This window comes from Hypomesus nipponensis, chromosome 15 (assembly GCF_054491055.1).
Source record: "Hypomesus nipponensis isolate SF chromosome 15, ASM5449105v1, whole genome shotgun sequence".
Classification (NCBI taxonomy): domain Eukaryota; kingdom Metazoa; phylum Chordata; class Actinopteri; order Osmeriformes; family Osmeridae; genus Hypomesus; species Hypomesus nipponensis.
Window position 1 is genome coordinate 15,106,473 of NC_140375.1, and position 60,948 is coordinate 15,167,420.

Below are 60,948 nucleotides of genomic sequence, written 5' to 3' on the forward strand. Positions count from 1 at the left end.
AAATAGTGCCTTGTTTGAGCCAACGTTCCCAACCCTATGAAAACTATAACGTATGCCAATAGCTAGCTCAAGACGATACTGCACAGTCACTATATGTGATGAGAATGGTGTATTGTGAGTAAAGTGAAATATTGTACGCTTCAGTAAAAACTCTGGCAGGCGGATATTGTATTCTCTATGCCGGTGAAATGGAATCTGGAGGGCGTGAGGGGTCAAAGGGTCAGTGTTTTCACACTGGTGTTAATGTGTTGGTAGGGAGGTAGACTGTCCTCCTAGCCACGTCGCAGCTGCGTCTGGCAGGCTGCAGAGAAAGTCCCTGGTCCGCACTATATTTACGACTTAATCCTGGGCTTCAAAAGGCAATGTGATACGACAGACAGCCAAGGTATGGCCATGCCTTAGCAAACCCCTGTGTTGTGGTGTGAACAGGGTCATAGACAGCCAGGGATTGAAGAATCAATCAATAGACTGCAGTTTGCTTGGAGAGGTTTCTTCACAGCTGTCAGACTGTGAAGCGTTGCCTTACTTGGCAGACAGGCTGGGTATTCTGTGTGTGTACAGTTATTCATTTTTACATTTTCACTTTTTGTTTTTAATGATTCCAGTGGTGGAAAATCAGGCGTTGTCTGTAATACAGACCGGTCTTGTGAAAGTGATTCACACACTCAATCATAGATTTACAAACACAAAAGAATGTTCTGAAGCCTCTTTTACGCTGGCATTTGAGGTTTGTTAAAGAAATAGCTGTAAACAGACATGCAATGGTTCCTGTAGGGAAAGATCACACCAGTCACAGTATGTGACTTTTTATGGAGCTTTATACAGTATACACAGTGCTGGCAAACACTCCATCCAGCCTATCTGGTGCTCATGAGTATCTGCCCCATCAGCAGGTTTCGAATGTCTGATTGAGGGAATGCTAACAGGCTTATCTCCCTGAAACAGAGCTTGTTACGAGCCCCACTTCCTACCTCACATGCTGCAATGCGAACAGGCATGATGTCGCCTCCATCCAGCTTCCCTCTCCCCTCCTTTCCACTCTCACCCAAATTAATTAACTCTTGAATTCATTATGAATAATCCATTCTCTAAACATTCGAGAGGGGCTTCCTGTCACAGCATTCCTACGATTTGGAATTCATTTCAAAAGACAGTTTTTTTCCCTTTACCCAATAATCATCATGATGGTGTGTATGTGTGTGTGTGAGGGGGGGTAAGCATGTCTCATTTGCCTAACAATGTGCTACACCAACTCTACTGGCTAAACAATATGTGAACACAGAACACTAAGGAAGCCCTTCCATTCACATTACTTCCGTAATACCAAGCGGTACTGTACTGTTGCTAATATTCTGGATGATTCTAATCTAGAATTCTGTATTTCTTACTGCTCCATATACCTTGACCCCTTTTCTCACCACTCGTATTTTACAAATGATTTTCCAGGGTCCAGAGAGTAGCTAGGAACAGTGCTGCTGATGATGCTTTAACTCACCATGGGATAAGCACTTTTGGACACTTGAGGAAAAGGTGGTCCAGAGAGAGGAGGCTGTTCCGGCCCCGATCACAGGGAATGTGAGGAATGTCAGGTTGTCAGTTGACGGTGCCCCTCTGTGGCAGGTGGAACAGCCAGCAACCTCCCCTGTCAGCCCCAGATACATGTGGCAGCACCTGTCACTCCACCGGTCGGCACAAGTGGCCATGGTCCATGACCCAGGGACCACCATGGTCTGGGAAACTCCTCTGGGAAACGGCCCTGTCGGCAAGATTCTCTCTCTGGGCCTGTAGTCAAGTTAGGAAAGCTAACCCCCTTTTATGGAGTTGCAGTCCATCAAAACCGTGAGATTTGAGTGGGTCAGAGCAATGCTGCTTCATAAACAAGGAGTTCTTTCCTGTGTATGCCGAGTGATTTAGATTCAGTTTAAACACAAACTCTGTAAAAAAAAAAAAAAAAACATCATGCTGACTTTTACTTCCAGCAAGAAAACAAAAGGATATCCCTATATTTCTGAAGGGCTGTTTCATTTTTCACTACATGAATCAACAAGCCCTAGACCCACTCCAAACCACAATCATCTCTCTTACATGGAACCAAATGAACTGATCCGGTCTAACCACAGTAACACTTCCTCTTGTCGAAACTCTTAACTGCCAGGTGATCATGTGCCTGAGAGTGTGAGGAAGGGCTTCACTACATCCTCCCCCACCAGCAGATTGCCTGTAATCCATCATCCACTTCCTGTTCCCTCCCCCCATCCCAGCTCAGATTACCCACTTCCTGCGTGCGCTGTAGGACTTCCTGCTTGGACCCCAGGCAGCACGGAGGCGGTGAACAACACATTTATCTCACTCAGCACACGGCGAATCACTCTCACTTCTATAGGTTATTGAGTTCTGTTTTGCCTCTTGCACGTGTACATACTTCTGAATTGGAAATGTGAGTTATGACACAATATGCAAGGTGAACAAGAGTATCTAAGTCCCTCATGCCCCCTCTATCTCTCTCTCTCGCTCTCTCACACACACACACACAAACACAGATTATATTGCAGGTCTACAGTATGTGTGTTTTTGAATTGAGCAGCCGTGGGATCCTGGATGCGGTAAACTCAGAGTAGTGAATCCCTCTGGCTGGCTCTGCTGCTGGCACAGACTGAGGCCACGTTTAAGATTAGCTCATTGGCCGTTCTGTTGTCTGGCAACGAGAGAGGCCTTCTCCAGACACCTAACCCTTCTCCAAATGCTCTTGAGACAGCCTGCCCAACACAGCTTCACAGAACCTCTTCCATTGACCCAACTGTGGAGATGACACAGAACATGGCATGGTTCCCCAAGTGCTGTAACCTTCTGATACTGGGTGGTAGGTGGTTCGGTTGGTCATATTCACAGCAAACGCTTCACATGTTGAGAGGGCAGGACCTCGCAGCACTGTTCGTACCCGTGTGTTTTCAAATGGAAATGTAATGATGCAGTGCTGTGGTGTTTTAATTAGTTTTCTCCGCAGCGCTTCTCAGTTGCCTCACAAAGCCTGAAAGGACAAACCATAGAAGAAGGACAAACCATAGAAGAAGAAACACAACCAAACAGGAAAGTCAGCCGTTTGTGCTCAGAGACCTTTAGGCTCTGCTCACCCCCCCAGCCCACTCCCCTGCTTCACCCCCCCACACACACCTTTACCCCCACCCCTTACCACTTCTGTTTGATCAGTGGTGGTGTAAGTGCTCCCAGGTCTAGTGGTGACAGTAACATAACAGCTTTGTGATGACCAGCCACAGGACGCTGGTTCATCTCCCTCCTCTTCCTACCAGAGCCACAGCGATGATCTGACCCTCTATGTAGAGCAGAGCCTTCCAGACCCCCCCTGTGGGACTCAGGAAAGACTTACCTGCCAACCCTACTGTACCTACAGTGGCGACTCCATAAACTTTGGCTAACTCACGGCGCAAGAAAGAATGGGGGGCGGGGGCGGGGGGGGGGGGGGGGGTCTAATATGTGGTGGAAAAAATGCTGATCCCAAATGCACAAAAAGAAGGGAAGTGCTGAGGTTGCTCTTAAACCCAGATTTAGTCCAAAATGAACCCAGGGATGCACTGCTTGTATGGAGGTTTATAAAGACTGTGAGACGGCTGCAGCGAAGCGGATGTGAGTGCAAACACTAACTTGCTGTGCTCTGACGGCAGCTACACTGTTCGTGGCCTCAGCTAGTCTTTCAGTGCTGAAGATAATGAAGTAACTCCATATCCGTTTTTTTTTATTCATGAGAAGGTGACAACTCTCAACAGGGATTTGCTTATGTCTGTGTTTCGCTTCAACCAGCATCAGGCTCCCTCTTCACCCCACTCGTATCAACCCTGTCCACCTCAATTATTCAGCACCGCTTGCTTCACTACATAAGTAGGGTGCAGAAAAGCCTTTCAGGAACAGTACAAAATGTTGATGGATCCCTAAATAAAGCGCTAAAGGGTAGTTTGTCAGAGCTCATAGGATTAGGTGTAAACGCTAGCTACCGACACTTAGCTACTCTTTCTCACCGCGTCTGCTTGGTTCTCTGGGAGCTCTGCTCCACTGTCCAAGTGCATGTGAAGTGGTGCTTCATTTAGAGAGGCTGTCTGCCTGCTCACTGTCTTCCCCTAATACACAGAGATTATCAAAGTACACTCTCTGGGGCCATAGCCACAGCCAGCCTATGAATCACCGGCCATGAAGGGACCTTTTGGTGCGGCTCCCTGCACACAAGGAATTAGTTGGGGGTTAGTGATGCATAATGAATCCATTAGTGTCAACCAGGTTGTGGAGGGATGGGATATTTGTTGGAGCAAATATGATGAAGTTCATCAGGTTCTTACTTACGCAAGGGAGGAAGAAAAACGATGTACTGTGGGTTCTATGTGGTACGATGGTAGCACGATGGTGGTATGGGCCCGTTTGAACCTGCTTAACATCTGAACGAGATTTGCGGTGATTTCAGTGCATACATCACAGGCAGGAAAGTGGAGGGGGCATCAGGGGTAAGTAATTACCCACAGGGGCACTATCTCTTCCATTCCCGACAGGGCATTGAATATTTCACCTGCACATTAGAGAGCCATGGTGAGGTAAATCCAAAGGAATTACCGCTGGTGAGGTAAATCCACAGAGATTCAACTATAGCTGGGATCTGGGGATCACAGCAACACGACAACTGGCTGCCGTTACGTAAGTCTGACCTGCTTGTGGCAGATGTTGGGAAGCTCTGCAGACTCAATCCTGAGTCCAGATTCAGTAGAGCTTTCCAGTAAAGTATTTGACCGGCTAGCAGTTGACGGCAAGTGTGTTTTCCTGTGTGACAGGGATGCTGTAAAGACAGATGGTCATTCTCCCTGGTCACAGGAATGGTTCCTCATGTTGTCTAAACAGTGGCGAGGCAACAGCAGGGGGCATGCCCCCCAGAAGGTGCGTCCTGTCAGGGTGAAAGGTCAGGCGCCCCCCCCCCCCGCCTGCCTGCCGGAAAGGGGCGTTGTTGACAAAGCACTCCGTCCATCTGCAGGATAATGAAATCAATCCACCAACAGGCTGCAGAGAAGAGGCGCTTCAGTTACGGCTCCTCCTCTCGCTCCTCCTCCAGAAGGACAGTTCAAACGTGGCTCGCTTGGACAGCCGTGTGGGCAGTGAGAGGAGCTCTAGTTCTCCCCATTTACATTTAGTCATTTAACTCTTCACTCTTACAGTAAGTACAGGGGCATTCCCCCCCCAAGGCAAGTAGGGTGAAGTGCCTTGCCCAAGGACACAACGTCATTTGGCACGGCGGGGAATCGATCCAGCAACCTTCTGATTACTAGCCCAACTCCCTCACTGCTCAGCCATCTGACTCCCCATCTCTTTTGTCTGAGAGAAAGGTGGATCCTCCTGCTTGCAGGAAACTGCTGGTACTGTATGTGCACTGTAGGTGTTATTGTATTGTGTGGAGGAGGCCTGGTCGTCATAAAATACCTGTTTCATTGTAAATAAGGGGGGGTGGGAGAGCAAGGCTGCCTGCTGGATGGATTGGTGGGAGGTGCAGAGGACTGAGTCACCTCTTCACCCTTCATCCATCTTTATTTCCTCTGTGACCACAAGACGCATGAAGACAGGTCATGACCCCACAACCCTGACTCTGTCATCCTTTGCTGTCTGCAGAAAGCCCTACTCTGAGCGAGATGCCCCGCCCTGCCTGCGATTTATGCCTGCTCAAGGCCATTTGTAGTGTTATTACCTCATTTCTCAAATCCTCTTGACGTTTTACTTATCTAGTTAACCGTTAAGCAGTAAAGGAGAACGCGGGGGACCTGGGAGGTCATCTTCGTCCTCCGTAACCCCGTCTGCAGGATAATCATCTCCCGGGTTGAAGTTGGAGAGCCAGAACTGAGAGCCAGAACTGTCCAGTTCCTCAGTAGAACAACTGTGTTTCCGTGGATGACTCTCTTGGTTTTTCCTCACCGAAACCCAAATCTTTTCTCTCACGGAAGTGCTTTAATCTGCACAGTGCCCTTGGACTAAGGATGATTACAGTTGGTAGACAGATTAATTCTTGTGTGAAGAGAGCTAGAAGAAGGTTGGCATGAATGAGAGAAACACAGGGAAGGCTGTTGGGAACATGACCATGTGAGAATGTAGTAAAGGGTATTGTGAAAGGTATTGTATTTCCTTTCCCAGTAATTGAAGCTTCCAGAATTATACGCCCTGTCAGTTCATCCGGCCTTTATAAATCAATAAAAATGCTTATAATTTCAATTTTTGGATTGGCTGGTTGAGAATAAACAATTGACAGTACTGAGTTGTACAATTACACAGAATTTGTATTCCTCATCTATTGTACATAGACACACACATGCACTCACACACACACAGAGATTAACTGTGGCTTTAAATGAATCAGCATAGAAAGCTTCGTTTTGCCCATAAAATTGAACAATTTGGATTTCTCTTTTTCTTCCAAAATGCACTTTATGAGCCTATGGGTCCAAGAACCTCTGAATAAAAAAGATGTTTTAATTTCTTAATTCCATTCCCAGTGTAAGTTGTAACGATACCCTTACCTTAAGAAGAGTTAGAAGAAGATGGGCATTAACTAGACCGTTTTTTACTAGCCTTAAGATGGTACCAAAATTACAGAGCATCATAGTGTGACTAACCGAATCCCAGCCTACTGCCCCCCTGCGCTCCTCTGCATCTCCGCTCTGAATGCATAATGATAGACTTGCTCACATAACGCCTGCTCCAAAAAGATAATGATGCGTAATGCGAGTCGTGACTGGCACCTCAGCGAGGACGTATGGAAAAATGTCGCTCCATAGGGGAGGGAGGGGGGGGGGAGAGCGCCGGAAGTTCTGCCCACCACTGGATAATAACAAGAACACGTCTGCCTACGCTCTCGTCAGGTCTCATCCGCCCCACAGTCTATCCAGTGTTCAGAGCGAAGGTGTGTGTGTGTGTGTGTGTGTGTGGGAGGACACAGCTAGCTGGCAAGATGGCGTGGGACACTGGAGGTTTGTAATGACTGACTCAACTCTTATCTTTAGCCAGACACGTGGAGTGTGTGTGTGTGTCTGTGGGGGGGGGGGGGGGGGGTGAGGTCACTTTCTTTCTCTCACATTTACTTCTGCAACAATGGGTTTGTTTCAGGCTCTGTTTAGTATGAGAAATGAATGGGCTGGTTTATTGATCCCATGGTTGATTATTGATGCACGCCTTCAGTGTTCCACGGTCGCAGTTCGAGTACAGAGGCTAAATATTGTTGAGCTGCAATTAAATCAAATTCATCTGTGTAGGCAGAGAGACGTCACAGAGACACTGTGCTGGGTGGGGCGGAGGGATCTGCTCAGCCTCAGGTGAGATCACCAGACTGTCATCTCATTCTGCCAGAGATTACAGACAGGGGTGACGGGAGCAGGCTGCCTGATATAATTGCACACTTTGTCACCAAGGCCTTTCCGCCCGCCCGCCCGCCCTCCCTCCCTCCCTCCCCTGTATGTTAATGACAGCAGGGCAGACTAGTGTCTTTCCCGACACGATCAGGGTAAGAGCTCCTCACAGCATTCACAACACAGCTCCCTCCACCAGAGTAAGTCCCCAAGGCTAAGACTGGGCTGGGCTGAGCTGCACACTGATTACAGCATGAAATTGAACACCTAACGCTACTCTGCGAGCTCTGGGTCGGAGCACAAAAGGCTTCTCCCACGCAGGGCCCGGCTCTCGCGCTGAGGAACCCAGGGAACAGGTGGCTCCGCCTGGGGGAGCTCAGCGGGACTCCTGTCTGATTCAAACCCGTCGCTTGACTTCACGGTTCCCCTGCTAAAGTGGGGGTGCTCCGACTCGTGGAAGGTGGCAGGAAACACGAAAGGTGCTGGGGTCGAGTGGCAAGCACTCTTATAGAAGGTGAGGAAGTCACGGATGTAATGATATGCCGGGATCGTTCTCAGGGCACGACCGGTGGGAAATGTCCCACCTCCCCGCCCTGTTGTTTGACATGGTTTAATGTTTGATTATTCTCCTGCTTCAAAAAATCTGAGTCCACCTGCATGGAATGTGTAAATCAAGGTGAGCTGTCTGTCTCAAGGGAGGGGCACTGAGGTCATTGTGGAATGAGCGAGAGAAAGTGAGTATGTTCCTGGGAAGAGGCCAAGTTGGCGGACACCCCGGCACTTCTCCTTTCCCTCGACCCCAAAATCAACAGATGATATACGTACTTGAGTAATGTAGTAACGTGTTGGGAGTGCTTATCTCTCCCATAACCTCTCTCGCCTCCCTAGCTGTGTCAATGGCAGCTCACTCGGGAATAGGAGGAGGACACTTGAGTGTTATTCAATTAGGCGGGAGGAGAGGGAGACTTGTTGATACAGAGGGGCCTACCAGCCTGTTACAGGACAAGAAACAGATGGGATTTTATACTTAACTAGCAGGAACACAATGAGGAGTTTCAGCGTCTGCTGATGTCCACAGCTGGAAGCTGGGTGGAGGTTTGACACCTGGGTCGAACTGGCCGTCGGGAGAGTCGGGAAATTTCCCAAATGGCCGGTCAAACCGCCGCGGCATAATGCAAAAAAAAAATATATATACACACGTATAATAATAATAATAATAATAATAATAATAATAATAATAATACAAGGCCGTGGGCCAGTCTGCGTTACAAAAGTCCCAGGCCGTTTTTCAGCCCGAGTCCAGACCTTTTTGACACTAAATGCAATGCACTTTTGAAAACGAAAATGCAATCAATTAAAGCTGTTTACCCCTAACGGAATAACACATCGTCACGAGTGACATTCCGGTCACATTCCTCGACCTGCTAACTGACTTTACGACATGAGGTTCAGTTGTAGTAAACCTCGGCTGTCTTGCAGCAACAAGTCTTAAATGTATCCTGTGTTTGTAGAGAAAACAAAAGGAGACCTCCAGACACTGGAAGACTGGCTCAGTGTCGCTGCGCTCTCTTGGTGTGCTGGGGGGAGGGACGCCCTGTTAGCATCACAGATAATGTTCTCCATGTGCCTGAAACCCGACACACGGAGCCCAGGCGGAGGCACAACAGGGACGGGGAGCCATGGTGATGATGGAGGGCTCCCTGGTGCCCCATCAGCCCGGAGCAGCGCTGCCTAACTGCCCTGTCTCTCCTCCGTCCCACCCCTCCCCCAGCCTGGTCTCCTCCTGGGCCCGTAAACCCCAGGGCCAGGGGGACCACTCTGCAGAGCCTTAGAGGCTGTCTGCTGCTCTACCACAGGCACATTAACCAGAGATTATGAGAGGGGAAGGGGGGGTGCTTCATCTCGTTGGGGCTTCTGCTGTGTGCTCTCCCTGAGTTTGGTTGGGAGGGGGGGGGGGGGCTGAAGAGTGGGGGACAGTATCTGATCCTGAAGAGGCTTGTGGGACACGGGAGACATCTTCCTCATCGTTGTGTGTTTCCTACCCCAGCAGGCAACGTCTCTCCTCTTCAGGTAATTGCTTTTGTAACTCAAAAGCTGACAAGCAGAGGCTGAGGCATGGCGCTCGGCCAGCGGGACGCCGTTTTACATTTACATTTAGCAGACGCTCTTATCCAGAGCGACTTACAGTGAGTACAGGGACATTCCCCCCGAGGCAAGTTGGGTGAAGTGCCTTGCCCAAGGACACAACGTAATTTGGCATGGTGGGGAATCGATCCGGCAACCTTCTGATTACTAGCCCGACTCCCTCCCGACTCCCTCACCACTCCCTCACCACTCCCTAGGTTTTGTTTCCGTGGCGGCTCCGTCTTATTTGGTGGATTCAGCGGCGTGTCAAATAGAAGCTTCTGACAGTGTCCATCTATTTATGTACTGTTAACGTCTGTTCACTCGAAGCAAAAAACTTTTGTCAGCTCTCTTTGCCATGATACGTCTGTACAGTAAGCCAAATTTAGCAAGTCAAAGCTCTGAGAAAGAGAGGGAGAGAGAGTGAGGGAGGTTTCAGTCCATCCAGACAAGGGTGTTGAAGACACAGATCCAGCCTGTGCTATCGGAGATTCACGTGGCTGCATGTTAATCTGGAGCAGACACAGGATCAGATCCCATATGGAGAACAGGAATGGATTATAAAAGCTGTGAACAATTAACACGCATGTGGGTCTGACTAGCCTCAGAGACAGAGAGGAATGGTATCTGCTTTTCTTCATTTCTCTGGATTAAACTAAGCAGCTTTCAAAAGGGCACTTCTGGGGTTTTTCTCCTGGGAGGGGAGGAGCCTGTGCGTTTTATTGCTTCAATAAAAATTGGCCATTGGGTGAACAAAAAAGTTCCAGACAAAATCTAAAGACTGCTATAGCCATGCATAACGAACAAGGTGTCGAATATCAAAACAGAGTAACAGCAGCTCGACCAGTCACTACAGCGCAGCGTGTGTGCGTTCGCTTGTGTCCGTGTGCATGTGAATGTCTATTGCGTTTGTGTTTCCGTGGCGCTGGTTTAGAGCAGGCCTGGCGCCGGGCTGGCCCCCACAGCCCCAGCACCAGATGTGCCGTGTCTCTCTCAGAAAGTCAGCTCCACAACAGGGGGATGGAGGACAAGAGGAGGCAGTGAGAAAAAGAAGGAGGAAGTCCTGTGAAGAACTGAGATGTGACCTCCTCCATGCTTTCCATCGACCCTCCTCCGCCACAGCATGACACAGAACTGGAAGATGTAACATGAAGCTGTTAAACCTGAGACGTTTGGATTAGCTCTGTAAATCTCACTCGATGAGGCCCGTAAAATCATCACTGGCTTTTGAGAACACGGTGATGTATGTGGCAATCAGATCAATTGGAACACAGATTAGTCCTGCACGCTAAGCACCACAGAAAGGTCTGAGTTATCGGAGGGCGTCCTGTTTGACATTAACTCTCCCCCCTCGTTAAGGCCAAATACTGTTAATTTACATATGCAATTAGCAAAGCCAAGGGGGCGGATTTCAGTCGGCCTATTGTTGTCATGGACCAACAGAGTAATGCAATTAGAGCCCTTTGTCTAAGCCCGGCTGCCAAATTCAATTACTTGCGCGCAGCTGACGATTACTGGCTGGCAGTTTGAGATTCAGGCCTTACAGATGATATTAGGACGGCCCGATGCCACCTTGTACCAGAGCACGCTTGAACTGCCTCTGTCATGTTGATCTGAGTTAGACAAAAACATCTCTATCTAAAGTCAATTAAAGCTTGCATGAGGACACCTGTCAAGTGTGTGTAACAGACGTAGTCTTGCAAGTTCCTTCAGAGGTATACAGGCAACCGTCCGCTCCCACCGGGAGTCAAACTCACCACATCTGACTTCCCAAGCGCCACCTCTACCAACTACGCCAACGAAAAGCTAGCATTTATTTGACGCGGGTGGCCTATTACATACTTGAGGAGTGAGTTTCACCACACACCGGCCACATGTGTACAGATGATCGTCACGTTAAAGTAATCACGTCAAGAAACGACAAGACCTTTGAGGATTGAGATTCCCTGCCTGAGGAGTCATGTCCATGTCGTTCCCCGTCGATCAGAAGGAGATGCCAGAGAGCCTGGGAGAGGAACAAAGACATGAGACCTTTGGTGCTGCTAATCTTTGATGCTTTTCTGACGTCAGCCGGCATGTTTCAGCATAGAGCTTCGTAAACCCATGTGAGAGAAGACTGTAAACCCTGTCTGAAGTTTTCCCATGTTAAGCAGACATCTAAGCCTTGCTGTACGTTTTTGGCTTGCTTTCAATCAAATAAAGTTACAGAAGATGCAGTAAAAAAAATCCAAAAAGAGAACATTACATTTATTCATTTAGCAGACGCTTTTATCCAAAGCACCAACATGCTGATAGAATAGGTCAGCTGATGTTGCTTTCCATTAGTTTTGAACTATTCGAGTTTTCCTTGGTTTGCCAGGCTTACCTTCAAATAGCAAGGAGTCAAAAAAAGGTCATTATTATCCTTTTGTTTTTGAAACGGAAGACTCAGCCCTGCATGTGACGTGACGGTGATTCAATAAAGTAAGTATATAGCGCCTGGGTCACATGTTCCAAACCAAAACATTACGTGGTTTATTTGACGTCGGCTATTCTCTGTTTGAAAGGGTGGTTTGCTTCCGTTTCATGAGCGCGTCTAGATTAGACCACGCTCTAGTTAAATCTGTAATAAATGCCACAATCTCGTCTTTATGCTAACATTAGCTTCTTTTGTGTGGTGTTTCAGAGCCCTGCTTTACTCTATTCAACCGATATTACTGCAGACTGTAGGCTTACACATTTAATAATCAGATTAATGACACTGGCAGCTGTCAGCAATTAGCACATTTTGGTTTCTGTTGATTGGTTGAAATGAGCAGTGGTGCCATGTTGGCACCCGGTGAAGAGGGTCCAGTGTCCTTTACTCTGCTACATGGCAGCACAGTGCTGTGCAACGAGATGAGAGGCAGAGGAAACTATCGAATATTTAAGAGCTATATACATGAGCACTGAGAGTGTGTTATAAATGTATCTGCATGGTGAAAGTCTTGAAAGGCTTCCTCGTCCATAGAAAGACAAACTGATGCAAAGGAGTGTATTTTCTTGAATTAAATCACATTCAGTAATGAAAGGAGGTATAATCTGAGGAAGTGAGCCAATTCATTAAAGCTTAATTTAAAAAGAAGTGCAAAAGCAAAATGATTGTAAAAAGACAGACTGCGGCTGGCGGAGTGCTGCCGAAGTAAAGAGTTCAACAAATGGACACAATAGCCAGCCATTTTCTGAAGTGTCACCTTTTTAAACCTAAAGGCCAGCCCTCTTGCCAATAAAAGTCAGCTTTGTGTTGGGACAGCCTGGCCCGGCAACAAAACACCAATTGTTTCCAATTGGCGGGATTCCTTTCCCTCAGTAGCAGCCTCCGGCCTATCAGAGAACAGCTTAGTGGAACCAGAGTATATTCACCCTGGCAACCACTCCGCTCTACCTTTTCTCCTCTGCCACACTATCCTTTCCTTCTTTCAGCCAGTCAAAATCACAAGTAGTCAATAGAAACGGGTCATCGCAGCAACACAGGAAGTGGTGAATCCCTCCTGAAGTTTGAAGCGCCCCAGGAAGCAGGCCTAGCTATAGAGGGATCAGGTCACAGATTCACATGGGGACAAACTGAAATATGTTTAGATAAACTGGTGGAGGTTTCAGTGTACTCCATCGGTATTTGTGCTGATGTTTCACGTTCAAAGATTTCTTTGACCTGATTTCTCTGATCTCTAAATTCAGACTGAAAGTTATTTGATTATCACCTCCACAATCCCCCCAAACATTTAGTATAATCTCATATTTTTCCTAGAAAATTCTATTTTAGGCTTGAAGAGGACTCGGGGCATGGTCTGAGATGACAGGAGATTAGACAAACTTTAAAGTCGGATATGTGTAAGGCTTGGGCTGGGCGGTGTGCCTCTGGCTGAGCTTGCTGCCTGGTTGGTGGGGGTGCAGGGTGATATTTGAGCCCTGACACAGATGTGGGAAAACTGCTCAAGACAAGTGTGGGCGGTGCCGTGTTTCAATACAGCAGGGTATGGGAGGGAGATCAAAACACATATAACTATTACTTCAGCTGCCACTCCCTGCTGCACACAGCCACACACACACACATCCACACACATACACACAGTCACACATTCACACAGCCTCACATACACACAGTCACACACACACACAGCCTCACATACACACACAGCCACACCCATCCACACAGCCACACATACACACAGCCTCACATACACACACATCCACACACAGTCACACACACACACACACACACAGCCTCACATACACACACAGCCACACATACACACATCCACACCCATCCACACACGCATACATACACACACATACACACATACACAGTCACACATACACACAGCCACACATACACACAGCCACACATACACACAGTCACACATACACACACATCCACACATACACAGTCACGCATTCACACAGCCTCACATACACACAGTCACACACAGCCGTGCAAACAGATGCATGTGTGTGCAGACAAACAGGCCACCAGGTAATGCATAAATGGTTGTAGATGGTACTGTAAATGACTAAAAGACTAACAACACTTATTATGCAAGGTGTTCATTCCCTGGCAGTGAGTGGGCTGGAGTGGGTCTCTCTTGTCTCTCCTCTGTGGTATCTACATACTCCCCTATATCTCTAAATGACTGTGCTGCCATTGTGCTCAGAGAGGCCGGCCCACCACGTTTAGAAGATAATCTCACTCTGACCATCTGGTCAAGATTTTCCCTCTCGTCTACGTTTCGGGTTTCTTCCTCTTTTTCCGCCACCGAACCAAAATCAAACGTCCTTCCTTTGTGTAATCCCTCCGAGCAAATCAAAGGCATTTCCTCACATGGATCAGACCGACCCCTTTGTCAGGGCACTGGCCGAAAACCAAACATTTCAGCGGATTAACTAGAAAGGGTGATTAAGGCAGAGAGAACAGGTATGATACTGCTCTCAGATGCAGCAGAGCCACACTCAGCGTATCATGGCTTCTTCTGGCTTAGTTCCCAGTCGAACGAGAGGGAGCCGTCTACCAACCTGGCACGCTGTGCACAGCACAGTCTTATCGATGCTCTACGTTACTGTAAACACGTCTACCTCTTCTCCCAACGCCTCGCTCCAGGCCCTGTGTGTGAGAGGATCAAACGGGAAAATCTAATCTAGATGTTTTGGTTATGATGAAAGTGAATGTAATAGGATTGACTCAAGCTTGACAGAGGGGATGTAATACAGTTGACTATAGTGCACCAGTCCCTTAGAATGACAACACTAGGAATTAGCACCAAGCCAGACTACTGTATGTGTGTGTATTTGTGTGTGTGTGTGTAGGTTGTGAGTCAGTCCCCCGACAATTCATTTGAGGGGAGAAACGTAGGGATTCTGCAGTATTTAAAAGGGTTGCCAGTGGGTGTGTCTAGATTGTCTTGAGGACAGGGGCACCTGTGGTGTCCTGGCAACGCTTCGGTCTGTCTACAGCACTTGACCTTAATTGACTGATTAGACTGAAGGTCTGTCTCCAGGATTACAGGATCACAGTAATGAACAGAGACATGAGATAGTACTCATGCTTACGAGACATTACTGTTGGAGCCACAGTGCCACCTGTTCAAACACACACACACGCATTTTAAATCATATAAACGAAGGAGGCCAGGGAAAGGAAATACATGCTTTATTTTTGAGGTGTAAAATATCCTGTCTTTGTTCTCTCTCCTCACATACAGTATCTGCCGTTTGGCCTGTCCCATAAAGACAGATTATAAATTGGAAGGTCACAACCACACCCATCTCTTAGGGGCTATAGGCTGCTGTCAAGATTAAACTTCTACCACAAGAGATTTGGATTCTAGCGTGACATGGGTAAAACCCAAACATAAAGATTACGCACACACACAGACTAATGCTGGTGAATGAGCAATCCAAGGTCTTCCAAGGCAGTCACAGCAAACCATTGAACCACATCAAACACACACACTGGGTGAGAATACAGCTGGGTTAGAACAGTCAGGTTGATCAGGAAGTCCCTGAGAGGCATATCACCTTCAGACATCTCCAGCTCAATACACTCACACTGTGAACTGACGTGTGCTGCAGAGAGCAGACACAACATCACTCACCCGAGCCACAAAGCTGGCTCTACCCCCCCCAGCCCCCCTTGCCCTCCACCCCCACCCCTCCCTCCCTCCCCAACACCCCTTGTCTCTCATCTCAATGTCAAGCTACAGTTTAGCGCACATCCTCAAAGCTCTCTTCTCTGAATGGCTCCCCGCTGACCTCACGCAATCCCTGGCCAAACATTTCCTGGCTCAAGAGGAATGGCTGTCTGTTTAACATGGAGGAGGGTTTTAGTCATACAGCTAGCATGGAGGCAGTGCCACTAAGAGATTATTTTCCACAAGCTCCCATTAGGTGCTTAGACTGCTGGGTTGGAAAAGTAGCAATGCAGTGCAAGAATTCAATGAAATCCAATCCCACCATCTAGGCCTAAGTTTTTCTTCTTTTTTTTTTTCCATTGCATACAGTATGTTCCAGTAGAACACAGTTGATAGCTTGGCGGCCTCAAGCTATTATTCATTCTGTGAGTTCTGTATTTTTTAGGGAGCTAGCTTTGCCTGTCGCCCTATTTGCAGGAGGAGCTGGAGGGCTCTCGCAGATCTTGTGGTGGTCCTGACACTCCAGCAGCTGTCTACTTCCCAGCTGTGCAGTGTTGTTTGTGGTTGACAGTTCTGCTCCACAAGTCTCTCTGCAGAGATGAAATCTCTCTTGAGTACAATAATCTACTCCTCCCTGACTTGCACAGGCTTGAATATGTGAACTGGCATTCACACACGTATTGTAAGGACGCACGCACACACAGACACAAAGACAGCCCCTCTGTCAACAGCTTACACACAGTCCCTTAACATCCTTTCAAGATGCCCAATTTTTTGGGCCTCATGTTATTAATTTTTCTGTGCTCACTGATGTGAGACTCTATCCCACCATGTGCTGATCACTTATTCCTGATTAACTTTACAGTATTAAATGGCATTTTACCGATTAAAAAGTGTGAAATCTGAAATGAGAGAGGCTGTCAGTTTGGCAGAATACAGTATACAGCTGACGAATGGATCTTGGTCGGTCATAATTGAAACACTCCTTTTCTTAGATATCTGCTTTAAAAACAAGCTCAAAACCATAAATCATTCTCACGACCAACTCAGCATGACACTGTTTAACTACAGCTCGCTCTCTTTTCTCTCCTGGTCCTATCTGCAAACCCACATCCCAGGGTCTCTCCCCAGTCACACGGTTTAGGGCTTGTTTGTGTCCAAGCCTCGGGGAAATTCTCACAGACGTGTCAAATACTGGTCCTTCTGACCAGTACACAGGAGGGAGAGAAAGGAGAGGGGGAGAGAAATAAAGAAAGAGTGATCCTGAGAGGCTTTTTACAAGGATTTTCTGCATTCAGTAGTAATGCCCAGTATCTGAGAGTTCCTAATCCACTTTGCATGGGCAGGCAAACCAAGTCTCATTCACACACAGTGTGTGTCCTGCCTTTGTTCTGTGTTTTCTTAGAGAGCAAGTGAGAAAGGAGGAACACAAGTCATTTGTGTTAGTGTGTCCAACTAGGGCGAGAACTGCAGTAATCTTAAACATAACAGTTTGGTGTGAGGTCAAGAGGACAAGTATGAAAGATGCTAACACATGGCTAATACTACCCAGCAATATTCCTCCCAGCAGATTTCCTGTCCCAATATTTCCAAATGCCGATAGGCCACGAAAAATACACAAAGCTGTAGAAAACCTGACAAAAAAAAATGAACACAAATAAACATTCCATTGATAACAATCCCACTCTGCAAGTCACACACTGTAACATGCCTTCTTCACGACCCCCTTTCTGTGTGAAGTTTGCATGTTTTCCCCGTGTTCACATGTGTTTTCCTCCACATCAGAATTCCAATATAAAAACACGCAGAACTCATAGCTCTCTTGGCTATGTTCCTGGTCAGGACTTGATTGAGCACTTGGATTTGGCCCCGGGTCACCTTGATATGGCTGCTCACTGCTCCTGGCTGGCCTCAGAGGAAGGACAATATGATGGGAGGAAAGCAGAGAGGGAATTTCATCAGTCGACACTAGAGCATGTGTGTGTGTGTTGGTGTTTCCACTGACTGCACGTGTCTTCGCACGCGCAGGTGTGCATATGTGGTGTGCGAAGCCCTCTGTGACGTTGCTTATAAAAAGGAGAATACAAAAAAAAATACATTTGATTGCATGATCAATAAAGATTTCTTTCCTTCTTGTTTTTCCAATGCTGGTTTAACAGTAGTTCATCATACCAGTGAATCACAATGTTTACTGAGGCTGCAGGTCAACAACACAATTGGTATCTCATTCATTTTCCATCAGCAGGAGAATCAATTGACGTGTGGGTGTAAATAGGAAGGGTTGGTGCTTTCCTTACCCCCATCCACCTCCACCTCCACCCCCGTGAGTATAGCACACCCATCCTTGATCCGGCCTGGATAGACTGTGCTGCTGCTGGGTTAGAGGTCGTCACGCGGGCCCTGGCCTTTGGCTCCAGGTCAGCGCCTCGGGTCCTGCTCCACTGACTGCGTCTGAGAGCCCTTCAGCCTCTCATTGGCTGGTTTTGTGTCACAGGGGATATCAATAGCTCAGAGACTACTGTTCCCCACGCCCACATCCAGGGAGCATGGCGGACGAAACGATTGAACCATCCAGACTCCCATCTCCGGGGCCCCCAACTTCCTATCCAAACTCCCCCAAGTCAGGGGAGCGCAGATGGTAAGGTCATCTGACAGTGTGTGGTCGGGCACGACCATGACCATGATCAGGGTGTTCAACGGGGCTAGTAGACCTTCTCATGTCCATTATAGTACCTCTAGATTACATTTACATTTTAGTCATTAGCAGCAGACTCTCTTATCCAGAGCAACTTACAGTGAGTTCAGGAACATTCCCCCGAGGCAAGTAGGGTGAAGTGCTTTGCCCAAGGACACAACGTCATTTGGCACAGCCGAGAATCGATCCAGCAACCTTCTGATTACTAGACCAATTCCCTAACTGCTCAGCCATCTGACTCCAGATAGATAAGATCAGGCTGTCTGGTCTGTCATCAAAGAGAAAGCTGAAGTGAACAGGAGAACCTGGATGGATAAGTAAGAGGAGGAATCAGTCACTTGCTTTGTGTCAGTGGGATTCGAGTTCGTGTTTACAACTGTGGCCTGGCTGCCACAGAAACAACATCATAAGTGATCTCTGTAGGACAGAGTAAAGTTAGGACGTGTATGGTTTAACATAGCATGGGATTAAACCAGAGGGAATGAGCAGTCTATTCTGGTACCCCTGGCTATGCTGCTACAGATGTAAAGAGAATGAGAGATCTGATTGGTCCTCCAGAGCCCCTGGTCTCTGATCTGTCTTTGGGAAACAGCCGGTGCTAATGAGTCGAGTCAGCCACCACACTCCACATCACGGCTTTAACACCTTGGAGAGCAAGTTTAGACGCCAAGGTCAATGAATAATAAAGAACGTCTGAATATTCTTTGTGATGTACTGTAGGGTAACTGTATGTATCTGACAATATGCCGTCTTCTCTGTAGTACAGGGCTGGAAGTGAAACAGACGATTTTTGGATAAGCAGAAACGGATCAGGTGGTTGTGAGACAGGCAGGTGGTTGGTCAGGAGCTCTGCCGGAGGTGGGAGTGGGGGGCCGGGCTGGGTTGGGCCTTGCTGGGCTGGGCCCTGCCCTGCCTGGGCTGTCTCCACAGCTCAGATGTCGATCGCTCAGGGATTCTCCCAGCACTGAGGGACAAACAGGGCGTCCCACACACACACACACACACACACACACACACACAGCTCCCCCTCCCTCCTCAGTCATTAATGTTGTGTTTGACTTCAACATGAGGGACGACAGCATGGCACCGCCACGCTAACCACAGTCGGCTCTCTTTGATGTGTTTTATGGGAGAGGAAAGCCTTTTGGGCAGGGTCCTTCTCCTCTCCTCCTCCTCTCCTGCTCGTGTGACCCAGCTTCCAAACCGTCTCTCTTACACTCCTTCGTTTGCTCATGTTGACTGAAGGTTGGGTGTGTTTGGTTTGCACACATACTGTATGTGTGTTTGTGTCTGTGTGTAAGTACAAGTGGGTGAGTACCTGCCTGGCTGCTCATTTACCTACTTATGTGGCAAGTGAAAGAGGGCGATGCTGAAGGGTAAGATTCTGATCCTGGGGGTGAGAGGGTGGGGTGTGGTCGGGGGGGGGGGTTGATGCACGTGACCGCTGCTCTCGTTCCGCATGGCAAACACAAAGCTAACGTGTAATTAGCCGTTACTATTTTCATGCACCCTCCAGAGCTGCATGAGGCTGCTGTTTGAACCCCCAGTGCCAGGAAACTTTGAGGCGTTTTTGGGGGTTATTATGCTTCACTTTAGCTCCTAAGCTAGACAGTGTAAAAGCATGAGTCTGGGGACAGAGAGGGGACTGTCCTGTCCTGGCTTGGGAGACCCCTCCCAGCGATAAAGGGCCCCACTCTACAGCCACAGCAGAAATAAACTGTGTTTGATCAAGAGTGAAAAATGTGCTTGCATTTAAAGACAAAAACACTAGTAATACCTAAAGTATGCAGTAAAGTGCGTTTGTGAAGACTGCGTACTACTACTACTACTACTAAGGTTAAAATGTGTAAATGGAGTGTGATTATAAACCACAAAAGAAGTCTTAGACTGATTATAACTTCACCTAAAATCACCTCAATATACTAAGGTTAACTTTGTCAACAGATGCACTTTTTGGGGAAAATTAGTGATAAATATAAGCAACAAATATAGAAATGCTACATGAGATACTATGCTATGCATAGTAATTTTTCCTGACGTTTGATTTGGACATTTGTGTAAGTTTGAGGCAAAAGCAAATTTCCCTTCCTTAAACCCTGCATTCAACATCATTCAAGCTGAGGGGCTGGCAAACTCCTGGCATCACATCAAAGCAGTGCAAATGTCTGCCTCACTTCCTCTGCCCCCCTCTCCTCTGTTCTCCTCCAGCCTTGAGGCGTCAGCAGAGGCGACAGGGAGAGGAGGCTTAACGTCTCCCTGTCATACAAGACTTCTTCTCCAGAGACAGTTGGAGAAGTCAATTCGGTATCGGCGCAGGGGCAAGCTCGGTGAGAAACACAATGGTAAAACGGCTCGTTGAGAAACTTGGAAAAGCGTTGAAGGAAGAGGAAAACTAACTTCACAGCAGTCTTTAAAGAATGTTCTCTTTGAATAGGTTAATGTTGAGCGTTGCTTCTACTTATTTGACACCTGAGATCTGATGTGAGCAACAGAACTCCCCTAAATATAATCAGCAAATATTTGCGCAGGGAAAAATTAACGCATAAAAATGTGTATAAAAACAAAGTAGATGCTGAAATGCCACAAACATGTTCTATATAGCATTTAATTTCAAATTAGGAAATTGACAACAAGCACTCATCAATCAACATATTATAACGTTTGCGCCATCAATTCAGTAAAGCTTACATAATGGCCCCTTAAAATAAATACTTTAAAAAGAAACGATACAGACAGACTGACGTGAGATCTAGACCAACCAAACCCATAGTTCTGCTGTTAGACGTGAAACCTGAAAATGGTCCACAGAATTTCCAAGCTCTCTACCCACGATTCTCCAACCCAAACGTATTGTATAAACATTTAAGTACTTTGCAAAATACAGAATCTTACAAAAAGTTTTTTTTTTTTTTTTTTTACTTCTTAAAATCACTGTAAAATATTGGCTGGTATAGTAATAAGAAGAACAACAGACCAGGAATTTTCCATGTAGAATAAAAAGACAGAGAATGTGCTTCTGCGTTTTCTACATCTCTATTCACATACATCATGAGCGTGTCATCTGAGTGTTTTGACAGGTGTATTGCACAAGGCTGTTCTTCTTCTGACGATCGACTCGCTCGTGTGTGGAGGTGAACATGCGTGTCGGTAACCACACGGGTCAGACGCGCTCAGTCACGAGGCTCCTGGGTCATTGAGACGGTCTCTGGCCCCGGGCTGAGCTTCAAAACAATGCACTTCACAGAGTTCAGGATCCATCCCGTGTTTCATCTAGGACGTTATCATTTCAAACAACGTTGCTCACATTTTTCACGTATAAAAGAATTTGGTTCCATTGAACAGTTCTTCCACTGCAAAAAAAAAACAACAAAAAATGAAAACAAAAGCCCTCGAGGGAATATTTCAAGAATACAGGTTACAGTACAAAAACGTAGTCCAAGTTGTATCACATAACACGTGCATGACATTTATGTTGTCTTCCAGTAACCCCCTGCAGAGACCCAGACGTGTCAACAGATCTAGGCCTCATGGCTTTTCCTTCAACCTTAAGTGCACATGTACCATGTGTAAACGGAGAGAGCCTACAGGCCTCCCACTCAGCTCTACGCGAGCACTTTCCACCAACAAAGCTTTCTGAGGTCTCAACAGTATCCACGAATCCATCTCTCACTAATATAGTTCTTTTTTTATTATTATTTGGACATCAGGATCGTCTAATTATATGCAAAGACTTTGTGAAACTACCGTTTACGTTAAGTTAGCCCAGCAACAACAGCGTCTGTAGAAGATACTCCTACTGTAGTTTCGGTGGTTCATCTGTTTACTAACCCAAGGACTTGCATTCAAGGACAAGTGGGGGATACTGTAAAAGGATGTTAACTAAAGGCATTTGGGGTTAAGCTACGTACGCGTGATGAGCTAATCACTTTCAGACTAGCGTAATCAAACAGGAAGTACCAGACCAAATTCCAACTACTGCCAGTGCAAAAGCTTGCACATGCATTTCCCATCCTCGATCAATATGTACATTTGAGGTGCAGAAAAAAAAAAAAAAAAACGCAATGAAAAAAAAGAAAAGAACTTAAAATAAATTCTCTAGGCACTGTTGATTTCCAAGGCTTATTTGTAGCAGATTGTGAAAAACGGTTAGAAAACAAATATAAAAACGGAATCACAGAGTGATGGTTCTGCCAACCAAACACTTTTTCCTACATTCCAGTATCCTCCAGTCAGCACACACAACTCAACAGACTTGCTCCAAGTTCTACAGTGGAGAGACCAGCAAGTGTCTAAAGGATAAGTGTGAAGTTGAAGTCTTTAAGGTTAAGCATCTGTTTTCTTAAACCTGGCTTACAACCTTTCACGTTTTTCAAACTGACCCTTCAGGCCATGATCTTCTGGGGGATCTCTATGGAAGCTTTGAGGAAGACGGAGTTGTCTCGAATGTAGTTCCTCTTCTTAATCTCTTCGTGGGAGATGAACTTGGGGTAACCAAACCCCAGGGTGCTCTCGTCCAGCGAGTTGCGGGTGCTGCAGGGTTTCTGGAAGTTCTTCCAGTTGGGGTCCGGGTTGAAGGTCTCCGTGATGTGCTGGGCCTTGGAGAGCGACGGGTCGCTCTGGTCCAGGATGGAGAAGGTCACCTTGTAGGAGAACGGCCATTCCAGCAGGTTGTCGTACTCCCCTGGGAGCACGCGGATATAGATGGACAGGTGGGAACCCTCCCCGCTGCCGTTTCCGTTCAGGAAGGCCGACACCTGCAGCTTGTAGCCGTAGCGATGGGTGTAGAAGGGTGGGCTGAAGAACTCGTGGTTGTTCCGGAGCTTGGCCTCCTGGAGTTTGCGGGAGTAGTCGCTGAGCTTCCAGATGAGGACTCCGTCGTGGCTGACGGACAGCTCCTCCATCTCCCTCCTCATCTCCAGGATCTCCTGGCGTTGGCGGCCCACCAGGTTACACATCATGGTCAGGTGGGACTTGGTGGTGTCTTCCAGGTGGCGGCCGATCGCCAGCTTGGGGCACTGCCAGGAAGGAGAGGAGCTGGTTAGGAGGAGTGTGGCAGGGGGCAAGCCAGGGAACACTTTCACACCTACTGTACACTAAAAGCGTCTTCACACTGACACTGAATATGATTCTTGATCAGCTGGTTTGTTGGGCGCCTTACATATTTATGTTTTTTTACATATTTATGTTTTTCCTCTTCTGAACATCTGTACCCAAGCTTTGACACCTTCCCCATCGGAGGGAGAGACAGTTATGCATTTTGTCAGACCATCTGCATTCCGGAAGCTTCCCTCACAGCAAACAAGCCCAGAGCCTGTCACTCGTCTGCTCCTCCGTGCTAAGCGCTCGTCCGCATTTCTTTATGCTGACGTCAGTTTCAAAAATAAATATACAGAAATGTGCTGTCAGACTGAGTGTGACTCTCATTAAAATGAAGCCTACAGGCTCAGCGTTGCATGTTCAAGACAATCATTGCTATGGACGTAACTACATGCAAATCAGAGCTGAAAACACAGCATCAAAAAGATTTTAGAAACAAAAGCCCATGGGAGGATATGGGAGGGAGTTACGTGACAACGATAAAACCCTGATTATAAACAAACTTGAGTAAACAAAGTGGAGGGGAGAAGATGTTTGTGGGACCATGTAGACAGAGGGGGAGGTTATCCTTACCCTGTGCTTGCAGCCTGCATCTTTGAACGGGCAGAGGACCAGGGCACTGCCGCAATTCTCCTTCACATGGTTCGCCAGGTCCTCCCTGGCGATGTTGGGTGTACCACACTGGTTTGGGCACTGCACAGGGAACCGTGGGCAGTGGTACTGGTGATTCTGAGGGACAGAGAGACCGACGATGTTGAGAATCGACTTATCTTACACACCATCGCTATGGAAGCAGCGATGACAATAAGACACATTGACACAAATGCCTGTGGCCCCTGGCCTTGAAGGAAAAACACAGTGTATAATGGGAAACAAATGATAGTCTATGAAAATGAATGAATGGAGTAAAGAGTGGAATGTTGAGCTCAGCTCGCTGAGTCCAGTCATCATGAGGCCCGTTTCCATGGAGGCGGCTGTGGTTTTTCAGGGCTTGTGAATTAGCTCAGTGTTGAGGAGGAGAGGAGGATGTGATGGCCTTCTGGGCCAGCGAACAGAAGGTGTGTAGAGGCAGGTGTTGCCGGAGAGGGCATTGCCAGGGAAAACAGCAGTGGGCGCATACACTGAGCTGGCACGGGGGCTGAGGCACCATGAAAGCCAGCGTTCATGCTGCCAAGGGGCCCCACGCCATCTCGCTGTAGAGGCTGAAAACCTCCTTCTTCCTTCACTGAGAATGCTCTGTTCCGCTATCAGACACAGGCCCACAGGGGAAGGAACCCCCTCTATAACCACCCCCCTAAACTGATACACTGAATCCTTTCTGCACAGGACACAGTAGGCTCTCTAAGGAGCCAAGTCAAGCCAGTTGATTTATTAATAAACAATACAGCTAAATACTCGACTCATTTACATGACCAAAACAGTCCAAGTCTACGTGTGTGAGAGTGTGTGTAGATGTATAGGGGTATTGTCAACCGACCTGGATGGTGTCAAAGACGAACTCCTTGCCGCAGTACTTGCAGGGCTGTGTGCGTTTTGGACACTCAGCCATGCTGTGCTGGGACAGAAGCCTGCGCATCATCCTTGCCCCACACTTATTCTCACAGTACACACTTTCCTGGGGGCAGATGCCCTGGTGGTTCTGTGGGAACAGGAGAAACACAGTATTATTGAACACAGTTGATGCCAAATTGCATTGTATGTTTATGAAAAAAACTTTCGAAAAGAAAAATACTTTTACAAGTTGATGGTAGAAGTGAGCCTCTTTATTGAGCGTACAGTATACACCACAGTAATAAATGTCATTTATACATTTTAAGAGTGGGGTTGTTCCAATTGGCTGTATAAAAATCTTGGTGTTGTTTTATGATCTGCGCCTGGGTATGGCTGACTAATTCCTACATATAAAATCTGGAGCCGTATTAATGATTGTGTTATGGCGTGCAGACAGGGGCCATGCTGGCTGTGTGTCAGCAGAGGAGGGTGCGTCTGTTGGGACTGACTGAGGTGTTAGTAAGCCGAGCCTTTTGGGGGCCTTTTCAGTGCTCTCTCTCTCTCTCCGTAGAAAAAACACACACGTTATGAAAGGATCCCAGTTCTGCTCTTTCCACACACTCCTATAAGGGTGCTGGTTCCAAACACCCTGCCAAGCCCTTCGAGACATGAGCACACCAGGCGTCCTACAGCTGACGCGGAACAGACTGCCTTTCACTTGAGCCTTGAAACGTGCTGCCTTCACCAGTTTGTTTACTTCTAGACGAGAACAAGATTATACAAAAAGATTTCTCTCCATTTCCGTTTCGCCATTTACCTCGTAAGCTTCCCCGGTGAACTCGCTCCCACAGAACTCGCACTTGACCTTGCGCTTGGGGCAGTCGTGCTGCAGGTGGTCGGGCAGGTCGCGACGCGTCAGCTTGATGGAGCAGCGGTTGGGACATGGGATCACATTGAAGGCGCAGGTGGAGAAGTGGCCCTGAGGGAGGGAAGGAGAGAGGGAAGGAGGGAGAGAGAGAGAGAGAGAGAGAGAGAGAGAGAGAGAGAGAGAGAGAGAGAGAGGGAGGGAGGGAGGGAGGGAGGGAGGGAGGGAGGGAGGGAGGGAGGGAGGGAGGGAGGGAGGGAGGGAGGGAGGGAGGGAGGGAGGGAGGGAGGGAGGGAGGGAGGGAGGGAGGGAGGGAGGGAGGGAGGGAGGGAGGGAGGGAGGGAGGGAGGGAGGGAGGGAGGGAGGGAGGGAGGGGAAATATGTCAGCAGCCAAACAAGCTCCTTCGGCCTGCGTCTAGTCAGAACCAGAAAAAACAGACAACGGGAAAGAAGAAAACCCGTCTCTGGTCTTGAATCCAACAGGTCAGGGTTAGATGGACAGGAGGGAGAGATACAGAGACACCAGGATAAAAGACAGACAATGGAGAGGGTAAAAAAAAGAGCCAGAAATAAGGTCTGCCAGACAGAGGTGGAGGAGGAACAAGGAGAGAGGTGGAGGAGGAACAAGGAGAGCCACTCACCTGTAGCTGCTTCATCTGACCGGTCCAGCGACAGCCCTCCTCACTATGGATACAGCGGATGGGCAGAGCCAGAATCTGCTGCTCCAGCTCTGGGTCTGGGTAGATCTGAGGAACACAGACACCCCAGGGTCAGCACACGGACGTCTGCATGCAGGAAGATCTAGGACCTGGGGGGCTGCTCGTGGTGGTGGGGGAGGTAACTATGGTGACAGCAGTGCCCAAACAACAGGCTGAACTACAGTGTTATATCATAATGCTATGATGGATGGTCATGGAAGAACGTTATCACCAGTGTCGTGCTCATAAAATAAGGATATCACTTTGTAATGAATCTCGTTTAAAATAAATTGAATATGGCGGAGGTTACAGTGACCAGTGGAAGAGGTGCAGACATTTCAATTCCCACTGTCACTGATCAAGTGGGACAAGGTGTTTTCCTATCCAATCAAGGCAAATCCTCTCCCTACAGAACTGTATATTCTGGATTTACAGATTTATATACACACACACACAGTAAGTCAACACATGCAAGGCAGCTCAGCGTGGATCTCAGACCCCCATTGTGAACCGGCTGCCTGTGTCACATGAGAGCACTGAATAACAAGAAAAGTCATTTCATCTAAATACCAGCCCCCCCCCCCCCTCCTAAACTTTAGACACCAGCCCCTTTCTCAGTTTGAAAGTTGTGTATAACAACAGACAGGACATAGTATATTTTGTAAAAACCAACTGAAAGATCCTTACGGCAAGCCAAAGGTAAATGCCAGTATGGTAAATATTACATTAGACAGGAGTCTATTCTTGAGCTTTCAAGCTAAACGTTCTACGTAATTGTACTTAATTGGCATCTTAAGCAGACATGTCAAAATGAATAAAACAGACCTTTGCCATTTTAACTAGGGTTGATAATTAATTATAAATAACATCTATCAAGCTTTCATGAGCAGAGCCTTGAGTTGAAGAGGAGCTTCAACAAAGAATGAAGCTACCAGCTCTCCAACAGTGCCTCGCAAAGTGATCCATTCACATACTGGAAGGGCACTGAATCAATTTACAACTCTAATCATGTCCTAAGACAAGAAGCTGAAAAAAAAGGACTAAGTCAACTGTAACACTCATTGTTCCAGACTTGAAGTCTGCAGGGGACCGTAATAATGACCTTTTAATAACACAGTCTCTGGCGGATCAAGGGAGTAAGCTCTTTGGAGCTCAAAGTTGGGTTTTGCTCTGTCTGTGTTTGGCCAAACTCAGCTGCAGCCAAGTCCACAGTACATCCCTCTAACGACAGCAGCGTCACTCCTCTCCCCCAGTCCCAGCAGACATGGGTGGAAATACGTCTTATGAAAGGGGCGACAGGTGAACATGGTTTGAGCTGAGCCAGTTGAAGTTGGAGGTCGAGGCTGGAGTGTAATGAGTGAAGCCCAGAGATCTGCGCAGTAGCGGGGGGGGGGGGGGGGGGGAATTCCCAGGCGATTGGGGGGCAATGAAGGGCCTGGTTAAATAATATCATCTGACAGGTGTGTTTGTGCACGTCCTCTGTGTTTCATCCCTCTCCAGGGCTCCTTTCACAGCAGGACGGGAAGGGCTAACCAGCCGTACCTCACTGAGCCCCCCCCCCCCCCCCCACCCCCTTTGCTAACTTCACTCACTGGAGAACAGCCTCTCAAACAAGCAGAATGGACCCTTGTATGTTATCACCACAGAGTAGACTGTTTCCCACACAAAGACAGGGGACCTTGGTACACTTTCAAATCTACTGTAGCCAGTGAAACTACACACTGTAGCCAAGTTATTGCCGTTTGAATACCTTTCTTACAGGGAAATCAGAATAATATATACAGCTCTGGAAGAAATGGAGAAACCACCACTTTTTTCTTTAATTTTTTCCTGAGCTGTATATATATATATATATATATATACACAACATTTAAAATACTGTAGAAGACAACCTTTGACTTTGGGACACAAAGGAAATTCCTTTTCACCATTATCCACATTCTGTCAACTTAAACCTGCCTTCCACATTAAACAGTAAATCCCCTATGCTACAGAGCTGTCACTGTGAACTCTGACCTGACTTTTCTACATTTACATTTAGTCATTTAGCAGACACTCTTCTCCAGAGCGACTTACAGTAAGTACAGGGACATTCCCCCGAGGCAAGTAGTGCCTTGCCGTCATTTTGGCACAGCGGGAAATCGATCCGCCAACCTTCTGATTACTAGCCCGACTCCCTCACCGCTCAGCCATCTGACTCCCTCTCCCTTTTCTATCCACATCCAAACTCGATCTCCATCAACTATGACATTCCAGGGCAGATGAATGGCCTGTGGTCCTTCGTTAAGGCAATTAATGAGCTTCCACTGAGAGAGCCAACTATCTGAACTCTGTCTTTCGATCTCCCCGTTTGCTCTCACTCCCTCACTGGCTGGCTTGCTCGTTCGCTCTCATGGATGGCCAGAGGCTAGGGCTGCGGTGGTGACGCACGCGTTCTTCAGATCTGCAGCTAAATGTGGCCCTGGCATCCAGTAGCTCCCTTGACCAGGACACGATGGGACTACGCAACCAACCCAACCCACATTACAACAACAGCCACGTTCAGAACCCCAGCGAGCATATATGTGGACAGTTAGCCTGGAGGCCTTGTCCTCTGACTCAGACATACCTTTCAAAAGGGTATGACCAACTGCCAGAGCGAGTTTGACAGATGAGATTGACATTAATAAAGCTTGTATTTATATAGTAGGGTTTTAATAGCTACTGTAAGTAAAACATCTGGGTTGGTATGAGTGTAGTTTTGACAGTACTGTACCTTGGCATAGTCTAGGGGCAGTTGGTCCTCTGGGCATTTGAAGACCCCTTCACTGTAAGACACAAGAGAGGAAACCCACGTTAATAATAGAACTGCACATCAATATATATATATGCATTAACTTTATTTTGAAGATCTGTCTGCATAACTGAACTGATGGTCACTGCTGTGCTTAGTAGAGGTCTGCATTGCCCTTGCCTCTCCTGCCATCTTCAAACATGTTCTACATCAGAGTCACTCTGTGACTCAACACACACACACACACATACACACCAGCCCCAAGCCCAGCTCACACTACCCTGGCCCAACAGCGCAGCACAATAAAACCAGATGACTTTCTCTAAACCAGTGGCTTTTATGTAGCTGCCCTTTCATCTTCCATCCTCAAAGGATTTATTTCCACAAATTCAGAGTTTTATTACCGGAGAGGAAAAGAGCAAGTTGGAGACTGATCTCTCTATCTATAATACATTAAGGACCCACTTTCTCTTCCCTCTTCTTTTTGACCCCTTCTCTCCCTCCCTCCCTCCCTCCCTCTCCCTCCCTCCCTCCCTCCCTCCCTCCCTCCCTCCCTCCCTCCCTCCCTCCCTCCCTCCCTCCCTCCCTCCCTCCCTCCCTCCCTCCCTCCCTCCCTCCCTCCCTCCCTCCCTCCCTCCCTCCCTCCCTCCCTCCCTCCCTCTCCCTCTCTCTCTCTCTCTCCCTCCCTCCCTCTCACGCCTTGTGAGTTCATTTTGGCGGGTCTTTCTCGAAGGCCGGATGACAGCCTGGGCGTCTGGAGGTGGAGGTGGGGGGAGTGAGGTGGAGGTGGTGGGAGTGAGGTGGAGGTGGAGGTGGGGGGAGTGAGGTGGAGGTGGTGGTGGGGGGGTTCCAGGTCCCCTCTGTCTGTAGAGCCAGGCGGCAGAACCCTAAGCCCAGTCTTCAAACTCATCTCAGCCTCCGCTTTCGATTGCTGATTTGTCTGTCTGAGGGTGAGCCTGGCAGGTCTGGACTGCTGCTTCTGTGTTCCTCCCCCACTCCCTACCTCTCTCCCCTCTCCCCTCTCCCCTCCCCCCCATCCAACACCTTACCTCTGTTCCCTCCCTCTCCCCCCCCCCCCCTCCCTCTCCCCCCCCCCCCCTCCCCATCCAACTCCCTTCCTCCTCCTCTCAGAAGCAGCAGCAGCAGCCGCCAAGGCAGTTAAAGCCCTTATTAAGATCTGGGCTCTTTATTGACCCCCACAGCCACACAGAAGGGAGGGCCTCCATCGCCGTGGTCTGAGGCTGCCAGATGAGCTGGGTGGTGCAGGTCGTTAGGGGAGGCCCCCTAGCAACACAGCCCGTCACGGGTCCTGATGTCCCCATTAAATATTCACACTGGTAAATAATGGAGCTGACTGGAGGAGGCAGACAACAGGGGAGCGTGCTCTGTCAGGCCTACGACTCAGCGCTGAGCAGCCGCCAGCCAGCCAGCCAGGCAGCCAGCCAGGCAGTCAGCCAGAAACACAAACAGGTCATTTAAAAGGCCATGAGTGGCCCTCCCGACACATGTATTAATGAAGTGTCTGCTGTGATCATTATGACCCCCCCCCCCCCCCCACCAACACACACAGACACTGTACTGGTCTGCTCTGGGTCCAGGGCTAAGGCCAAGGTCGTCAACATGAGAAGCCACCTACATAGACACACACGTTTCATATGATCATTCTGACGGACGGGGTCTCTCATCGTAACAATGGCCTCCTTGAAAGAGAACAAGAGCAGAGAGATCCTGTATTCTCCAGAGCTGGACACTAAAATAGCGGTGACGCGTTTCGGGGGCCGAAGCCCTGAAGCTGTATCTGTCCTGCAGTGGACAGCAAACTCTGCCAACTCTTAATGAACGGGCTACTGCCGACCGTCCCTCTCCCCTCCCCAGAGCACTGAAACGGCTAATGGAAAACAAAGTGCCTAGCGGGGGGAAAGAGGGATAGATAGATAAATAGAGATAGAGATAGAGAGAGAGAGAGAAAGGAGGCCGGCGGTCAGTGCTTAGGGAGGCCCAACAATATCCCTATTGACCAGACGTGGTTCAATAGTGCTTTAATCTGGTTGTGCACCGTCACCTGACAGTGGCCCCGGCCGCCCCTCAGGGTCATGTGACTGGGACCCATGAGGTCCCTGCATTCCCCCCCCCCCCTCACCCACCCTCCAAATCTGCTGCAGGGAGAACTGGTGGGGACGGGGCCAGGGGTTAATGCATGACGAGACGGCAGCAATGCCAGACCATTAAGGTCACTGTGTCGGCATGGAGCTGGGGAGCAATTAATAGAGACAATAGGCTGGTCAAAGAAACGAAAAAGGAAGGGGACAAATAAAATCAATCGATAAAGCGAAGAGAGAAAGAGCCTGGTCAGCAGAACGGTTGCCATCGTTACAGTAGCATGTATTCTATGATGATGATGATGAGAATCCGGACTGGTTACAAGACACGGGTATGTTGCGATGGGGCTCGTGACCACGGATTGGACGCTCTCTCTCAGGGACACACGTATGCACGGAGAGGGATTGGACCCAGAAAGGCTCGTCTGGGTGTCCCACCCCGGATCCCCTCCTCTCAGACACACAGTGAGGTCGACAAGCGAAAAGCACCACGTCACAGCCTGTCAGGAAGATTCCCTCCCTGGTCGCACACCAAGAGCTGCAGGCGCACACTCCTGTGCTCGGCTCACTGTGGATAAACCTACCTGACTGCCCTGCCAGTTGGCTAGGACAGCTCATTGCCTTTTTGTGACAGCACATTAGCACAGAGAAGTAGGGGGACTATCATTTTAAAAGCTTCCATACAATTCTTTCCGGAAACCCTCCACACTGAGTCTTTTGATTAATCCTCGAAGGCCCACCTTGTAGTTAAAAGTCAACTCGCACAAATTGTTGTTCAACAAATACCCTTGACTTGGGCCCACTTTGAATCGTTCTGTAAAGCTCTGTGCCATTGTGAGAGGATAATAACAGTCGTCGTGAGGCTGAAAAGAGAGATCTCCAGCAGTGTGGTGCAGCCTTGATGATGGACCTTTTACCCCACAGCCACTTGACTCTGAAACAGCAGCACCAGACATTGACACACAGCATCAGAACAGTTTCACTTGAGAAAAAATGAGAGGCACGACGGAGCTTTCGTCCCAGTCTGTGATCATCCATGAGGAGAGAGGCTGCTAAACAGGAAGGCCCATCGCTAGTGCCGGGACAAGGCTACAGTCAAGCTAACTGACCAAACTGTTTAATTAAATTGCTCCATTAAAATTTCAATGGCTTCCTCTGTCTCTCCTGCCATGTGAGCAGGCTGAACAGCTGTCAGGGGGCCGGCGTGAGATCCAGGCCCGTGGACCCAAAACAGCAGAAGACCGGATGAGAATGGCCCACAGCTAATTACATGTTCAAATCCCTCCCAGCTGTCACTCAGGAGACAAGGGCTCTCATCACCCTGTCAGAGTGAGCGTGTGACAGGGGTCCAGCCACGCAGGTCCCCTAAGCACTAGTTAGAGGACTTTCCCAACAGGACGGACCACCATACCTCCACGCCTATCCCATTTACACTGTAATTGCCCCGTCTCTTCCCCTCAAATCTTCTTATAGGCCAAGAGTAGATTAAACAACCATCCATTCACCCGGCGATAACGATGAGGACAGCCGTCACAACAATGCTCCGTCACCCCCCCCCCCTCCCCCACAACCCCCTGACAGGCAGACGGTGAAGCCAACCCCCCCTGTGTTGGGGCTGTGTTGAGTGTGTGTTGCATGTTGAGTGTGTGTTGCATGTTGAGTGTGTGTTACATGTTGAGTGTGTGTTACGTTAAACTGAGGGCTTCTCCCGGTAAAGTGGCTCTCTTCAGCCACAGACAGGACATTGTAAGAACCGCTTCTTCAAACTCAAGCCGCAGAACAAATACTTTAGTTTTCATGACTAAGACCTCCATCCAGGCCCTCAGTGTTCTCCTTTGTAGAGGGAAGGACTGTGGAGTATGAAAGCTACATCAGCAACAGCATGTTAGCATGAGAGGACGATGATTAGTGTCTGTGACACATTAACACTCCAAACAAGACTTCAGCCATTCCGGTGAGAGGAGTAATTTTTTCAACCTCTGAGATACCATCAGAAACCAAGGCTGGGTAGTCTGGTGGCCTTGCCTATCTTCTCCAGGAGCTTACCACAAGGTTTTACGTTCATCCTCATGCAAAATCCCCTTTCTTTTCAAGTAAAGAAGTGGATTAACTCCTATACACAAACAGAACCTTTAAATGTCATCAGTCCCCTGCATTCAGCCTGCCTTGCCTTCCTGTCTTCCAGCTGATCCCCATGCCATGCCTTTCATTCCCAGGATGTTTAGAGGAAAAACAAATCTCGTTTCATCACAGCAGGGGTTTCCGTAATCCCGTAAATCCGACATGTTTTTTTGTCAGTGTGTGTGTGGGCGCACGCGAGTGTGTGTGTTTGTTGAAATCTCTGTGTAATTATAAAACCTCTCATTTCTGGCAGTAACGATTATATAATTTTAACTGTAAAATCGACAGACTATTACCATAAAATGCCTCGTCTACTGTACACATTTTATAACATTAGATAATGTCAGCTTCTACAGTGACAAAGCTTCCAATACAACTGAATGTCCATTTTAACAATGTTTAGCCAACATACTGGGGTAGGGGGGGGGTGTTATAAATGATGTACTTATGTTGGTGCTTAGTGCTAAACCCCTCCTAAGTCCTGGCACTCCTGTAAAGAAAAGAGAGTCACCATCACACTTGACTAAATGACTTTTTTCTTTTCTCTTCAGGCAGAGGAGATTAGAGCAGACCTAAGTACTCTCCATCTCCACTCCAGTGGAAACGGTCTTCAGGGTCGAGCCGGCGACAGGAGACCGGAGGTGGTCAGCGGGTGAGGAAGCTGAGTTGCCACACAGACGGGCAGTAGCCGCAGGGGGGAGGGGGTGGTTATCCTACCTGCGGAACCGGATCCTCCAGGAGGGCGGAGCCCCTCCCACCCCCCACCTCCACCACAGGCTCAGCTTGCACCTCGAACAAAAGCTTCTCACCTCAGGCCTCTCATTCGTCTAAAGAGGAGGGGTTCGCTAACTTCTTCCTCTACTTTCTCCGACTATCACACTGACACCCAGGGAGGTGCAGGGTGTACTCTTCCCTGGTAGAGTGTCAGGGATCTCCTGTCTAATGTGAATGGGGCCATGGCAACGCCTCGTGTCAGATCCAACACAAGATTAGTTGTGCACGGTTAAGGAAGATTATGTCGGGTAGAAAGCTGTGTGGGCTTTTCAAATGATATGCCTTGTCATAATCTTAAGGCAAGGTCCCTGAAATAAGCCCCCACCACCACCCCTTTAAAAATAGATTGTGTGTACATGAGGGAGACATTTTTCATTTTGTGAATGAAAATATCATTCTAATGTCTGAACTGAGTAGAATAGTGTGTCGTTGAGTGTGACTATGTCATGCCTCCTGGCCATGTTCCATTAAATGCCACCTGTAAAATCCTATCTGACCACCATCAACAGGACTTGCCAATGACCACTGACAGCCTAATGTGACACGACCACGGCTGACTATCTGAAGGTCACAGGCATCAACAGGAGAGCGGAAAAATATGCTTGACTGTCAGCCGGCCATGATGATTGTCAGCCAGCCATGAAAGCAGTCGACACGGAGAGATTATCTCAATGGCTTCACATTCAGATGGTCCAAGCCTGTCCGGACTGTGCTAGGTCTTTACAGGAGACTTGCTTTTATACCCTCTCCTCCTGTGAAAGAGACGTTTTCATGAGTCTTTTTTTTCTGTGCCAAAACGGGCAGAAATGAAGCAAGCAGAAGTAGCACCACCATTGTGAGGACTGCAAGTGTGTGGGCGTCTATCTGGCTGCTTCCTCCTAGCGCTCTCCTCTGCCTATCCTCAAACTACATCTCCATCCCATAATGAAATGTTTGACTGCCATAAAACCTCATTGGGTAATGCACTATTTTTAACAGCATATGCAGTAGAAACACGATTCAAATTGCAATTGCTCTAAATCCAAAGTGGGATTTCCAATAATAATCTATCATATATTCTGGAAATGGCATCTGTATACTGAACAATATGTGATGATTAGAAATTGCTAGTATGGAGACTACAAGTCATGTTTCACGACAGTAGTTCATGACTACATAATTACATTCACTCCTTTGCAGTTCTACCAGCTCTCGCTGCGTTGACATTTGGGTGCACAAGCCATCTGTGAGCTAATTCACACAGTCTTGCCACAATCAAAAGGTTAGCAAAATATCAATTCATTTTCCAAATGTCAACTTTGTTTCTCAGCACTAACACTGGCCATTATTAAAGGGTAATAAAGCGTTAAAGTATATGTTCTCAGGGCACGAGGGATGCATTACCATCAGCTCTCATGGACGCTACAGTGAACTGTCATTTATCTGCGGAAACCTGACGGGAAGTTAGAATAAATACAAATACCAAATGCCTGTCTGCTGATATCTAGCCGGTGCTTTGACTTTGAGGATTTGGTAGTACAGCATGTTCGTCTGTCTCTAAGGCACTTTCTATAACGATACAGAACAAATAGGCCTTTGCTCCACGGCTGCACCACAAAAAGTGATTTGAGGTAGACGGCGTACAGACGATGACTCATCAAAAAGCCACTGGCACTGCGCTGATTCCAGTTAAGTCTGTTCTCTGCCCTCACAACAAACAACGTCTCCCCAAAGGAGTCGAGCCACCTGCTCGAACACTGAACACAGAGGGAGATGTGGAGCAGAGAGGAGACGGGAAGACCATCTGCAGATTTGGTACGAGCCTCGCAGACGTCATAATCCATCCTTAAGTGTGTGAGGGGGGGGGGCGGGGGGAGAGGGGGGGGGGCGGAGCTTGCTCTGCCCCACAATCCTTCTGGCATGTCTCCCTTCATCAACGCCTGGGCAAGCATGCTTCGTCAGGAGGAGGAACTGCGAATCCTCTACAAACTGCACACCCTGCACAAAATATGAAAGGCCCCTTGTTATACTCTTAAAATGGTCAACTGGATACAAATGACGCTCCCCGAGTCATTTCATGGCTTCCTTGTACGCCCTGACCTTGAATGGTGATTGAATCTACAGTTTAGCAGGCAGGTTTATGCACTTGCTTCACTGAGTTGAAGGAATATCTATCCTGTGGAAGACGATGTGGATTGTGGAACAATCCTGTTGTCCTTTCACAGACTGCATTGCATCACTGTACATACAAGCCTTGAGTGGATCTCAAATAAACAAATGGATTGAAATGCAATGCATGCTCGAAACATTTGTCCGGCCGATTTCATCCCTGGGATTAAACCCTGTATGCTGGGAGGTACAGGAAAAATCAATTCAATTTCATTAACTCCTGCTGATCTGGACCTAGGGTGGGGAGGGGGGAGATGAAGAGAACGGGCCCATCAATCCTGCACGGAGCTGAGCTCTGCATGCATGACTGCTGTAACCGCTCTCACACCCACGGCAGCAGAGAAGAAGCTAAAGAAAAGCCCCCCGAGCCTTTGTCGCTCCTTGGAGCACTTGACATGAACTCAAGAGGAACCCATGAGGGCTCGGGGAGGGCATGAAAAGGATGATAGGGTTCCGATTCATCTGGAGAGGGGTTGGGTTCCAACTCAGGGCTGGTGAAAATCCGGAGGTTTACGACGACACACATGCAGTCAGTCTCCGCTGCGGTGCTAAAAGCTGATGTCAAGGTATTGGATGTGTAAATCACCCCCCTCTCTGCTTTACTACCCTGCCCTGCCACACACAAGGTGGCTTACTGAAGCTCTGGACATGAGGGGGGGGGGAGCATGTGTGATCTTCAGTTGCCTCAAATTAGGGGTCTGCACTAAATGCATTTACCCCACACATAAATTAAAGCTGTTTTAATTACAGATGGTGGGTCTAATTTTAGCTTAGCTTTTAGGGGGCAGGAAGGGGAGGGGGGTTGCCCTGGCGTCTGTCTCTGAAGAGATACGGTGCTGCTGCACTAATCCTGGAGAACACCACCATGGAGCAGAGGGGGCTGGAGAGTGCCACAAAGTTGGCCGCTCAGGACAACGTCAAAAAAACGACCGAAAGCACGAGAAAGACAGTCATGTCCCTCCTTAAACCACTGCTGATGTCCCTTCACAGTCTCAAAAAGAAAAGTTGTCTCCTGAAACTCAAATCTCACTGGAGGTATGTGAAAGCCTCTAACCAGCTCCTGGCTAATCTCAGGTACTCGGTGGCAGAATATCTGACAGATGGATGAGTGTAGGTTGATCATTTTAATCCTGAGTCGAGAGAAACGCATGAATACAATTCCCTGCCTGGAGGATAAAGCCGTGGTGCTTACAGTGTCTGCTGCCGGAACAATCAGCTTCTTGCACACTGAAAAGTTCAAGTGCTGCTCTACGTTTTGGAGAGACTATACTAGCTCAAAAAGACTTAAAGAACAAATATATGATTTGATATCGTTATTTTAAGAGTTGAGTTGCCTAGTTACGCCGTCGCAAGTCATCAAGAGTGAGGTAACCACTGACGAGAGGCATTTCACCAAGACATCTTCACCTCGCGAAAGAGCCCAGAAAAGCAGCCCATTCATCACTTGATGACATGATGAGTGTTTGGTGAAATACATTCTCAACCAAGCCTTAAGTCAACAGCTATAAACCAAGCCCATTGATAACACACAGGGGAGAGGGAGAGTGATTAATACGCCCCAGGCCAAGGATTCAGCTCCATCCACACATATTCCCTGAACATAATCTTCCTCTTGGCTCCCATTTTTATGTGTTGAGTTTTAAAATCCCTGCGTACAACTCTCCCCAGAAGCCAAAAGAGGAGCTCCTCTTCAAGACCAAGATCTGAAAATCACAGCAGCACATCAATCACCAGCCACTTAGTCCAGTCTTTGCACTGGGGTTTGCTGGAAGGATCTACACTACCTATGAAACACGTGAGCGACATCATTTAGCCACTAACCAAATTCAAATGTGTCCTGGATCCCTGTTCTGATTTACCTGTGAACTGACATCACAGACCACATTTTACAGTCATTTACTCTTTCCATTGGTTCAGTACACTCTTTAGCGAGTCCATTATTTGTGTGCTTGCTGAGGCACAGGAAGAGATGTGCTCAGCTGTTTGGATGACCCTCCCCCATGGGATAGGGCTGTACTCATCACATATCTCTGATACTCATCACAGTGACTGTCATTCCTAGGGTTAACCGGCAGGGAGGACATGAATCATAAGCAAGTGTTTTCTACAGAAAGTATTTTCCACAGAAACAGGAAGAAGAACAATGGTGAAATGCCAAATTCACGTATCCTTCTCCCACAATCTAACGCACTTCTCTGGTGGAGGGCCTGGTCATTTAAAAGCAAGGCAACTCACAACAGAAGCGGTCAAGAATTATGTGGACAACAATGCCAAGCAGCCAGGCTCCCAGGACCACATTAGCATTGCTAATCCAGAGAGCGGGTGACTAAAGACGGATTACCTTTCCAGCACCACGCTCCCTCTCCCCTCTCTCCAGGGCAGCAGGTGGGCTGGACAGATAATCCCAGCAACCAATAACGTCTCATGGACAACTTCTATTTTGATTAGCCTTCATCTGTTCCTCCTCTGCAGACAGTGCTATGCGCTGGCAGGTTGCTGATGTTAACCAAGTCAGCCTTGTGGGACTTAAAGGGCAACCCTATCAGCCTTATGTAATTCTGAGAGTCAACATCTTTAACACAACCATATAGGTCCTAGTTAACGTCTTGCTTCGTCTGACAACCACACATCATGTCTGGAAGGGAAACACACACACAAGTTACAATGCTTCCAGTCTGACTAAAGGCACATGGCTAAGAAATGACAAATTGTGCAATCAGCTATTCTTAGTCGGCTTTCCATTCTACACACCCGGCCATGTTGGGCAGCGCCATGTTTTTTACTGAGTGATTCAGCTTTTACAGACTGATTCACTACGGCAGGCCTTCGGCTTCATGTTGAATGCTCGTGATCACCATCAAAAGCTTTCACGCGTCTACGAGGGCCTATTGTGGGGCTGTATTTGCGTCAGCTCCGGGTACAACAATGGGCACTAGAAACGTTTTCACTCATGCCCCTTCAACAGTTCTCCGGCTACACAATAGTCTGCCTGGGTACTTCTGAATGGAGAAGCGGCAAACCTTAAACGTTCTATTGAATTAAAAAGAGTAGAAGAGTCTTCTCTCTTTTAACCTTGGATAAACAGCTAATATACTGCAGTGTGGCTGCCCCACCTCGATGATTTAACTACAGTAAGGCCCAAAGAGAGTCCTGCCTGCCCCTGGAGCACAGAGCTAACTGCCTGGAAGTGCGTGCATCATAGGCGGAAATCTCAGGGGGAAGATAAATCACTGTAAACATAACTATGTGATTTCAATAATATTACTAATACGAAATGTAAGCGCTTTGCTGATTATGGACACAATGGCGCTTTTTTAATGTGCTGTGTTACAGCAGTCATTTTGGTGTCCCCCTCAGAAATTGCTCTTGAGAAAATGTCATATAATTGTCCCCTCCCAAAGTTGATAGCAGATTTTTGCCACTGGCGTGCATGTGATACCGAGTGTGTGCATGCTATGTTCATGTGTGCAGTTGTTTGGTAGGCTTCATTTTACTCCCTCCCAATGGGAACATCTGTGGAAAAATACAGTCACACCCCATGTGCTGCATAGCTTATTAATTAGAGAGCTGTTTGAGCAAGATGTCTCAATCCTACAGAAAAGACGCCAAGACGGGGACAATGCTAATGCTTTCAAAAAGCTGACAAGCCATGAGTCAGGTCGATGCGGTAAGCGAGCAAGTCAAACTGCTTGTTTATCTGGTCCCTTCATCTTGCACACAGTGAGCTGTGAAGAACATGTAGGGGCGTGATGAACTGAGAGGACACTGAGAGGTGAAGTTAATGATTTGATTCCCCGCAGATTCTCCGATCCCTAACAGTGTGACCTGCCTCCACATGAGTCACTATCGTTAGAGGAAAGCAGGGAGCGCGTGCACAACCACGCGTCCTCCATGACTCACCGACTTCCTCTCTGCCTGAAAACTGGCCAAACTTTCCGCCTCGCCTTTTTGCAAAACTTAGATTGCTTAATCAACACAACTTGCCATCAAAAGGCCTTCAGACGGTTGCCTTCATCTGGAACTATCCTCGGTGACATTATGCAATGCACAAAACAGCATTACGTAATCTACTATTTATGTCTCACCTGCATTTCCTTTGATATGACAGAAGAGAAGTTCGCCCTCCTGATTTGTCAGTAAGCTGATGTGTCGCTGTGTGGCTAAGCCGAGTACAGTACCTTACGGACGGAAACAAATTTGGAGAGGCCCGGCTTTTTGTGTCCATGGTAACTGGTACAATGTGCTACGCTACAATGTGCAGTACCCACTCCTTCACTCCAGTCACACCCCAGGGCACACCTCCTTCCTCTCTCAATCACCAAGTATCCCACTCATGCACCGGTTATGACTATGTTAGGTTGTGTGAAGTCATCTTTTCCTTTAGTTTCCTACATCGCTTCCTCACACAGATTCCCCATTCAATGATTTTCACCCCAAGATTCACCCAAAAGAAGTTATAACTGTAAATCATCTGGAACCTTTATGTTTCTCTGATGCTCACTACACTGCTGCTCAGGTCCGCTCTGAGCAATGTGCCATGATCTTCACCTCCCTCCCTGGTTCTTTGTGTGAAAGATACAACGCAGTAGACAGACACGGCTTTGTAGTCTAGCCACTGGCACACACACACACACACACACTCGATAAGGTCTGGAGCTTGTTTCCAGACATGCTGTGGCTCCCGTTCTCCTTATCAACACGTCTGGGGCCCACGTGCATTTCAGAGAGAAGTGAAAACAATCCAATGAGGAAATACAATCCTGTTCTCCTCCTCCTCCCTGCTTCCCTGCTCCTTGTCCCCCCTCCCCATCCAGCCATGCACGCAGACGGCTGGCCACCCCCGGCGCTCGGCCGCAGCTAAACCTCCGTTAAGAGGATGCTTTTTCTTTGTGGAGTCAGGCAAGGCGCTGACGTCATCCGGTCTCCTTTGTGTCCTCACGCCTGGGCAGCAGGCTTCCTGTCGCAAGCATTCTGAAGCCCGGACAGACACTGACATAAATGTGACAGGCGTTTACAACGAGCAGGAGAAAGAGAGCGACGAGGGAGAAACCCAGAGAACAGCTAGCCATGTGGATTTACAACAAATACACGCGTCTGAGGTCCACTTGGGCTTTGCGGTCCGAGGTCAGTCTGCGTCTCTCTGGGTCTGTCGCTGGTCACACTTCATCAGGTTAACCTTGATAATCAGTGGATTTAAAAGGGTCCTGATGAAAGGTACTTTTTTTACCACCAGGATGGGCTCATCGAAATATGAAATCTCTTATTCAGGTCAGAACAATCCTGGCCATGATGGGCAGTATCAAGTCACCACACCATAAGTAATCTAGTAAAAGAATAACTATCCCCAGAGTATAATTTATATGTATAATTTACATAGAGCCCAATTTATATTAAGTCTAGGTCAAACTGAGAGAGAATGAAATAGGAAATGAATGAGAAGGTGAAAAGGACAGGGTGTGCTGCTGGAACGTTCTTCCCTCCTGAACGAGCCCAGTGAACGATGCAGCTGGTCACACATGAACCGTGTCACTTCCTCCACTTGGCCGTGTCACTTCCTCCACTTGGCTCTTTCACCAGATCAATACACCGTCTGTGCAGGGGGAGGAGGAAGTGTGTGTGTGTGTGTGGGGGGGGGGGGGGCTTTGTGGAGAGTTGACATATTTGAAACTGATCTGACAGGGAGATGCAAGGATGCCACACACACACGCTTGGTGCAACCGGTGGAGGTGAGAGTAGTTGGGCTGTTGGTTAAAGGCCTGAACCACCACAACCCTGCCTGATGGCATTAGAGGCCAGGGGCAGAGGAGGGTTGGGGAGGCCAGGAAGGAGGGCCCCCCTCCCCTCCCCCCTGGTCTTTTTCTAAATGAAGCAGCTTGGTGAAGCGGAAGGACCCGGAGTGAATAGCCGATGATCTTACCATTGACGGGGGCCCCCGCAACAATAAATGACTTTAATTTGCAGTATGTGTGTATACTTTAAGCGAGGAGCTTAACTGCTCTGCTAACACCTGTTCTCATCCATAGAGAAGCCTTTCATTGGGACAGGTGCCTCACTGGACCAAGACACCCCCTCCCCCTCCACCCTCAACACACACACACACAATCTCTGACTTCCTGCTTTCCCTTTCCCACTCGGTCCATCTCGGCCCAGCTGCTCTCTATTCAGTACCCAGACACAGATTCCTCACATGCCTGCTGCACGGCCCAGTAACCAGAAGCACTGGTCCCTTAGTGGCCTACCCCACATGACCCCCCTACCCACCCAGCCCGCCATTAACCCCATGCACGTCTCTAAACCATGGAATATTTATGTTATTCCATCTTTAGATAAGAGAAACCGTATTAAAATGAATGAGCATGAATATTTGGGAATGTGAATAATTCACATGATTAATATCTGTGGGAGTCTGAACATTTGTGTGTGCATGCGTGTGTGTGTGTGCATGCACGAAGCATGTTTGCGCTCAGTGCAGTGACCTGTGCAGAGACAGATTGGGGGAAGCCGATTGGCACAACAGGGAGCAGGGCGCAGATGCGGGCGAGCTGAGGAGGGCGACAGTGTCAAACAGCTAAGCTCAGTGCGTACCCTGGCCCTCTATACCCACCATGTCTGCACCAGGACCTTGAATCAGCCGTTACTGTCATCTACAACCCACCCTCCACACCCTCCCTGGCAGCTTCCCTCGCTTCTTACAATCCTTAAGTCTCCTTCCTCAACACAACACTGTTTGTTAACACTCAATTAAACGCGCAACCGTAAAATGTCTGGCCTCGGAGATGATGACTGTCCGTCTAATGGCAGTTAAGGAGTGAGTCAGACACCAGGAAGACAGGCGATTAGCTGTATAATAATATATTCTTACTGAACGAAGACACAGAGTCTGCTGTGGAGGGGTTGCGGCAGATTATACGTGTTGTTGGGGCAACAGACTAGGCCGAGAGGACTTGAACACGGTGTTATCTGAAGTTCTTTCACATAACATGCATACCCATGTACATGTAGGCACTGGCCATCCATGCTGGAGGCTTTGGGCCAACTGGCAGGGCTCCAGCGATAGGGCTGGGCTTAGGCAGCCTGGCCCTCGCCTGCTGCCCCAGTGAATGGCAAGGTGCTCCACTGCAGAGCTGGAATGCATCCCTTGCTCTTGTTTAGCTCGCCAGGCTGGGAGACCCGGTTCAATAGGACCTCCTATAGTCGTGGACAAGCCAGGACATGTCTCAAACATGGTCTTGGCTGCTTCGTGCAGTTTTTGTTTGCAAACTCTCCTTTTGTGGGACAGATACAATGGTGTTTTGAACTGATGTGGAGAGGGAGAGAGGGCATCAGCGCTGGAATGTGACCTGGGCATTAGACGAGGCTAGACCTTTCAATGGGGGAGAAAATCTAGCGAGGAATTTTAAGTGCTCTGCTTTTTTAAGAAGTGTGAATTTCACCACCGTATGTAGGCACTTTCACACACATCATCTTGAAATGCTTGCAATTAGCACAAATACCTTAAATCCGGAACACTTAGACTTAATGAACCATGCTCAAATCTCACACACACACACACACACACAGCTTCACAATATTTCTACGTGGCTGACCCATCTGAATGTGGGAGCTCTGCAGCTGTCTAACCATGTCAGAAGACTTTCTCTCAGAGATGTCATCTGACGCAGCTGGACCTCTGGAGGCCCTCAGCGTCCTCCTGAGGGGCCCTCGCAGTGACATCATCCTGCAGACCAGGCTCTCAACCCCCCCCACCCCCCACCCCCCTCCCCCGTCTGTAGGATGTGGGTTCTTTTGGGGGATTGCTTAACAAAAACAAGAGATTATATTAAAACTGACATCCTGAACAAGAAGACGTGTGTAATGTTAATTGAACTGATGTGTGTCTTCTCTCGTTACAGCACCTTTATCATGTCTTGTAAAACCTAAACATTTATAATCTCTGGGGGGTTTCGACACGCCAACCCTTAACCCACATTTGCACACAGGTACTTACAGAAATGCTGACAAAGCTCAAATACACTGTAAACTGTGTTTGATGGACAAAACAGAAACCTGTTATCGAGGCAATATAAATTCCATAGAGGTTGTCAGGTTTCTGGTAGGCTGTCCGACAACAACTCTGAGTATTCAACTGCAGTTTGTTGCATAAAAAAAAAGATTGTAATGGACAAATGATTCCAGCTGTTTATCTTTTGGAAAAACAATTTAGCAATGTAAAGGGCTAAAAAGAGTCCAAATGTATAGACAAGGGTCTTTAATATGCCCCCTATATGTCATAAAAGCCACTCTGTCCGTTGAATAGATGGATAAGTTGGATACAGTTGTCATTCTGCACCTGTACTTCTGTTTGAAGAGGGTTGTTTGTACTTGGCCAGGTGCTGTGTTTTGGCAGGTCAGGTTTAACGGCTGACTACAGAGCTCAGGGAGCAGTGAACTGACACACAATGGGGCCTGGTTCAAAGTCTGTGCACGTGTGAGGAAAGGTCAAGGTTCACCTGGAACACATTTATCAATGTTGTCTACTTAGGCCCTTCGGGGTTGAAAATACATGCCTATACACAAAGATATATGCGGTTAATAAGGTACTTGGAGAAAGACTATAGGTGTTATTAGTTGGACTGGTTCTGAGCAAATTCAACAGGCCCTCAGTTCCTTTTGTTGTAAGTGTCTCTCTAAAGATGCCACTCCTCTCTGTTTCCGCCTCAGTGATACTAGGCTGTTTCCAGCTCTGTCCCAGTAGTTCACTTTACATCCGCTGACAGCAGCAACCTCATCTAGCCCAAGTCTGTGAGGCCCTCCACCACCCAGGGCGAAGGCCAGGAGCCTGGGGCTTTCACTACACCCCGCCCCCCCGCCCGCCCGCCCATCCTCCCACACGCACACACCCTCCTGACGTTCCTTGGGGTCAGTCATGGGGGGGTGGGGGGTGGGGGGGGGGAGAGGACGGAGGGGAAACATCCTTCCTGGTTTTCTTCCTCCTCCCAAGATCAGGTGCAGCATGAATGCCTCAGGACACCTGTTGAGGACTGTGAGGGCTCTGTGTGGAACCAATGGGGATGGGAGAGCGGATGTACAGACAGCTATTCATCTACAACCCTTGGCACTGAGGACCTACACACACACACACACACACATACACAGGCCCAGCTGCCAGAGCGTGCCTGGCTGACACACAGCACTGGGCACCAGTACTACCGGATCTCATTCACTCCTTAAAGAGACACTCGCTCGCTGACCAGTCAAAAAGCCTCCATTCTGCATCCCATAATCAATTAAACACACAGAGGACAAAGTCTATTCATCTGCCTTTAATGAAGAGAAATGTCACTAACCCAGTTTCCTCAGACAACCTCTCTCTATCTCTCTGTCGTCGGAAACCACATCAATCATTCCCTTTTTTCTTTCTTTCCTCCGAACTCATCCCCGCTTCGCAATAAGGTCTTTGTGGACTCGTTGAAGAACCACTCTCTTTTCCAAACAGTGGAAAAAAAGGGAGAGGATGAGGTGGAAAGAGGTCAGAAAAGGCTGTGAGGATGCCCGTGATGGAGATTTAGAGGGCCCTCAGTGTTCTCCTCTCTTTCTGTGTGTGGGAGCCTTCCACAGTCCTGCATCAGCAAAACTCATAGAAAGTGTGTCAATGTCAAATGAATCATAATCCCTCCAAAAACACTCCAAACACATATTTCTCCATTTCCTGGCCTACGGGGAGGAATAATAATAATCAACCCATGGCTGATTCCCGTATTAGAATATCAGCTCTGCAGGACACCCGAGGAACACAGAAGTTACAGTGGCTCAGTGTTGAGACCCAGGAAGAAGTTAGGGAGCAGAACCAACTAATCACAGCCATGTCAAGAACAGGCAACAGCCCTGGGTTCCCACGGAGACGACACACTAGCATGTGTTGGGGACGGCTTTGGCTCACAGACACTAAGCCTGGATGGATCACTGCATGAAGTCTAGCATGTGGAGAGCACAACCATGGCTTCAGTCATCTCCAGCCCTGAATCACGGTTCTCAATAATCATTGGATCTGTTTTTGCTAACAAGGCCAGGAATTAATTGCCCGAGGTTTGCCCAAGCAGCTGGCCTTGCTGAGGAATGTGAGAGTAGATAGCAGGAGAGATAAGCCGCTGGGTGGGTCTCTGTGTTCTGTGACTCTGGGTGAGCCTCCGGGTCTAGTGTTGTATACACCCCCCCCCTCCCCCAATGCGGAAACGCAGTCCATTAGCATCACATGCTAACATGCAGACAGACATGCTACTTCTCCCGTTCTTTTCATAACAATTGCATGACTCTGCAAATCACTGAAGTCCAACTGTCAACTGAAACATTGTTTGTTCCACAGTTGGGAAAATGTATACAGAAACAGTTGATAAGAAAACCCACATACACTAGCAGATTCATACTTCTGAAACGTGGTTACATTTTCAGCCAGGAGGCAGATTGTGGTTGAGTGCAGGTATGTCCTGAAGACCCTGTTGAAGCTGTCAGAGTAAGAAGAGGATGGCAAGTCTGGGCTGGCACTAACACAGACTATCGTGGTAAAGGAACTACACTGTTACACAATGTCTACAGTACAAGTCTCAATTAAACTCCTTTAGCTTTCATACACACTGCTCAGAATCATCCATGCTCATTTAGGAAGACTTCAATGTCTACACCCTCTGTTGGCATTATTCATTAATTAAGACAATGGAAATGCACTCAGTGAACTTGGCTAGTAAAGAGGCTATTACTGGGTTGATCAATTAACTACTTTCCACTTATGGGTGTAATTAATGGAGGGGATTATGCCAAATGGCCCAAATCATCTGACAATACAGTACCGGTGTACACCACAGGTGTATTGTTGTATTGTGTTTAATAGTATATCAACCATAACATCCTACAAAGACAATTGTCAAATGCATTACAATCCAAAGTCAAATGGAAAAGAGAGAAACATTAACCATACCATATATCCAAAATAGATTTGCTGCCTTTGACATTGTCTGGTTTTGAAAAAGGTATTTTAAACCCACCTGACTCATAAACCAGTTTTTGTTGGTTCCAAGTTACTGTAGCTTAGACGTGACCTCTCGAAATCCGACAGAGAGCACTTTCTTGTCGAACACACAAAGAAGAAGAAGCCTTGAGTGGGATGTTCAGGATCAGCGGCTCATTCACTCTTCACTGGGAATGAAAACCCAGACAGGAAGCTCCGAGGTGAGTTGGACAAAACGCCTAGTCATCGATCAGAAATAGTCTTCTTCATTCGCCCTCGTTTTAGACTGCCTGTACTGACTCCATTCGGAAGCTCAGTACATTCTGGTGAATTCTGATCATTCTGGAGCTCATTACAGTGGCTAATCTAGGGCCTTGAATTAATTAAGCATTTAGGCTACAGTATAATACTTGTTTGCTTTGAGTGCATATCAACTTTTCTTGGATATGGAACCACAAAGTTGAAAAAAGCAAAAACTCTCTTTCTGTATAATGTAAAGCTGGCTCTATGACAGGGGAGCACTTATCTGCCTGGACCAGACCATCAACATCAGACAGGTTTACAGTGTGCAACTGGAAGAGCCTTTCTTGCATTGCCTAAATCGGTGTGGAGGAGAAGATAAGACGACCATGTGTGAAGGCAGAGTCCACTTCTGGTCATCTCTGGTGAGTGAAAGTGAAGACAAACTGAAACATCTTTAAAACTTTAAAAAACAAACAGGCTGCCCATCGTCTTTTCAAGCGGATGCACAAAATACATTTTCTTCCCAGGTTATGGCGAAAGGGTACGACGATCTAAGTGATTTCTTTACAGTTCCTCATGCACCACAAGCACGGTCTAATGAGCCTTGGAGAATTTTTAACAGGGCAGACCAGAGGCTGGAGTGATGAGGGGGGAGGCTGAAGAGCCTCACATATGACTGTCTGAGGAACACAGCCTCTGAGTGAAAGGTCCCCTCTTCTTTCAGCACCCTGGAGCCCTCATTTCAACAGAGAGATCGCTTTAATCCCTCCTCCGAGGCAGTCCCAATGCCTCTGTTACCCTCCCTCCCCTTGACCCAAAACCCAGGCACACAGCCTAAGGGCAAAAAAGCCGACAGGGCACGGGGAGTGGGTCCCCTCTGCCTGGGTGAAAACACACACACACACACACGTTAACACGCATGCACGCACACACATGTGTACAGTCAGTATATACCCTGGGCATATTCATATACGGGAACAAGCACATACAGTTGTTGCATCTTGGGCTACCCAGGACCGCACATTGAGATAATTGTTTGCATGTGATGCCAATGTCTGGAAAATTCAAGGCGCTAAAACTTCAAATCATCACAACCAGACTGATCACAACTTTTTAGATCTACACGATCAGATCGTAACACGTTAGGAATTTCATCATCATCATTATCTTAGTTTCTTAGACCTTCAATGTTTACAAAGGAAATCTCAAGATCAAAGACGGTTGTTTAAGATAGTTACTGTGCCATAGCCTACTAAGAGATGTTTGTTTGCCCGTTGGGTCAATTTGAATTTAATTATGGAAAATCGATATGGATTTACATATGAGGAACATAACAAAGGTGCCTCTGATGACTGGTTCATGAACTTGATTTGAAATTAGATTAAACCAGGGAGTCTATAACAGTGTCAGTCAAAGGGGAAAAGCTTAACGTATAATTTGTTAAGTTCAAATATGTGATAATACAACCATAACTGCATTCTTCGTGTTTCCTGTCTGATGATTAACCTGCGAGGGTAAAGGGCACACCTACCTACAGATACTCTATTTATTGTTGTCTTACCGAAACTGGTCATGGATGTATTGCAGTTTCTGTCATCCTCCACCGGCTGTTTTACCTCTGTCATTCATCAGTGAGTCCGTTTACCTGCATGTTTAATCTCCCCACGTATCTGTCTTTTTCACAAACAATCGTCTTACCTTAAAAATTCTTGCAGACATGTGTCACAAAATCGGTGGCCACAGGTAGAGACTTGAACAGGCTCGCGCATTGCTTTACTGCACAAGGGACATTGAAAGCGTCTCTTCGGTTTCTCCAGAAACTTGTAATCAAACCCCGGCATTGCTGCTTGATCCGCAGATGTAAGATACAGGTAAAAGTGTCTTTACTCAATGTCCGTGTTTTCAATGTAGGGTATAATGCACTACTACGGATGTTGATGGCCGCCCTCAGCGCGACGCTCTGCTCTTCATGTTCGTTCTGCTACCGATCGGCGAGACTAGGGTTTTGACCGTATTCAGCTTCTTCTCTTCGTCTGGGTGACTGAGTGCATGGAAACAAAAGGAAGCTTCGACTGTCCAACCGTTGTGACAAATATAAACGGACGACAGAAATGATCGACAATCCCCTATTTCTTAGGTCTAGCCAAATACGGTGATATTTTGTCTTAAGTTCTGGTTCCCTCTGCTCTGTACTAGCACGACTGACAGGCAGCAGACAATGCTTTCATCCCATCTGTTTAGGTATATCTATAACCCCGCCTACTGCTTGCAGGAGGAGTCAAATGTGAAATACCAGTCTTCCGTATGCCTCTTTCTGCCCTGGGTCAATATCCCGACAAATACAGCTGCATATCTTTTCTTTGATTTATTAGGTGTCTGTTATTTAGCTTTCATGCGACAAGGGGATATTTTAAACAGTCAAGGACGTAAGCAAATAAACTCAGGAAAAATCCCAGACTCTGACAAACAATATTCATGGTTGTAATGGGATTTTATATGTAATTAACCATCTTATACCTGATCTAGTATTTTTTTTTTTTTACAATTAAATCCATATATTATTTGACTACATGGATCTTGGACCATGATCTACAATTAGAGGCAGGCGCCCTCTAGTGGCGACAACGGTTTGAACCAAACAAAGAAGTCAGATGACATGCAAAGATGTACAAATAAACTGGACTATAAAACAAATATATCTATCGACAAATGAGGAGGCTTCGACAGTTGGGTTTGAAACTTGGATAGAAAAGTGCTCTCTGCTAACCAAAGCGAGTCTCTACATTCACTGAATCCTCAGCCAACTCATTGCCACAACATTACATCATCACACAAAAGCAGCGAGGCTTGGGAACAAGAAATACGATACTTGCAATACTTACAAATGAGCACAAGCAATACCGTTTCAAATGATCCTACAAAACACATAGAAAAATAGCAATGACTGTAGAATTATAATATAATACAAGCCGTAATTACAATAGGCAGTTATGTTGCTACTTATAATTAATATTTGTAATATTGAATAAGTATATGATTACTTTAGCAGGCTTCTGAGGGCCAGGCTTTCTGGCATCCTTTGATTAATTAAATGAGTCAGTCATTAAGTCGAGGTTCGAATTACTGGGGGGGGGGGGGGAGGTGGGGGGCTGGGGGGGCTTGACCCCCGGGGGTCAATACATTTATATATCGTTCTTACCTGTAATCGTAAATATTACTTTACACCCTGGAGACCCTCCCTATTATCATTGTATAATTTGCACTCTGCATAACATGTCAGTCATAAAACTAGTTTTCAACACATTGTTTTGTCTCCTTCAGTGCTGGGTCACTAGCTACCAAACCAGTCTTACTTCCTTATAGATGTTTGTTTTTTTACCATGCTAACCTTGCTTGTAAGAAAGGACAGTGTGTTGGAACATGTCAACTTCCAAATGAATTCCTGCAAACCTGATTGCAGTTGGATTACTTGAAATGTCCAGCACTTCTGAAAACCTGAAGAAATTGTGAGTTCTGACATTGGACATATATGACATCTGTAAATTTCCTTTGTAACTCTGTTCCATTTCCAGACAACTGCTTTAATCGTTGGAAACACGCTTGGGGAAATGATAGAGTAACTAGAATTCAGTTGGATGTGCTGTGGACTGAGGAGAAATCCTTCAACTGCTGTGTAGATGGGCCTCTGAGAGAGGTAATTCAGAGGAAGCTGTCCTTCACCTCGCAAAACTGTGGCGTCTCATGTGACAGCCATGAAGGGTCGGGGGGAGAGAGGGGGAGAGGGACACAGTCATCTGGGCTCCTCTAGTAAGGCTGAAAAAGAGAGAGAGACAGGTAATCAGATTATGTATCAACATATCACTTAAAGCAGCACCAAAAGCAAGCTCGGAATAAAATTACATGGAAGTGGCTGACATTCAATTTCCATCTACACTATTTTATGGATTACATCAAACCCACAACTGTATTTAATGAGTACAGGCTACGGGGATTACCGTTTACAGATTAGGCCTGTCAGGACTGATGCACTCATCCCAGGGCATATCATATTCAACCAAAGCTTTCATCTAGTACAGATGAAATGACCTCTACTGAAGGGCAGACTGCCTTCCATGATGTTTCTCAGGTCACATGGTGCAGGTCATCAGTACTCTGAAACACTGGCATAACTGGGTCCCTTCCAAGGATCACAGATATCTCCCATACTGATAAGATTGTCTTGCAATTTAATTTTTACTAAATCTGCATCTATTTCAAATGATGCGGTCGGTAGGGCGGGGCTTTAATCCAACCATCCGTTCAATAGATATCGTTGTAAAGCAGAGTAGTAACGCTGCCGTTTAGAAAAATACTATAATCATTGTCTGAAATGTGCCTCCTCTCGTTACACTAGGGGCACTGCTCAGCAGCCTCTATGTTGACCCGCGCATGGCATTCAGGCAATCCGAGATTGATATCAAACAAGGAAGATGACTGTCAGAGTAAACTACGACCTGGGAAAGGTAGCTGAAGAGCGTGTTTGCGTCTGAGACATGAGAGTCAGACGTCTGTTGGTTAGAGGCTCACAGAGAAAGCTCCGGTACGCAACGAAAGAAGAAAAAAAGAAGACAAGGGCTCTTTTCTTGTTCATTTCATTGCCTGTAGAGAGCCAGGAACAACAGATTGCCTCATCCCCAGTTAATTAGCTGCTGTTAGCAGACAGCCCTCAGGCTATGAAAGATACAATGAGGCTGAGACTTGGTCACTTCTGAATTGACTGCGTGAGGCAAAGCTACAGATAAATCTGCATTGTAGGGTTAATTATCTGCCTTTTTGTACAAATGCCCTCTTTCAGACTCTTTATCCTACACAAGGAAACATCTCTGTAAGCATCATCAAAGGGGATCTTACACTTTGCTTCATGGATTAGTGACTGCTGTTATATTTCACCACACATACAGCACACACAGCAATTTCACAGCAGCTGTTAACAAAAGGTAATGGCTAAAATATTACGTTTCACCGCCAGCAGAGTGTTGCCATGACAACAGGCCACCGATGTCACCGTGAACTGGTGGCTCTCATCGAGCTGCACAGGCTTCGGTATCCCAGAATCCTCTTCCTTCCTTCCAAGACGTCCGCGGGCCCCCTTTCCCCAGGTGTACACCTCCCCCTCTGTCAGAAGGACACAGGTCAACACAGGTCAACACAGGTCAACACAGCTACCAATACCTCCCCGCACCAACGAGTCATTAATCCACACAGTTCTTAGACTGATAGCCCTAGTCCTGCCCAGGCGCCATAATAGCTTCATCCCCACCAAGCTGAACAAAGCCAGCCCTAAACAATGAAGCTCCACAGAGGTGGCTGCCTGCTATCTCCCAACAGGGGTCAAGCTGATCTTTGACACGTTTGGCTTTATTGTCTCATTCTTTATTGTCTCAGTCATCCCTTTCCACGTACATCTCTTTCTCGTGTGCATCGGTTGGAGTTTTAATGCACCCTTTGGTTGCCGCTCTCTCACCTGCTCCGATGGCTAACGTGAAGGCGTCGCCGCAGGCTGCCATGGCGATGCGCTGCAGTCCTGGTATGGGATAGGGCACGCGGCTGGCACGGCGAGAGCTACAGCCCAGCTGACCATGTTGGTTACTGCCAAAGGTAAAACACTGCCCCCTATCTGTGCACACCGGAACAGGACGCCACGACGCCCAAGCAGAGAATGAAGAGCATTGTTCTGTGTGCGCTCGATTGTGTAACAGTCAGAATTGACAGACAGGGTGGATCACCTTACAGAGATTATTAGTCTCTTATTAGAAACTGAAACCGTGATTGGAATCTGTGTGAACGGTGGCCTGACAGACAGGCACAGAACGAGAGATTAGGAAAATAAATGTACCTGTGACAGCGACAGAGTGGGCGGTTCCGATGTCGATGTAAGCGATCTTCTCCACGTTCAGGGGAGCTGACTGGACTGCGGTGAAGGAGTGGATCTCCTCTACTTGGTCAGAGGAAGCTGGCTCATCACTGGCCGTGATCTTGTCCAATCCAAGTTTATTGAACCTAATAACAAACACAACATACTTAATGTAGCCCACTGGAATCGGAACAGCCTGCATTTCATTATATACACTGTGATGAACAATGTAACAACTGTATTACAACACTTTTTCTAGTGTAACAGTGGTAAGTCAAAGGACAATGTGGGAAATGCTGATTCCTTATAGATACGTTGTGGTAAACTCTGCTGGTAAACCACAGTCCCGATCAAGTCTAGGGGAGTTGTTCTGAGAGCAAGAAATGTTCAAGATACCGCAAACACACTGCAGTGTGTGGAGCAACAGGAAGAAGTCCTGACCACAGGTATTTAAGTTTCCCCTCAGCTCTAAGCCTTCGTGTGTTCATTCCTCTCTCCCCCTCCCCCCCGCCTGGGATACAGAGCTTTGTATCCTGCCCACAGCACCGCTGAGTGATGGGTTGACAACGACAGAGAGAGTTTGTCATCGTGAGAGAATGCTGCCTCACTGGATCTGGGCCTGGAAGATAATGCTAACCGCCTCCATAAATTCAAACACTGACTCAACTAAGTATGTCAGAGAAAAGCGAGGCTAGGCAGCATATTAGAGCAGGAGATGTTGAGTAGTGTTGTTTACCTGAGTGCAAGTTAAGCTCTGTAGATTGTCACATGCAATATTTATTGTCTCTTTAGGGTGCACAGATGTGCAGTTTCACCACACTTTCTGTAAATAAGAGTGTTAATTATCTTCTAAACTGATGAAAAGACAAGTCGATGCTTAGGCAGAGAACATAAATACATTTCGATCGTAAAACTCATTGCCCGTGTAAACAGACACTTGTGTCGATGCCAGATAAGGTTGGTTTAAGGATGTACTTCTAAATGGTACCTGTTGCTGCCACAGGCCAGAATGTCGTGCTGGGCGCTGATGATCATGGAACAGTCTACCCCACAAAGCACCTTGTGGGCCTCGAACCCAGCCGGTACACACACTTGCTGGGGAGAGTTGTGGGAGTCCTGGGTGCCGAGGCCAAGGCGACCTGTCACAAAGGACACACATTTTATGCCGCGAGGCGTTTAGGGTGAAGTGCCTTGCCCAAGGACACAACGTAATTTTGCACGGCCGGGAATTGAACCGGCAACCTTCTAATTAATAGCCCGATTCCCTAACCACTAATCCATCTGAACCCCTCCAGGGGGGACAGACATCCAACTGAGAGGCTGAAACGTCTCTCCGGCATTGCTGTCACATGACGACAGTGAGGAATTTGAGAAGAGAGAAAAATACTTGTTGTTCATTTACCATTGTCTCCTCTTCCCCAGGAAAATACCTCTCTCTCATTGGTCACGGCCAGAACATGGGAGGCCCCACACGACACCTGCATCAGCTCATACCCCAGCAAGGCCTCCACGATCTTGGGCTGAACACAACAACATCACCAGGCCTCACAACACTCATCTCCACTATTTATAGCCTTGGATTAATGGATTATAACATATTCAATAGTGCTTTGCTCGCCAAAGTGAGTAATAATCACTCCTATCAATGAAGAGGGATCCAACTCCTTAAATGAAAACGACATTCACCTGTGTGACATCATTAAAATTCCCATGGCCGAGACATCCATTGCTTCCACTTCCGAACGTCATAATAATGCCTCGATCTGCAAATAGACAATTAACAGAGTTGATGAATATGGCACAAATATGAGCTGGACTGGGTTGTAGACAGACTTTCTCACTATGGTGAAGAGAGCTTCTTTATTTCTGTGTTATCTGCATGTGGTGTTGGACTAATGGCAGCTACGTCCGTCATGGTGACATTGTGGTGTGTCTTCATCGTTTGAGCATCTTAAGTAATGCCTAGCCAGCAATACAGAAAACAGGTTTAACAGGGAGGACAAACGCAGATTAATGGGTTTGTTCCACTAGTGTAGGAGAGGAGGCCATTACATCCACAAAGGCAGATACTGCTCTGGTGTTTATGTGGGGGCAGTGTAGAGCAGTAGGTGAGTCAAAAACAACCATCAAAACCCCATAATTAGGCTGACCTGACAGCAACGCCGGGTCTGCGACAGCAACCTGAGGTGGCACCTACCTGTCATACATGTGGTGAAGAGATCTCCGCAGGACACAGACTTGATGGTGACACCAGACTGACCCTCCAGGAAACGAGAGATGAACTGGGTCTGCATCTGCTCCACAGCACCGGGCAGGCAGGGCTCCCCTGACCCCACTGACGGAGCCTAGTCACAGAACATCAGAACAACAGAACAACAGAACATCACATCAGATCAGAACATCAGATCAGAACATCAGAACATCAGATCAGAACATCAGATCATCAGATCAGAACATCAGATCAGAACATCAGAACATCAGATCAGAACATCAGAACATCAGAACATCAGATCATCAGATCAGAACATCAGATCAGAACATCAGAACATCAGAACATCAGATCATAACATCAGAACACCAGAACATCAGATCATCAGATCACAACATCAGATCATCAGATCAGAACATCAGAACATCAGATCAGAACATCTGGCTAGAAGATGGGAAAGCACCTCCTGAGAGACATTACCATTACTCAAACCAAACCCCTTATCTTACATGGAATCATTTCAAATGAACAAAGAATAATTGTACAAGGTGGAGGATTTTCCGTGAAGATATAATCAAGAAAACTAGCTATATTTAGAAAGGAAGACACACAGTCAGACAAACAGACACACAGACTGACAGGCAGGCAAACAGGCAGACAGACAGTCAGAAAGGCAGGCAGACAGGCAGACAGACAGGCAGACAGACAGGCAGACAGACAGGCTAGCAGAAAGACAGGCAGACAGACAGACAGGCAGACAGGCAGGCAAGCAGAAAGACAGACAGACAGACAGACAGACAGACAGACAGGTAAACACGCAGACCTCCCAGGTGATGAGTCGGCCTGACTTGGTGACCCCCATCTTCTGGGTCCGCCCCAGGGACACCTGCAGGACCTCTGTGTTCAGCATGGGCAGCCGCAGAGGCGCTGAGATCCCACTGCCCCAGGTGTACACCGACGACAAGGGCAGGGAGTGTACCTTCCCCAAACCCATCAGTCCATCTAGAACGCAACATAGAATGGGATACAGAAATCGTCTGTTTTTAAAGGTTGATAATGTGACATATTTAGGGATGGGAAACTGAGACTCACCTCTGGATCTGGTGTTGGTTAGTCTCCCTCCTGGTCTACCATGAGGACCTGAGTGCACACTGGACAGAGGCTTCTCAATCCTACACCAAAAACAACGTTAAGACTTCAGTCAAACTATAACATGCCTGTGTTTTAGTGATATGACTATATACAACTGTGAGTTTATGTATCTTTCTTTTTTTTTTTTTACCCTCTGTGTAATAAACATAGATATACCTGCGCATTTTGACATTGCCAATATCTGTGTAGAGGTTGAGCAGTGGTCGTATGCATATAGGGAGGGCCATGATCTCGTTGAGCTGTGGTCGTTTGGACGGGTCCAGATTGAGCATGTTGAGGATGAGCTGACGCAGCTCTGGGCTGTAGCGGTCGGAGATCGGAGCAAAGGTACCGCTCATGATCTTCAGGACTAAAGCCGGGAGGTTCTGGAAGACAAAAGAAGAGTCGATGAAAACGTGGAAAAACGTGTGATTTCTTAAATGGGTTTTCGCTTGAGGTCGGTTAGCCTACCCTTAATCTACCAAAACGAAGAATCAATTTTGCACAGAGATAAACAGATAAGAGCTTCAAAGGCTCAAGTAAAAACCATTGACAGTTAAAAACCGTCCATGAAATTAAGACTTAATTTCTCTTTGTAGTAGGGAATGCCTGTCACATACAGCAGCCTCGAAGGCTCTCTTGAGACTGGCTAACTCATAAAGCACACAACCCAGCGCCCAGATGTCGCTCTTCTGGTTATAGGGCTTCCCTTCGCACAACTCAGGGGAAATGTAGCATGGAGTCCCCACCACCTGGACAGAACAAAGAACAGACAAAAGGCTCCTTTATGGTTTTGTTTCGGTACAAAAAACGTCCGTTTTGCGACCACTCGGTTGTGCCCTTACAGTGTAAGCTTTGCTCTTGCTGACAAGTATTTTGGATATTCCAAAGTCTCCGATTTTAACGATCATCTGGTGCTTGTCGAGCAGTATGTTTTGGGTCTTCAGGTCCCTGTGCAGGATAAGCTTGTTGTGCACGTGGTAGAGGGCCAGGAGAATCTGCACAAAGAAATGTAGGATGGTGTCCTCGTCCAACAGAGAGTTGCAGCGCTTCTGAATGTAGTCCGCCAACGTTTCACCTACACCATGGAAACAGAAACACCACAGAACAACATTTATGGGTTCTTATATCACACACAGCGTCACACCTTATACAGTATCACACACAGCATCATACCTTATACAGTATATACCTTATACAGTATCACACACACTGTCACACCTTGTACAGTATCACACACAGTGTCACACCTTATACAGTATATACCTTATACAGTATCACACACAGTGTCACACCTTATACAGTATATACCTTATACAGTATCACACACAGTGTCACACCTTATACAGTATATACCTTATACAGTATCACACACAGTGTCACACCTTATACAGTATATGCCTTATACAGCTCTCCCATAGGAACTGATTTTCGGTAGACAAAGACATATTAGGATATCATGCTTGTCAACTTTGACACAATGGCTGGCATGAGATTCAGCCTGGAGATATAAAGCACTCAACTCAATGACTACTATCATCTCAGCCTGACACCGACACCAGCAGCGCTAGTGTCACACCGGATGGCGTGACAGTCGGCAACACTGTGAGATCCAACAGGGAATTTTTCCAACACAAGCAAACAAAACGTTTTGTGTCCCTGAGGGATTGGAATGAGATACAACAGCTAGTGAAGCCCTATGCCACTGCATATAGGCAGCAGTGAGAAAGCTTGTTGTGTAATGAACAATAGGATAATGCAATGTAATGGGATAGCTGATTACCTGGAGCATACTCCATAGCAATCATGAGTGCCTTGTCTTCCAAGAAGTTCTCATAGTACTCTATGATGTTTGGATGGTTTAGCAACTTCAACACTTGGCACTCGTTCTGGGCCGCGAGGCGCTCATCACGAGACATCTGCTCCACGGGGATCTCCTTCAGGATGACAAAGGCTCCGTCATTCCTCCGCCGACAGAGGTGAACTATACTGTCACAGAAGACGGGGAGAAGGGGAGGGTTGAGACAGTCTGATATTGGCACTGGGTGGGTATGTGGAGGTAGGTAAGCACCATCCCACACAAAGTTTGGGATACAATTCGTATATTTTTTTATTTTCTAATATATGAATGAGACGTGCCATGCAGTACGTATTATTGTAATGTGTTCTTAACATGTGTACTCAGTGTAGAATCCGATTTATCGAACTTTAACCAAGTCTTTACGGAACAAGAGTTAAGTACAGTTGTTAGCGCTGACTACAACATTCCGTCGGCCTACTCTTGCGCATGAGCCTGCAATGTCGGTCTTCATAATTCTAAAGTATGAGTAGAATGCGCGACTGGAACAATTGTATTCATTTCGAGCTTGAGAATGGTGCGCTATGTAGCTATCAGTGACAGTAGGCTACTTTCTACAACAAACTGTGAACCCGCTTGCAAACAAAATATTTTTGAGGAAAGTTAGTCGATGCGGCTGAATGTTTACATTCGTGACGACAATCCGAAATTCAAACACATTTAGCTATCCGGTAACTGCCGTGCAATAATAGTTAGAGATCATATCCTAAGTAAAAAGTGGGAAACTTTTGGTTTACCCAAAAGCGCCTCTTCCAACAACTTTGATTTTTTCATACTTCTCCATCTTCCGTTACCATCTATGCGCACCAGATGCGCACAAACAGTCACCATCGTCTCTAAGCAACACATCCCCCTCCTACGGAAAGCAAGAACGGCCAAAAAGTACATGTCTCGTTTTGCCAAAAGCGGTCTTTCAAAAAGATATTACACGGCAAGTGTAAGTCATTTGTCAACATCAACTCATTTAGCTGAACTTGACATATTTCAAAACCCGTGTGTGAGAGAAGAGAGAGAGGGGGGGGGGGGGGGGGGGGAATGAGCTCTGGAAAGATGTAGCAGAGGAGGGTGAGACCCATACATTGTATGACCTCATGGCTATGTTCCAAAGGTAATACTGTCTAGACTCTAGACAGAATGCAATTATGAAGCGCCTTCCCCTCAGCAAAGATAAGCAGGCGACCACATGGTTTCTGTCCTCTATACTTCCGTCTCTACTCTGCTGTTGGGAAAAGCAAAGTCATTGTCCTCAGATAAGACCCTATCTGATTTTGAATGCATCAACTGCACATTACAGACATCATTATGCATAATGACACCCCACTCAAATTTATTACCATAATACAACACTGTGGTGGACTATATTTCACAGCATGGCATTGGTTCGTGCATTGAGATTATGTCAACACAGGAACACAAGAAATCAAACGCATACATTGTTTGATAATAAGCCTGTTGTTCTTGAGACAGTAGTTCTTGTAGTGTTGTACCTTATTTTGTGTATGTGGTAACTTGGTTTGTTTGAGTTGTGCCAACCAGGTCAGCACCATGGACAGCTCTTCACCCACGTGTGTTAAGTGCTGGCACATCATTTACATAACATTTATTCATTTAACAGACGCTCTTATCCAGAGCGACTTACAGTAAGTACAGGGACATTCACCTTGAGGCAATTAGGGTGAAGTGCCTTGCCCATGGACAAGACTCCCCATCAGAACCAGGGTCTCGATGGCCCCTAAGCTGAAGTGGAGCACCGTACTGTGTTGTTGAGAAATGTTTGGTGTGCTCGCAATAAACATATTGACCTTTAAGACAAAGAAGTGCATTGTCTTTGACAGGAAGATGGAATGTATGACTACTACAAGTAGCTAGTAGTTGACCTTAGTGAACTCCACAATAGAACTTCCTGTCACGCCACTAGAACCAGCTTGGTGACATATTTATCCTTTTCAGTGTTTATTGTTTTCTTTTCACACTGAGGGAAAACAACTCAGATCTATCACCAGGTAGGATAGTCAGTCACCAGGAATGTGCTGAGGTAAGTAGCTCACTGAAATAATATATGAAAAAGGTATGCGCCTGTTGCGAAGGCAGAGCTGCTTGAGGTTGTAAATCTACAAGTGACTCATTGTGCGCTCTCATAAAACCACCAGTAGAACATTGTCTCAGACTGTCACTTTGGAAAGATGCTTCTACCCAGGCTCTGTCTTACACTGGGCACTGTCAACT

The 60,948-nt window shown here is 47.2% G+C and overlaps 2 protein-coding genes across 5 annotated transcripts; both read right to left on the minus strand.

Annotated features, from left to right (window-relative positions):
* Window positions 1–20,926: 20,926 nt before the first annotated feature.
* On the minus strand, window positions 20,927–49,848 carry traf4a (tnf receptor-associated factor 4a). Its single transcript, XM_084674450.1, has 7 exons — window positions 49,330–49,848; window positions 29,248–29,299; window positions 26,436–26,540; window positions 25,747–25,908; window positions 24,916–25,077; window positions 24,012–24,167; window positions 20,927–23,356 (listed from the first exon to the last, which is right to left on the minus strand). Exons 1-7 carry the CDS (start codon window positions 49,470–49,472, stop codon window positions 22,724–22,726), a joined length of 1,413 nt encoding a protein of 470 aa, XP_084530576.1. The 5' UTR covers window positions 49,473–49,848; the 3' UTR covers window positions 20,927–22,723.
* A 926-nt stretch (window positions 49,849–50,774) lies between these two features.
* On the minus strand, window positions 50,775–59,576 carry nek8 (NIMA-related kinase 8). Of its 4 annotated transcripts, none has more exons than XM_084674453.1 (15): window positions 59,460–59,576; window positions 58,648–58,801; window positions 57,710–57,942; window positions 57,485–57,616; window positions 57,042–57,250; window positions 56,826–56,905; window positions 56,557–56,735; window positions 55,722–55,869; window positions 55,211–55,287; window positions 54,927–55,044; window positions 54,513–54,663; window positions 53,507–53,670; window positions 53,135–53,287; window positions 52,627–52,785; window positions 50,775–51,444 (listed from the first exon to the last, which is right to left on the minus strand). In XM_084674453.1, the coding sequence occupies exons 2-15, from the start codon at window positions 58,781–58,783 to the stop codon at window positions 51,422–51,424; spliced, it is 1,962 nt and encodes a 653-aa protein (XP_084530579.1). In that variant the 5' UTR covers window positions 58,784–58,801; window positions 59,460–59,576; the 3' UTR covers window positions 50,775–51,421. The 4 variants fall into 4 exon arrangements, with proteins under 4 accessions (XP_084530579.1, XP_084530578.1, XP_084530577.1 ...); XM_084674452.1 differs by having other exon boundaries at window positions 58,648–58,853; XM_084674451.1 differs by having other exon boundaries at window positions 58,648–58,848; window positions 59,460–59,568.
* Window positions 59,577–60,948: the final 1,372 nt, after the last annotated feature.

Excerpts from the sequence above, each read along its gene's own strand:
- nek8 (XM_084674451.1), bottom strand. The coding sequence starts at position 59,553 with ATGGTGACTGTTTGTGCGCATCTGGTGCGCATAGATGGTAACGGAAGA. Across the intron at positions 57,251-57,484 it reads AGAGAGCCTTCGAGGCTGCT|AACCTCCCGGCTTTAGTCCT; the intron begins GTATGTGACAGG and ends TTTGTCTTCCAG. Across the intron at positions 55,870-56,556 it reads GCCGACTCATCACCTGGGAG|GCTCCGTCAGTGGGGTCAGG; the intron begins GTCTGCGTGTTT and ends TTCTGTGACTAG.
- traf4a (XM_084674450.1), bottom strand. The coding sequence starts at position 49,472 with ATGCCGGGGTTTGATTACAAGTTTCTGGAGAAACCGAAGAGACGCTTT. Across the intron at positions 29,300-49,329 it reads TGTCTGCAAGAATTTTTAAG|TGAAGGGGTCTTCAAATGCC; the intron begins GTAAGACGATTG and ends TGTGTCTTACAG. Across the intron at positions 26,541-29,247 it reads TGCCCCTAGACTATGCCAAG|ATCTACCCAGACCCAGAGCT; the intron begins GTACAGTACTGT and ends TGTGTTCCTCAG.